The following is a 72,089-nucleotide window of genomic DNA, read 5'->3' on the forward strand; positions in this document are numbered from 1 at the left end:
CATGGGAAAACACAAGCCGAGCTTGATCAACTCCGGCTGGGTCATCTCGGGGAGGGTGTTTAATGATGAAAGACCCGAAACACCCCATGATCCGAGGATGCATTACTGATGATGTGTCCCAGTGCACACCCGGTCCATTGAACCAAGTGGTGTCGGACCACGATAATGAAAGGCATGGGCCAGATTCACCTGGCTTCACCACTCGAGCCTAAGTCCCATAGCACCTCATACCTCACCACTCAAAACTCTGCAGCCTTACCTCTCCCAGTCACACATATACATCCACCAGCCCAACACTCAAACCTAATCCTAAAGTCCAAGGGGGCACACACCCCCACAAACCCTCGGCACATCCCAGAGATCAGGCCACACCCCCACAAACCCTAGGCACACCCCGACTAACCCTGGCCACTCCCCCACAAACCCGATTACCTTTGTCAGGAGGGGCAAGATCCAAGAAAGGCAAGTGTTGGACCTGGTTAATGAAGGCGTGGGCCAGATCAAAGTGGCAGGGTCGCGTGAAATTGAATCTCAAGTGAGGAGATCAAAAAGCACAAGAGGGCTGATTTGCCCACTGCCCGCATACTCTCAACCTAACCTAACAGTGACACGCTCTTCATTCTCCCGGTCGACAAAATGCCAACAAAAAAGCCCAGATGCCCAAAAGGCGAGAGAGAACCAGAAAGTTAAACCCAAGCTGGGTCCACAGAAAACCAGTCACCACTAAACTCAGGTGCAGAGACACCGAATGCCCAGTAAACACTGTCAATTTAACCCATGCAATCCCAGGCATACAGATGCCAGGTAATGATGTTTAAAAACAACATTACCATCATAGTTACATGTCTCTCATTATCCTGGTCCATGGGAAAACACAAGCCGAGCTTGATCAACTCCGGCTGGGTCATCTCGGGGAGGGTGTTTAATGATGAAAGACCCGAAACACCCCATGATCCGAGGATGCATTACTGATGATGTGTCCCAGTGCACACCCGGTCCATTGAACCAAGTGGTGTCGGACCACGATAATGAAAGGCATGGGCCAGATTCACCTGGCTTCACCACTCGAGCCTAAGTCCCATAGCACCTCATACCTCACCACTCAAAACTCTGCAGCCTTACCTCTCCCAGTCACACATATACATCCACCAGCCCAACACTCAAACCTAATCCTAAAGTCCAAGGGGGCACACACCCCCACAAACCCTCGGCACATCCCAGAGATCATGCCACACCCCCACAAACCCTAGGCACACCCCGACTAACCCTGGCCACTCCCCCACAAACCCGATTACCTTTGTCAGGAGGGGCAAGATCCAAGAAAGGCAAGTGTTGGACCTGGTTAATGAAGGCGTGGGCCAGATCAAAGTGGCAGGGTCGCGTGAAATTGAATCTCAAGTGAGGAGATCAAAAAGCACAAGAGGGCTGATTTGCCCACTGCCCGCATACTCTCAACCTAACCCTAACCCTAACCCTAACCCTAACCCACAAACCCTAGGCACACCCCGACTAACCCTGGCCACTCCCCCACCCACAAACCCTAGGCACACCCCGACTAACCCTGGCCACTCCCCCACAAACCCGATTACCTTTGTCAGGAGGGGCAAGATCCAAGAAAGGCAAGTGTTGGACCTGGTTAATGAAGGCGTGGGCCAGATCAAAGTGGCAGGGTCGCGTGAAATTGAATCTCAAGTGAGGAGATCAAAAAGCACAAGAGGGCTGATTTGCCCACTGCCCGCATACTCTCAACCTAACCTAACAGTGACACGCTCTTCATTCTCCCGGTCGACAAAATGCCAAGAACAAAGCCCGGATGCCCAAACGGCAAGAGAGAACCAGAAAGTTAAACCCAAGCTGGGTCCACAGAAAACAAGCCACCACTAAACTCAGGTGCAGAGACACCGAATGCCCAGTAAACACTGTCAATTTAACCCATGCATCCCCAGGCATACAGATGCCAGGTAATGATGTTTAAAAACGTCATTACCCTCATAGTTACATGCCTCTCATTATCCTGGTCCATGGGAAAACACAAGCCGAGCTTGATCAACTCCGGCTGGGTCATCTCGGGGAGGGTGTTTAATGATGAAAGACCCGAAACACCCCATGATCCGAGGATGCATTACTGATGATGTGTCCCAGTGCACACCCGGTCCATTGAACCAAGTGGTGTCGGACCATGATAATGAAAGGCATGGGCCAGATTCACCTAGCTTCACCACACAAGCCTAAGCCCAATAGCACCTCATACCTCACCACTCAAAACTCTGCAGCCTTACCTATCCCAGTCACACATATACATCCACCAGCCCAACACTCAAACCTAATCCTAAAGTCCAAGGGGGCACACACCCCCACAAACCCTCGGCACATCCCAGAGATCATGCCACACCCCCACAAACCCTAGGCACACCCCGACTAACCCTGGCCACTCCCCCACAAACCCGATTATCTTTGTCAGGAGGGGCAAGATCCAAGAAAGGCAAGTGTTGGATCTGGTTAATGAAGGCGTGGGCCAGATCAAAGTGGCAGGGTCGAGTGAAATTGAATCTCAAGTGAGGAGATCAAAAAGCACAAGAGGGCTGATTTGCCCACTGCCCGCATACTCTCAACCTAACCCTAACCCTAACCCTAACCCTAGCTTCACCACACAAGCCTAAGCCCAATAGCACCTCATACCTCACCACTCCAAACTCTGCAGCCTTACCTATCCCAGTCACACATATACATCCACCACCCCAACACTCAAACCTAATCCTCAAGTCCAAGGGGGCACACACCCCCACAAACCCTCGGCACATCCCAGAGATCATGCCACACCCCCACAAACCCTAGGCACACCCCGACTAACCCTGGCCACTCCCCCACAAACCCGATTACCTTTGTCAGGAGGGGCAAGATCCAAGAAAGGCAAGTGTTGGACCTGGTTAATGAAGGCGTGGGCCAGATCAAAGTGGCAGGGTCGCGTGAAATTGAATCTCAAGTGAGGAGATCAAAAAGCACAAGAGGGCTGATTTGCCCACTGCCCGCATACTCTCAACCTAACCTAACAGTGACACGCTCTTCATTCTCCCGGTCGACAAAATGCCAAGAACAAAGCCCGGATGCCCAAACGGCAAGAGAGAACCAGAAAGTTAAACCCAAGCTGGGTCCACAGAAAACAAGCCACCACTAAACTCAGGTGCAGAGACACCGAATGCCCAGTAAACACTGTCAATTTAACCCATGCATCCCCAGGCATACAGATGCCAGGTAATGATGTTTAAAAACGTCATTACCCTCATAGTTACATGCCTCTCATTATCCTGGTCCATGGGAAAACACAAGCCGAGCTTGATCAACTCCGGCTGGGTCATCTCGGGGAGGGTGTTTAATGATGAAAGACCCGAAACACCCCATGATCCGAGGATGCATTACTGATGATGTGTCCCAGTGCACACCCGGTCCATTGAACCAAGTGGTGTCGGACCATGATAATGAAAGGCATGGGCCAGATTCACCTAGCTTCACCACACAAGCCTAAGCCCAATAGCACCTCATACCTCACCACTCAAAACTCTGCAGCCTTACCTATCCCAGTCACACATATACATCCACCAGCCCAACACTCAAACCTAATCCTAAAGTCCAAGGGGGCACACACCCCCACAAACCCTCGGCACATCCCAGAGATCATGCCACACCCCCACAAACCCTAGGCACACCCCGACTAACCCTGGCCACTCCCCCACAAACCCGATTATCTTTGTCAGGAGGGGCAAGATCCAAGAAAGGCAAGTGTTGGATCTGGTTAATGAAGGCGTGGGCCAGATCAAAGTGGCAGGGTCGCGTGAAATTGAATCTCAAGTGAGGAGATCAAAAAGCACAAGAGGGCTGATTTGCCCACTGCCCGCATACTCTCAACCTAACCCTAACCCTAACCCTAACCCTAGCTTCACCACACAAGCCTAAGCCCAATAGCACCTCATACCTCACCACTCCAAACTCTGCAGCCTTACCTATCCCAGTCACACATATACATCCACCACCCCAACACTCAAACCTAATCCTCAAGTCCAAGGGGGCACACACCCCCACAAACCCTCGGCACATCCCAGAGATCATGCCACACCCCCACAAACCCTAGGCACACCCCGACTAACCCTGGCCACTCCCCCACAAACCCGATTACCTTTGTCAGGAGGGGCAAGATCCAAGAAAGGCAAGTGTTGGACCTGGTTAATGAAGGCGTGGGCCAGATCAAAGTGGCAGGGTCGCGTGAAATTGAATCTCAAGTGAGGAGATCAAAAAGCACAAGAGGGCTGATTTGCCCACTGCCCGCATACTCTCAACCTAACCCTAACCCTAACCCTAATGCAAGTCAGGAGATCAAATTGAATCTCAAGTCAGGAGATCAAATTGAATCTCAAGTCAGGAGATCAAAAAGCACAAGAGGGCTGATTTGGCCACTGCCCGCATACTCTCAACCTAACCTAACAGTGACACGCTCTTCATTCTCCCGGTCGACAAAATGCCAAGAACAAAGCCCAGATGCCCAAACGGCAAGAGAGAACCAGAAAGTTAAACCCAAGCTGGGTCCACAGAAAACAAGCCACCACTAAACTCAGGTGCAGAGACACCGAATGCCCAGTAAACACTGTCAATTTAACCCATGCATCCCCAGGCATACAGATGCCAGGTAATGATGTTTAAAAACGTCATTACCCTCATAGTTACATGCCTCTCATTATCCTGGTCCATGGGAAAACACAAGCCGAGCTTGATCAACTCCGGCTGGGTCATCTCGGGGAGGGTGTTTAATGATGAAAGACCCGAAACACCCCATGATCCGAGGAAGCATTACTGATGATGTGTCCCAGTGCACACCCGGTCCATTGAACCAAGTGGTGTCGGACCACGATAATGAAAGGCATGGGCCAGATTCACCTGGCTTCACCACACGAGCCTAAGTCCCATAGCACCTCATACCTCACCACTCGAAACTCTGCAGCCTTACCTCTCCCAGTCACACATATACATCCACCAGCCCAACACTCAAACCTAATCCTAAAGTCCAAGGGGGCACACACCCCCACAAACCCTTGGCACATCCCAGAGATCATGCCACACCCCCACAAACCCTAGGCACACCCCGACTAACCCTGGCCACTCCCCCACAAACCCGATTACCTTTGTCAGGAGGGGCAAGATCCAAGAAAGGCAAGTGTTGGACCTGGTTAATGAAGGCGTGGGCCAGATCAAAGTGGCAGGGTCGCGTGAAATTGAATCTCAAGTCAGGAGATCAAAAAGCACAAGAGGGCTGATTTGCCCACTGCCCGCATACTCTCAACCTAACCTAACAGTGACACGCTCTTCATTCTCCCGGTCGACAAAATGCCAAGAACAAAGCCCAGATGCCCAAACGGCAAGAGAGAACCAGAAAGTTAAACCCAAGCTGGGTCCACAGAAAACAAGCCACCACTAAACTCAGGTGCAGAGACACCGAATGCCCAGTAAACACTGTCAATTTAACCCATGCATCCCCAGGCATACAGATGCCAGGTAATGATGTTTAAAAACGTCATTACCCTCATAGTTACATGCCTCTCATTATCCTGGTCCATGGGAAAACACAAGCCGAGCTTGATCAACTCCGGCTGGGTCATCTCGGGGAGGGTGTTTAATGATGAAAGACCCGAAACACCCCATGATCCGAGGAAGCATTACTGATGATGTGTCCCAGTGCACACCCGGTCCATTGAACCAAGTGGTGTCGGACCACGATAATGAAAGGCATGGGCCAGATTCACCTGGCTTCACCACACGAGCCTAAGTCCCATAGCACCTCATACCTCACCACTCGAAACTCTGCAGCCTTACCTCTCCCAGTCACACATATACATCCACCAGCCCAACACTCAAACCTAATCCTAAAGTCCAAGGGGGCACACACCCCCACAAACCCTTGGCACATCCCAGAGATCATGCCACACCCCCACAAACCCTAGGCACACCCCGACTAACCCTGGCCACTCCCCCACAAACCCGATTACCTTTGTCAGGAGGGGCAAGATCCAAGAAAGGCAAGTGTTGGACCTGGTTAATGAAGGCGTGGGCCAGATCAAAGTGGCAGGGTCGCGTGAAATTGAATCTCAAGTCAGGAGATCAAAAAGCACAAGAGGGCTGATTTGCCCACTGCCCGCATACTCTCAACCTAACCTAACAGTGACACGCTCTTCATTCTCCCGGTCGACAAAATGCCAAGAACAAAGCCCAGATGCCCAAACGGCAAGAGAGAACCAGAAAGTTAAACCCAAGCTGGGTCCACAGAAAACAAGCCACCACTAAACTCAGGTGCAGAGACACCGAATGCCCAGTAAACACTGTCAATTTAACCCATGCATCCCCAGGCATACAGATGCCAGGTAATGATGTTTAAAAACGTCATTACCCTCATAGTTACATGCCTCTCATTATCCTGGTCCATGGGAAAACACAAGCCGAGCTTGATCAACTCCGGCTGGGTCATCTCGGGGAGGGTGTTTAATGATGAAAGACCCGAAACACCCCATGATCCGAGGAAGCATTACTGATGATGTGTCCCAGTGCACACCCGGTCCATTGAACCAAGTGGTGTCGGACCACGATAATGAAAGGCATGGGCCAGATTCACCTGGCTTCACCACACGAGCCTAAGTCCCATAGCACCTCATACCTCACCACTCGAAACTCTGCAGCCTTACCTCTCCCAGTCACACATATACATCCACCAGCCCAACACTCAAACCTAATCCTAAAGTCCAAGGGGGCACACACCCCCACAAACCCTTGGCACATCCCAGAGATCATGCCACACCCCCACAAACCCTAGGCACACCCCGACTAACCCTGGCCACTCCCCCACAAACCCGATTACCTTTGTCAGGAGGGGCAAGATCCAAGAAAGGCAAGTGTTGGACCTGGTTAATGAAGGCGTGGGCCAGATCAAAGTGGCAGGGTCGCGTGAAATTGAATCTCAAGTCAGGAGATCAAAAAGCACAAGAGGGCTGATTTGCCCACTGCCCGCATACTCTCAACCTAACCTAACAGTGACACGCTCTTCATTCTCCCGGTCGACAAAATGCCAAGAACAAAGCCCAGATGCCCAAACGGCAAGAGAGAACCAGAAAGTTAAACCCAAGCTGGGTCCACAGAAAACAAGCCACCACTAAACTCAGGTGCAGAGACACCGAATGCCCAGTAAACACTGTCAATTTAACCCATGCATCCCCAGGCATACAGATGCCAGGTAATGATGTTTAAAAACGTCATTACCCTCATAGTTACATGCCTCTCATTATCCTGGTCCATGGGAAAACACAAGCCGAGCTTGATCAACTCCGGCTGGGTCATCTCGGGGAGGGTGTTTAATGATGAAAGACCCGAAACACCCCATGATCCGAGGAAGCATTACTGATGATGTGTCCCAGTGCACACCCGGTCCATTGAACCAAGTGGTGTCGGACCACGATAATGAAAGGCATGGGCCAGATTCACCTGGCTTCACCACACGAGCCTAAGTCCCATAGCACCTCATACCTCACCACTCGAAACTCTGCAGCCTTACCGCTCCCAGTCACACATATACATCCACCAGCCCAACACTCAAACCTAATCCTAAAGTCCAAGGGGGCACACACCCCCACAAACCCTTGGCACATCCCAGAGATCATGCCACACCCCCACAAACCCTAGGCACACCCCGACTAACCCTGGCCACTCCCCCACAAACCCGATTACCTTTGTCAGGAGGGGCAAGATCCAAGAAAGGCAAGTGTTGGACCTGGTTAATGAAGGCGTGGGCCAGATCAAAGTGGCAGGGTCGCGTGAAATTGAATCTCAAGTCAGGAGATCAAAAAGCACAAGAGGGCTGATTTGCCCACTGCCCGCATACTCTCAACCTAACCTAACAGTGACACGCTCTTCATTCTCCCGGTCGACAAAATGCCAAGAACAAAGCCCAGATGCCCAAACGGCAAGAGAGAACCAGAAAGTTAAACCCAAGCTGGGTCCACAGAAAACAAGCCACCACTAAACTCAGGTGCAGAGACACCGAATGCCCAGTAAACACTGTCAATTTAACCCATGCATCCCCAGGCATACAGATGCCAGGTAATGATGTTTAAAAACGTCATTACCCTCATAGTTACATGCCTCTCATTATCCTGGTCCATGGGAAAACACAAGCCGAGCTTGATCAACTCCGGCTGGGTCATCTCGGGGAGGGTGTTTAATGATGAAAGACCCGAAACACCCCATGATCCGAGGAAGCATTACTGATGATGTGTCCCAGTGCACACCCGGTCCATTGAACCAAGTGGTGTCGGACCACGATAATGAAAGGCATGGGCCAGATTCACCTGGCTTCACCACACGAGCCTAAGTCCCATAGCACCTCATACCTCACCACTCGAAACTCTGCAGCCTTACCTCTCCCAGTCACACATATACATCCACCAGCCCAACACTCAAACCTAATCCTAAAGTCCAAGGGGGCACACACCCCCACAAACCCTTGGCACATCCCAGAGATCATGCCACACCCCCACAAACCCTAGGCACACCCCGACTAACCCTGGCCACTCCCCCACAAACCCGATTACCTTTGTCAGGAGGGGCAAGATCCAAGAAAGGCAAGTGTTGGACCTGGTTAATGAAGGCGTGGGCCAGATCAAAGTGGCAGGGTCGCGTGAAATTGAATCTCAAGTCAGGAGATCAAAAAGCACAAGAGGGCTGATTTGCCCACTGCCCGCATACTCTCAACCTAACCTAACAGTGACACGCTCTTCATTCTCCCGGTCGACAAAATGCCAAGAACAAAGCCCAGATGCCCAAACGGCAAGAGAGAACCAGAAAGTTAAACCCAAGCTGGGTCCACAGAAAACAAGCCACCACTAAACTCAGGTGCAGAGACACCGAATGCCCAGTAAACACTGTCAATTTAACCCATGCATCCCCAGGCATACAGATGCCAGGTAATGATGTTTAAAAACGTCATTACCCTCATAGTTACATGCCTCTCATTATCCTGGTCCATGGGAAAACACAAGCCGAGCTTGATCAACTCCGGCTGGGTCATCTCGGGGAGGGTGTTTAATGATGAAAGACCCGAAACACCCCATGATCCGAGGAAGCATTACTGATGATGTGTCCCAGTGCACACCCGGTCCATTGAACCAAGTGGTGTCGGACCACGATAATGAAAGGCATGGGCCAGATTCACCTGGCTTCACCACACGAGCCTAAGTCCCATAGCACCTCATACCTCACCACTCGAAACTCTGCAGCCTTACCTCTCCCAGTCACACATATACATCCACCAGCCCAACACTCAAACCTAATCCTAAAGTCCAAGGGGGCACACACCCCCACAAACCCTTGGCACATCCCAGAGATCATGCCACACCCCCACAAACCCTAGGCACACCCCGACTAACCCTGGCCACTCCCCCACAAACCCGATTACCTTTGTCAGGAGGGGCAAGATCCAAGAAAGGCAAGTGTTGGACCTGGTTAATGAAGGCGTGGGCCAGATCAAAGTGGCAGGGTCGCGTGAAATTGAATCTCAAGTCAGGAGATCAAAAAGCACAAGAGGGCTGATTTGCCCACTGCCCGCATACTCTCAACCTAACCTAACAGTGACACGCTCTTCATTCTCCCGGTCGACAAAATGCCAAGAACAAAGCCCAGATGCCCAAACGGCAAGAGAGAACCAGAAAGTTAAACCCAAGCTGGGTCCACAGAAAACAAGCCACCACTAAACTCAGGTGCAGAGACACCGAATGCCCAGTAAACACTGTCAATTTAACCCATGCATCCCCAGGCATACAGATGCCAGGTAATGATGTTTAAAAACGTCATTACCCTCATAGTTACATGCCTCTCATTATCCTGGTCCATGGGAAAACACAAGCCGAGCTTGATCAACTCCGGCTGGGTCATCTCGGGGAGGGTGTTTAATGATGAAAGACCCGAAACACCCCATGATCCGAGGAAGCATTACTGATGATGTGTCCCAGTGCACACCCGGTCCATTGAACCAAGTGGTGTCGGACCACGATAATGAAAGGCATGGGCCAGATTCACCTGGCTTCACCACACGAGCCTAAGTCCCATAGCACCTCATACCTCACCACTCGAAACTCTGCAGCCTTACCTCTCCCAGTCACACATATACATCCACCAGCCCAACACTCAAACCTAATCCTAAAGTCCAAGGGGGCACACACCCCCACAAACCCTTGGCACATCCCAGAGATCATGCCACACCCCCACAAACCCTAGGCACACCCCGACTAACCCTGGCCACTCCCCCACAAACCCGATTACCTTTGTCAGGAGGGGCAAGATCCAAGAAAGGCAAGTGTTGGACCTGGTTAATGAAGGCGTGGGCCAGATCAAAGTGGCAGGGTCGCGTGAAATTGAATCTCAAGTCAGGAGATCAAAAAGCACAAGAGGGCTGATTTGCCCACTGCCCGCATACTCTCAACCTAACCTAACAGTGACACGCTCTTCATTCTCCCGGTCGACAAAATGCCAAGAACAAAGCCCAGATGCCCAAACGGCAAGAGAGAACCAGAAAGTTAAACCCAAGCTGGGTCCACAGAAAACAAGCCACCACTAAACTCAGGTGCAGAGACACCGAATGCCCAGTAAACACTGTCAATTTAACCCATGCATCCCCAGGCATACAGATGCCAGGTAATGATGTTTAAAAACGTCATTACCCTCATAGTTACATGCCTCTCATTATCCTGGTCCATGGGAAAACACAAGCCGAGCTTGATCAACTCCGGCTGGGTCATCTCGGGGAGGGTGTTTAATGATGAAAGACCCGAAACACCCCATGATCCGAGGAAGCATTACTGATGATGTGTCCCAGTGCACACCCGGTCCATTGAACCAAGTGGTGTCGGACCACGATAATGAAAGGCATGGGCCAGATTCACCTGGCTTCACCACACGAGCCTAAGTCCCATAGCACCTCATACCTCACCACTCGAAACTCTGCAGCCTTACCTCTCCCAGTCACACATATACATCCACCAGCCCAACACTCAAACCTAATCCTAAAGTCCAAGGGGGCACACACCCCCACAAACCCTTGGCACATCCCAGAGATCATGCCACACCCCCACAAACCCTAGGCACACCCCGACTAACCCTGGCCACTCCCCCACAAACCCGATTACCTTTGTCAGGAGGGGCAAGATCCAAGAAAGGCAAGTGTTGGACCTGGTTAATGAAGGCGTGGGCCAGATCAAAGTGGCAGGGTCGCGTGAAATTGAATCTCAAGTCAGGAGATCAAAAAGCACAAGAGGGCTGATTTGCCCACTGCCCGCATACTCTCAACCTAACCTAACAGTGACACGCTCTTCATTCTCCCGGTCGACAAAATGCCAAGAACAAAGCCCAGATGCCCAAACGGCAAGAGAGAACCAGAAAGTTAAACCCAAGCTGGGTCCACAGAAAACAAGCCACCACTAAACTCAGGTGCAGAGACACCGAATGCCCAGTAAACACTGTCAATTTAACCCATGCATCCCCAGGCATACAGATGCCAGGTAATGATGTTTAAAAACGTCATTACCCTCATAGTTACATGCCTCTCATTATCCTGGTCCATGGGAAAACACAAGCCGAGCTTGATCAACTCCGGCTGGGTCATCTCGGGGAGGGTGTTTAATGATGAAAGACCCGAAACACCCCATGATCCGAGGAAGCATTACTGATGATGTGTCCCAGTGCACACCCGGTCCATTGAACCAAGTGGTGTCGGACCACGATAATGAAAGGCATGGGCCAGATTCACCTGGCTTCACCACACGAGCCTAAGTCCCATAGCACCTCATACCTCACCACTCGAAACTCTGCAGCCTTACCTCTCCCAGTCACACATATACATCCACCAGCCCAACACTCAAACCTAATCCTAAAGTCCAAGGGGGCACACACCCCCACAAACCCTTGGCACATCCCAGAGATCATGCCACACCCCCACAAACCCTAGGCACACCCCGACTAACCCTGGCCACTCCCCCACAAACCCGATTACCTTTGTCAGGAGGGGCAAGATCCAAGAAAGGCAAGTGTTGGACCTGGTTAATGAAGGCGTGGGCCAGATCAAAGTGGCAGGGTCGCGTGAAATTGAATCTCAAGTCAGGAGATCAAAAAGCACAAGAGGGCTGATTTGCCCACTGCCCGCATACTCTCAACCTAACCTAACAGTGACACGCTCTTCATTCTCCCGGTCGACAAAATGCCAAGAACAAAGCCCAGATGCCCAAACGGCAAGAGAGAACCAGAAAGTTAAACCCAAGCTGGGTCCACAGAAAACAAGCCACCACTAAACTCAGGTGCAGAGACACCGAATGCCCAGTAAACACTGTCAATTTAACCCATGCATCCCCAGGCATACAGATGCCAGGTAATGATGTTTAAAAACGTCATTACCCTCATAGTTACATGCCTCTCATTATCCTGGTCCATGGGAAAACACAAGCCGAGCTTGATCAACTCCGGCTGGGTCATCTCGGGGAGGGTGTTTAATGATGAAAGACCCGAAACACCCCATGATCCGAGGAAGCATTACTGATGATGTGTCCCAGTGCACACCCGGTCCATTGAACCAAGTGGTGTCGGACCACGATAATGAAAGGCATGGGCCAGATTCACCTGGCTTCACCACACGAGCCTAAGTCCCATAGCACCTCATACCTCACCACTCGAAACTCTGCAGCCTTACCTCTCCCAGTCACACATATACATCCACCAGCCCAACACTCAAACCTAATCCTAAAGTCCAAGGGGGCACACACCCCCACAAACCCTTGGCACATCCCAGAGATCATGCCACACCCCCACAAACCCTAGGCACACCCCGACTAACCCTGGCCACTCCCCCACAAACCCGATTACCTTTGTCAGGAGGGGCAAGATCCAAGAAAGGCAAGTGTTGGACCTGGTTAATGAAGGCGTGGGCCAGATCAAAGTGGCAGGGTCGCGTGAAATTGAATCTCAAGTCAGGAGATCAAAAAGCACAAGAGGGCTGATTTGCCCACTGCCCGCATACTCTCAACCTAACCTAACAGTGACACGCTCTTCATTCTCCCGGTCGACAAAATGCCAAGAACAAAGCCCAGATGCCCAAACGGCAAGAGAGAACCAGAAAGTTAAACCCAAGCTGGGTCCACAGAAAACAAGCCACCACTAAACTCAGGTGCAGAGACACCGAATGCCCAGTAAACACTGTCAATTTAACCCATGCATCCCCAGGCATACAGATGCCAGGTAATGATGTTTAAAAACGTCATTACCCTCATAGTTACATGCCTCTCATTATCCTGGTCCATGGGAAAACACAAGCCGAGCTTGATCAACTCCGGCTGGGTCATCTCGGGGAGGGTGTTTAATGATGAAAGACCCGAAACACCCCATGATCCGAGGAAGCATTACTGATGATGTGTCCCAGTGCACACCCGGTCCATTGAACCAAGTGGTGTCGGACCACGATAATGAAAGGCATGGGCCAGATTCACCTGGCTTCACCACACGAGCCTAAGTCCCATAGCACCTCATACCTCACCACTCGAAACTCTGCAGCCTTACCTCTCCCAGTCACACATATACATCCACCAGCCCAACACTCAAACCTAATCCTAAAGTCCAAGGGGGCACACACCCCCACAAACCCTTGGCACATCCCAGAGATCATGCCACACCCCCACAAACCCTAGGCACACCCCGACTAACCCTGGCCACTCCCCCACAAACCCGATTACCTTTGTCAGGAGGGGCAAGATCCAAGAAAGGCAAGTGTTGGACCTGGTTAATGAAGGCGTGGGCCAGATCAAAGTGGCAGGGTCGCGTGAAATTGAATCTCAAGTCAGGAGATCAAAAAGCACAAGAGGGCTGATTTGCCCACTGCCCGCATACTCTCAACCTAACCCCCCCCACAAACCCTCGGCACATCCCAGTGATCATGCCACACCCCCACAAACCCTAGTCACACCCCGACTAACCCTGGCCACTCCCCCACACCACACCCCCACAAACCCTAGGCACACCCCGACTAACCCTGGCCACTCCCCCACAAACCCGATTACCTTTGTCAGGAGGGGCAAGATGCAAGAAAGGCAAGTGTTGGACCTGGTTAATGAAGGCGTGGGCCAGATCAAAGTGGCAGGGTCGCGTGAAATTGAATCTCAAGTGAGGAGATCAAAAAGCACAAGAGGGCTGATTTGCCCACTGCCCGCATACTCTCAACCTAACCCAGCCCGCCATCCCCACGGCTTCACCGCCCCAGGACTCCGAGAAATCGGCACCCCACCCCACACCAGTACAGATGGGCAGACAGACAAGGGGAGCCAGTACACAAGGACCCAGCAAGTCTTCCACCCCAGGGAACCACACAGCCCGAGAGCCGCAGGACAGTGGACATACAGGAGGACAGGTAAGCCCCACTTACAACAGCCAGGAGGGTCAAATAACAAGGCACCCTAACTCTAAACAGAAGAATGTAACTTGGGAACTAAGGCCCCTCAAACCTATACTAATTATAGGGGACTCTAACATTTCCAGGATCAAAAGATGCCCTAATAAGGGTGTTCAATTGGACAGCTTTCCGGGAGCCAAATTCATCCACGCCACTGCTATCCTGGAAAAGTTAGAGCCACAGTTAGAAACTGAGAAGGTTATCCTTTCCTTTGGAATAAACAACAGGTCACACAAACCAGCAACAGCGACTAAACAACTTCAGCAACTCCTGAGAATGGCCAGCATTAAATTCCCCAATGCCAGGATCTGGGTGCCAGAGTTAAACTTTAGCCACAGTCTAACAGAGGCAGAACAAGCAACCCTGGGCCAACTAAATGAGGTTATTAGAACTAAGAATTATATCCCTGCAATCCCAGCGAGGCAGTTTAAGGTAGACACAGACCACATCCATTGGACAGAGAACACAGCCCTGACCATAGTCAAGAAGTGGATGCAGTCTTTAAACTAGAGTGGAGACAAAGCCGAGAGAGGCAGGGTCCACGACTGGGAGAGACGGTCGTGAACCTCTCCCGTACATTCATCCCTACAGAAACCCAGCACAAGGTTCTGAACAGGGGCCTCACTTTTGTACCGACTGCAAAGCTCCATAAGGAGCAGATCGAGGGGGACATGGATAAGTTCTATAGGAGATTGGTACTGGTCGACTTTTTTGGGGAGTCAGAATGTAGCAAGACCCCTTTCACCCCTCCCTCAGACTGGATGCCCAAGAGGAGGTACAGGTCAGAAGCGGTCTTACAATTTGAGAGCACACTGGAGGAGATAATAGAGAGGGAGAGAGAAGTACAGGATAAACCCAATCTAACTAGGAAGGAGAGAGCAGCCCTGAAAGAATTGAGAGAAAATATGGATATTGTTATCAAACCAGCAGATAAAGGGAGCAGCATAGTTATCATGGACAAACAGCAATACCTATTTGAGGCACACAGACAATTAAACAACACGGAGCACTACACTAAACTAAGGGAACCTATATACTGGGAAACACACACAGAGATCAGGAACATTTTGCGAGAACTAGAGAGGACTAGATACCTCGGGAAGAAGCAAGTGGACTACCTGACAGGCATACAGCCACGAGCAAGGAAGTTCTATATCCTCCCCAAAATACACAAGAGCCCAGACTCATGGACCGTTCCGGGAAGAATACCACCCGGCAGGCCCATCGTGTCAGACTGCAGCAGTGAGTCATACAGGATAGCAGAGTACATTGATGCCTTCCTTAACCCACTATCGCAGAAACACTCCAGTTACATCAAGGACACGTACCACTTTGTCCGGATAGTCAATTCCATGTCAGTGCCCCCTGAGGCCATACTCTTCACCATGGACATTGAAAGCCTGTACACCAATATAGAAACTGATAGGGGTATAGAAGCAGTGAGGGATATCCTGCAGAAGAACCCCCAGCTAGAGAGACCAGACGAGGCCTTGGTGGAACTCCTTCACCTCAGCCTGACTAAAAATGACTTTGAATTCAATAATGAATTCTACTTACAAGTCAAGGGCACAGCGATGGGAAAGAAGTTTGCTCCAGCCTATGCCAATATATACATGGCAAAGTGGGAGGAAACAGTTTATCCAAAGTGTCCCAAAAAACCCATGTGTCTCTATAGATACCTGGATGACATCTGGGGAGTGTGGACTCACTCAGAGGTAGAATTGGGGGAATTTATTCAAATCCTAAACACTCATCATCCATCCATTAAGGTTAAGGCCACAACAAATAGGGAGAAAATTGACTTCCTGGACACTACGGTATTTAAACTAGCACCAGAAAACGGCAGCCAGAAACTAGCCACCAAAGTATTCTTTAAAACCACAGACACACACACCCTCCTACACACCGGGAGCCACCATCCCAAACACACCTTTAGGGGCATTGTCAAAGGACAGCTGACCCGGTTTCATCGCATTTGCACCAGGGCAGAGGACTTCCACCAAGCCACTACTATCCTCTTCTCTGCACTTAGACACAGAGGTTACAGCAGACGGAGGCTCAGACACATCAAATCTGACTTTTTAAAAAGTATCACAAATCCCCGACCACGAGACAACACAACACAGAAACTACCCTTGATAACAGGATACAGTGGGATGGCAGTGAACATCCACAAGACAGTCAAAACACAGTTTGAAAATCTACAGGAGGAAGTGGGGACACTGGGACAATACACCATAGTTTCAGCCTTCAAAAGGGGTAGAAACTTAAAAGACATACTAGTCAGTACCAAAGTACGAACAGCGCCAAACTGCGAGGTGGGAAACTGCAGGGCGTGCATATACATCAGAATTTCAAAAAGCATACACAACAGAGCTACAGGAAAGTGGGCTGAGATAGAGCAGAGGATAACTTGCGAACAAAAGAATGTAGTATATGCAATCCAGTGTAAGCAATGCCATATCATATACATAGGGGAGACAGGCAACAGCTTGAGAACCAGACTCACAGGACACCTCAGTAATATCACAAGAGGAAATCAAAACAGACCAGTTAGTAAGCACTTCCTAGAGCATGGAATGTACTCCTTAGCAATCCTGGGCCTGGAAACCAACATAAACTGGTCAAACCTCCAAAGAAAAAGAGCAGAGAGGAGATGGATCGAAAGACTACAGACGCATTCCCCAAACGGCCTAAACGAGGCCTAAAAAACCAGGCCAGCAATATAAAATGTACTCACTGAAGGGCCAACACTGCACCCCGTAAATAAGGTTTTAAAAATTGAGAAAATTAGATAGGGAAGAAGGGGAAGATCCCCTTCAGTCACCCACCCTGAAACAAATTAAGACAGGGGACCATTAAATAGGAAAGGTTCGCCTTACTTTGGAAATAGAGCCTCACAACTAGGCCCCAGAAAAGAACCTAATTCCCCAAGTAGAGAGGAGTAAAATTAGAAATTATAACTCTACAGGAGATAACCACTAGGAAGAACAGACACGTAACGACCGGTTTAATCCAGACACAACACTTGCCCAAACGTCCTAGCTTACCCCAGGGGGAAGAATACATCCCCAGCACATGACCCTGCCCTGAAACCTAACATCTTCAGACCCCATAAACACAGATCCTCTTCTCGCCAGAGGGGCAAACTCACCCCACAACACCAGTTATACCTACGGTCGCCCAGCGGGCCCCCCTCAACCCTACCCCCCAACCTAATCCTAACATCCCGAGGACCACACACCCCAACTAAACCCTAACCCTAATTTCCAAGGGACTGGGCACCCCAACTAAACCGGACGGCACCCCAAATAACCCAAACCACACCACACTAAGGGGCTTATATAATAGCCCTCTGCCCTACCACTAAACCTAACACCTCCAACCCTGCTACACACCCCCATAAACCCAAACCCTCACCCCAGCAAGGGCCCAAATTCCCACTGCCGCATACTTGCATCCTGACCCCAGCCCTGACCCTAACCCTAATTTCCAAGGGATCGTGCACCCCAACTAAACCGGACAGCACCCCAAATAACCCAAACCACACCACACAAAAGGGCTTATATAATAATCCTTTGCCCTACCACTAAACCTAACACCTCCAACCCTGCCACACACCCCCACAAACCCAAACCCTCACCCCATCAAAGGGCCAGATTCACTCGGATCACCAGCAGTTAGCCTCCTATTTCAGCCCTCACATGGCCCTACCCTGAAACCTAACATCTTCACACCCCATAAACATGGGTCCTCTTCTCGCCAGAGGACTAAACTCACCCCACACCACCAGTTATACCTCCCGCTGCCCAGCAGGCCCCCCCCAACCCTACCCCCCAAACCTAATCCTATATTCCAGAGGACCACACACCCCAACTAAACCCTAACCCTAACCCTAATTTCCAATGGACCGCGCACCCCAACTAAACCGGACAGCACCCCAAATAACCCAAACCACACCACACTAAGGGGCTTATATAATAGTCCTTTGCCCTACCACTAAACCTTACACCTCCAACCCTGCTACACACATACTTGCCTTCTAACCCCAGCCCTGGCCCTAACCCTAACCCTAATTTCCAAGGGATCGGTCACCCCAACTAAACCAGACAGCACCCCAAATAACCCAAACCACACCACACTAAGGGGCTTATATAATAGTCCTTTGCCCTACCACTAAACCTAACACCTCCAACCCTGCTACACACCCCCATAAACCCAAACCCTCACCCCATCAAGGGGCCAAATTTACCCAGTATCACCAGCAGTTAGGCTCCGATTTCAGCCCTCCCCCCTACGGCAAGGGCTACCAAACACCCCCCCCCCCCGCAATACCATTTGCCATCCCACCCCACCGCCGTGAACACTCAACCCCCATTGCCTAACTGTACCCCGGGGCATGTCCCTCCCCACACACCCCTCAATTAGCTACTGCACAGCCCCCAGATCACAGCACCCAGTCCCTATAAGAAAGTCCCCAAACCCAAAACACTATCCATAGGCAAGAACTCCACCATTTCAACTTAAACTCCAGAATGGAGGTTAAAGAGAAGGAAGATCCCAATAAAGGCAAGTCGGGGACCGAGATGATGACAACGTGGGCCAAAAACAAAGTGGCAGGGTGAAGTGATACTGCATCTCCAGTAAGAGATCCACAAACGCTAGAGGGATATTTTGCCCACTGCCCGCATACTCGCATCCTAACCCTAACCCTAACCCTAACCCTAACCCTAATGCCTCTCATTATCCTGGTCCATGGGAACATCATAGTTACATGCCTCTCATTATCCTGGTCCATGGGAAAACACAAGCCGAGCTTGATCAACTCCGGCTGGGTCATCTCGGGGAGGGTGTTTAATGATGAAAGACCCGAAACACCCCATGATCCGAGGATGCATTACTGATGATGTGTCCCAGTGCACACCCGGTCCATTGAACCAAGTGGTGTCGGACCACGATAATGAAAGGCATGGGCCAGATTCACCTGGCTTTACCACACGAGCCTATGCGCCACAGCACCTCATACCTCACCACTCCAAACTCTGCAGCCTTACCTATCCCAGTCACACATATACATCCACCAGCCCAACACTCAAACCTAATCCTAAAGTCCAAGGGGGCACACACCCCCACAAACCCTCGGCACATCCCAGAGATCATGCCACACCCCCACAAACCCTAGGCACACCCCGACTAACCCTGGCCACACCCCCACAAACCCGATTACCTTTGTCAGGAGGGGCAAGATCCAAGAAAGGCAAGTGTTGGACCTGGTTAATGAAGGCGTGGGCCAGATCAAAGTGGCAGGGTCGCGTGAAATTGAATCTCAAGTGAGGAGATCAAAAAGCACAAGAGGGCTGATTTGCCCACTGCCCGCATACTCTCAACCTAACCTAACAGTGACACGCTCTTCATTCTCCCGGTCGACAAAATGCCAAGAATAAAGCCCAGATGCCCAAACGGCGAGAGAGAACCAGAAAGTTAAACCCAAGCTGGGTCCACAGAAAACCAGTCACCACTAAACTCAGGTGCAGAGACACCGAATGCCCAGTAAACACTGTCAATTTAACCCATGCAATCCCAGGCATACAGATGCCAGGTAATGATGTTTAAAAACAACATTACCCTCATAGTTACATGCCTCTCATTATCCTGGTCCATGGGAAAACACAAGCCGAGCTTGATCAACTCCGGCTGGGTCATCTCGGGGAGGGTGTTTAATGATGAAAGACCCGAAACACCCCATGATCCGAGGATGCATTACTGATGATGTGTCCCAGTGCACACCCGGTCCATTGAACCAAGTGGTGTCGGACCACGATAATGAAAGGCATGGGCCAGATTCACCTGGCTTTACCACACGAGCCTATGCGCCACAGCACCTCATACCTCACCACTCCAAACTCTGCAGCCTTACCTATCCCAGTCACACATATACATCCACCAGCCCAACACTCAAACCTAATCCTAAAGTCCAAGGGGGCACACACCCCCACAAACCCTCGGCACATCCCAGAGATCATGCCACACCCCCACAAACCCTAGGCACACCCCGACTAACCCTGGCCACACCCCCACAAACCCGATTACCTTTGTCAGGAGGGGCAAGATCCAAGAAAGGCAAGTGTTGGACCTGGTTAATGAAGGCGTGGGCCAGATCAAAGTGGCAGGGTCGCGTGAAATTGAATCTCAAGTGAGGAGATCAAAAAGCACAAGAGGGCTGATTTGCCCACTGCCCGCATACTCTCAACCTAACCTAACAGTGACACGCTCTTCATTCTCCCGGTCGACAAAATGCCAAGAATAAAGCCCAGATGCCCAAACGGCGAGAGAGAACCAGAAAGTTAAACCCAAGCTGGGTCCACAGAAAACCAGTCACCACTAAACTCAGGTGCAGAGACACCGAATGCCCAGTAAACACTGTCAATTTAACCCATGCAATCCCAGGCATACAGATGCCAGGTAATGATGTTTAAAAACAACATTACCCTCATAGTTACATGCCTCTCATTATCCTGGTCCATGGGAAAACACAAGCCGAGCTTGATCAACTCCGGCTGGGTCATCTCGGGGAGGGTGTTTAATGATGAAAGACCCGAAACACCCCATGATCCGAGGATGCATTACTGATGATGTGTCCCAGTGCACACCCGGTCCATTGAACCAAGTGGTGTCGGACCACGATAATGAAAGGCATGGGCCAGATTCACCTGGCTTTACCACACGAGCCTATGCGCCACAGCACCTCATACCTCACCACTCCAAACTCTGCAGCCTTACCTATCCCAGTCACACATATACATCCACCAGCCCAACACTCAAACCTAATCCTAAAGTCCAAGGGGGCACACACCCCCACAAACCCTCGGCACATCCCAGAGATCATGCCACACCCCCACAAACCCTAGGCACACCCCGACTAACCCTGGCCACACCCCCACAAACCCGATTACCTTTGTCAGGAGGGGCAAGATCCAAGAAAGGCAAGTGTTGGACCTGGTTAATGAAGGCGTGGGCCAGATCAAAGTGGCAGGGTCGCGTGAAATTGAATCTCAAGTGAGGAGATCAAAAAGCACAAGAGGGCTGATTTGCCCACTGCCCGCATACTCTCAACCTAACCTAACAGTGACACGCTCTTCATTCTCCCGGTCGACAAAATGCCAAGAATAAAGCCCAGATGCCCAAATGGCGAGAGAGAACCAGAAAGTTAAACCCAAGCTGGGTCCACAGAAAACCAGTCACCACTAAACTCAGGTGCAGAGACACCGAATGCCCAGTAAACACTGTCAATTTAACCCATGCAATCCCAGGCATACAGATGCCAGGTAATGATGTTTAAAAACAACATTACCCTCATAGTTACATGCCTCTCATTATCCTGGTCCATGGGAAAACACAAGCCGAGCTTGATCAACTCCGGCTGGGTCATCTCGGGGAGGGTGTTTAATGATGAAAGACCCGAAACACCCCATGATCCGAGGATGCATTACTGATGATGTGTCCCAGTGCACACCCGGTCCATTGAACCAAGTGGTGTCGGACCACGATAATGAAAGGCATGGGCCAGATTCACCTGGCTTTACCACACGAGCCTATGCGCCACAGCACCTCATACCTCACCACTCCAAACTCTGCAGCCTTACCTATCCCAGTCACACATATACATCCACCAGCCCAACACTCAAACCTAATCCTAAAGTCCAAGGGGGCACACACCCCCACAAACCCTCGGCACATCCCAGAGATCATGCCACACCCCCACAAACCCTAGGCACACCCCGACTAACCCTGGCCACACCCCCACAAACCCGATTACCTTTGTCAGGAGGGGCAAGATCCAAGAAAGGCAAGTGTTGGACCTGGTTAATGAAGGCGTGGGCCAGATCAAAGTGGCAGGGTCGCGTGAAATTGAATCTCAAGTGAGGAGATCAAAAAGCACAAGAGGGCTGATTTGCCCACTGCCCGCATACTCTCAACCTAACCTAACAGTGACACGCTCTTCATTCTCCCGGTCGACAAAATGCCAAGAATAAAGCCCAGATGCCCAAACGGCGAGAGAGAACCAGAAAGTTAAACCCAAGCTGGGTCCACAGAAAACCAGTCACCACTAAACTCAGGTGCAGAGACACCGAATGCCCAGTAAACACTGTCAATTTAACCCATGCAATCCCAGGCATACAGATGCCAGGTAATGATGTTTAAAAACAACATTACCCTCATAGTTACATGCCTCTCATTATCCTGGTCCATGGGAAAACACAAGCCGAGCTTGATCAACTCCGGCTGGGTCATCTCGGGGAGGGTGTTTAATGATGAAAGACCCGAAACACCCCATGATCCGAGGATGCATTACTGATGATGTGTCCCAGTGCACACCCGGTCCATTGAACCAAGTGGTGTCGGACCACGATAATGAAAGGCATGGGCCAGATTCACCTGGCTTTACCACACGAGCCTATGCGCCACAGCACCTCATACCTCACCACTCCAAACTCTGCAGCCTTACCTATCCCAGTCACACATATACATCCACCAGCCCAACACTCAAACCTAATCCTAAAGTCCAAGGGGGCACACACCCCCACAAACCCTCGGCACATCCCAGAGATCATGCCACACCCCCACAAACCCTAGGCACACCCCGACTAACCCTGGCCACACCCCCACAAACCCGATTACCTTTGTCAGGAGGGGCAAGATCCAAGAAAGGCAAGTGTTGGACCTGGTTAATGAAGGCGTGGGCCAGATCAAAGTGGCAGGGTCGCGTGAAATTGAATCTCAAGTGAGGAGATCAAAAAGCACAAGAGGGCTGATTTGCCCACTGCCCGCATACTCTCAACCTAACCTAACAGTGACACGCTCTTCATTCTCCCGGTCGACAAAATGCCAAGAATAAAGCCCAGATGCCCAAACGGCGAGAGAGAACCAGAAAGTTAAACCCAAGCTGGGTCCACAGAAAACCAGTCACCACTAAACTCAGGTGCAGAGACACCGAATGCCCAGTAAACACTGTCAATTTAACCCATGCAATCCCAGGCATACAGATGCCAGGTAATGATGTTTAAAAACAACATTACCCTCATAGTTACATGCCTCTCATTATCCTGGTCCATGGGAAAACACAAGCCGAGCTTGATCAACTCCGGCTGGGTCATCTCGGGGAGGGTGTTTAATGATGAAAGACCCGAAACACCCCATGATCCGAGGATGCATTACTGATGATGTGTCCCAGTGCACACCCGGTCCATTGAACCAAGTGGTGTCGGACCACGATAATGAAAGGCATGGGCCAGATTCACCTGGCTTTACCACACGAGCCTATGCGCCACAGCACCTCATACCTCACCACTCCAAACTCTGCAGCCTTACCTATCCCAGTCACACATATACATCCACCAGCCCAACACTCAAACCTAATCCTAAAGTCCAAGGGGGCACACACCCCCACAAACCCTCGGCACATCCCAGAGATCATGCCACACCCCCACAAACCCTAGGCACACCCCGACTAACCCTGGCCACACCCCCACAAACCCGATTACCTTTGTCAGGAGGGGCAAGATCCAAGAAAGGCAAGTGTTGGACCTGGTTAATGAAGGCGTGGGCCAGATCAAAGTGGCAGGGTCGCGTGAAATTGAATCTCAAGTGAGGAGATCAAAAAGCACAAGAGGGCTGATTTGCCCACTGCCCGCATACTCTCAACCTAACCTAACAGTGACACGCTCTTCATTCTCCCGGTCGACAAAATGCCAAGAATAAAGCCCAGATGCCCAAACGGCGAGAGAGAACCAGAAAGTTAAACCCAAGCTGGGTCCACAGAAAACCAGTCACCACTAAACTCAGGTGCAGAGACACCGAATGCCCAGTAAACACTGTCAATTTAACCCATGCAATCCCAGGCATACAGATGCCAGGTAATGATGTTTAAAAACAACATTACCCTCATAGTTACATGCCTCTCATTATCCTGGTCCATGGGAAAACACAAGCCGAGCTTGATCAACTCCGGCTGGGTCATCTCGGGGAGGGTGTTTAATGATGAAAGACCCGAAACACCCCATGATCCGAGGATGCATTACTGATGATGTGTCCCAGTGCACACCCGGTCCATTGAACCAAGTGGTGTCGGACCACGATAATGAAAGGCATGGGCCAGATTCACCTGGCTTTACCACACGAGCCTATGCGCCACAGCACCTCATACCTCACCACTCCAAACTCTGCAGCCTTACCTATCCCAGTCACACATATACATCCACCAGCCCAACACTCAAACCTAATCCTAAAGTCCAAGGGGGCACACACCCCCACAAACCCTCGGCACATCCCAGAGATCATGCCACACCCCCACAAACCCTAGGCACACCCCGACTAACCCTGGCCACACCCCCACAAACCCGATTACCTTTGTCAGGAGGGGCAAGATCCAAGAAAGGCAAGTGTTGGACCTGGTTAATGAAGGCGTGGGCCAGATCAAAGTGGCAGGGTCGCGTGAAATTGAATCTCAAGTGAGGAGATCAAAAAGCACAAGAGGGCTGATTTGCCCACTGCCCGCATACTCTCAACCTAACCTAACAGTGACACGCTCTTCATTCTCCCGGTCGACAAAATGCCAAGAATAAAGCCCAGATGCCCAAACGGCGAGAGAGAACCAGAAAGTTAAACCCAAGCTGGGTCCACAGAAAACCAGTCACCACTAAACTCAGGTGCAGAGACACCGAATGCCCAGTAAACACTGTCAATTTAACCCATGCAATCCCAGGCATACAGATGCCAGGTAATGATGTTTAAAAACAACATTACCCTCATAGTTACATGCCTCTCATTATCCTGGTCCATGGGAAAACACAAGCCGAGCTTGATCAACTCCGGCTGGGTCATCTCGGGGAGGGTGTTTAATGATGAAAGACCCGAAACACCCCATGATCCGAGGATGCATTACTGATGATGTGTCCCAGTGCACACCCGGTCCATTGAACCAAGTGGTGTCGGACCACGATAATGAAAGGCATGGGCCAGATTCACCTGGCTTTACCACACGAGCCTATGCGCCACAGCACCTCATACCTCACCACTCCAAACTCTGCAGCCTTACCTATCCCAGTCACACATATACATCCACCAGCCCAACACTCAAACCTAATCCTAAAGTCCAAGGGGGCACACACCCCCACAAACCCTCGGCACATCCCAGAGATCATGCCACACCCCCACAAACCCTAGGCACACCCCGACTAACCCTGGCCACACCCCCACAAACCCGATTACCTTTGTCAGGAGGGGCAAGATCCAAGAAAGGCAAGTGTTGGACCTGGTTAATGAAGGCGTGGGCCAGATCAAAGTGGCAGGGTCGCGTGAAATTGAATCTCAAGTGAGGAGATCAAAAAGCACAAGAGGGCTGATTTGCCCACTGCCCGCATACTCTCAACCTAACCTAACAGTGACACGCTCTTCATTCTCCCGGTCGACAAAATGCCAAGAATAAAGCCCAGATGCCCAAACGGCGAGAGAGAACCAGAAAGTTAAACCCAAGCTGGGTCCACAGAAAACCAGTCACCACTAAACTCAGGTGCAGAGACACCGAATGCCCAGTAAACACTGTCAATTTAACCCATGCAATCCCAGGCATACAGATGCCAGGTAATGATGTTTAAAAACAACATTACCCTCATAGTTACATGCCTCTCATTATCCTGGTCCATGGGAAAACACAAGCCGAGCTTGATCAACTCCGGCTGGGTCATCTCGGGGAGGGTGTTTAATGATGAAAGACCCGAAACACCCCATGATCCGAGGATGCATTACTGATGATGTGTCCCAGTGCACACCCGGTCCATTGAACCAAGTGGTGTCGGACCACGATAATGAAAGGCATGGGCCAGATTCACCTGGCTTTACCACACGAGCCTATGCGCCACAGCACCTCATACCTCACCACTCCAAACTCTGCAGCCTTACCTATCCCAGTCACACATATACATCCACCAGCCCAACACTCAAACCTAATCCTAAAGTCCAAGGGGGCACACACCCCCACAAACCCTCGGCACATCCCAGAGATCATGCCACACCCCCACAAACCCTAGGCACACCCCGACTAACCCTGGCCACACCCCCACAAACCCGATTACCTTTGTCAGGAGGGGCAAGATCCAAGAAAGGCAAGTGTTGGACCTGGTTAATGAAGGCGTGGGCCAGATCAAAGTGGCAGGGTCGCGTGAAATTGAATCTCAAGTGAGGAGATCAAAAAGCACAAGAGGGCTGATTTGCCCACTGCCCGCATACTCTCAACCTAACCTAACAGTGACACGCTCTTCATTCTCCCGGTCGACAAAATGCCAAGAATAAAGCCCAGATGCCCAAACGGCGAGAGAGAACCAGAAAGTTAAACCCAAGCTGGGTCCACAGAAAACCAGTCACCACTAAACTCAGGTGCAGAGACACCGAATGCCCAGTAAACACTGTCAATTTAACCCATGCAATCCCAGGCATACAGATGCCAGGTAATGATGTTTAAAAACAACATTACCCTCATAGTTACATGCCTCTCATTATCCTGGTCCATGGGAAAACACAAGCCGAGCTTGATCAACTCCGGCTGGGTCATCTCGGGGAGGGTGTTTAATGATGAAAGACCCGAAACACCCCATGATCCGAGGATGCATTACTGATGATGTGTCCCAGTGCACACCCGGTCCATTGAACCAAGTGGTGTCGGACCACGATAATGAAAGGCATGGGCCAGATTCACCTGGCTTTACCACACGAGCCTATGCGCCACAGCACCTCATACCTCACCACTCCAAACTCTGCAGCCTTACCTATCCCAGTCACACATATACATCCACCAGCCCAACACTCAAACCTAATCCTAAAGTCCAAGGGGGCACACACCCCCACAAACCCTCGGCACATCCCAGAGATCATGCCACACCCCCACAAACCCTAGGCACACCCCGACTAACCCTGGCCACACCCCCACAAACCCGATTACCTTTGTCAGGAGGGGCAAGATCCAAGAAAGGCAAGTGTTGGACCTGGTTAATGAAGGCGTGGGCCAGATCAAAGTGGCAGGGTCGCGTGAAATTGAATCTCAAGTGAGGAGATCAAAAAGCACAAGAGGGCTGATTTGCCCACTGCCCGCATACTCTCAACCTAACCTAACAGTGACACGCTCTTCATTCTCCCGGTCGACAAAATGCCAAGAATAAAGCCCAGATGCCCAAACGGCGAGAGAGAACCAGAAAGTTAAACCCAAGCTGGGTCCACAGAAAACCAGTCACCACTAAACTCAGGTGCAGAGACACCGAATGCCCAGTAAACACTGTCAATTTAACCCATGCAATCCCAGGCATACAGATGCCAGGTAATGATGTTTAAAAACAACATTACCCTCATAGTTACATGCCTCTCATTATCCTGGTCCATGGGAAAACACAAGCCGAGCTTGATCAACTCCGGCTGGGTCATCTCGGGGAGGGTGTTTAATGATGAAAGACCCGAAACACCCCATGATCCGAGGATGCATTACTGATGATGTGTCCCAGTGCACACCCGGTCCATTGAACCAAGTGGTGTCGGACCACGATAATGAAAGGCATGGGCCAGATTCACCTGGCTTTACCACACGAGCCTATGCGCCACAGCACCTCATACCTCACCACTCCAAACTCTGCAGCCTTACCTATCCCAGTCACACATATACATCCACCAGCCCAACACTCAAACCTAATCCTAAAGTCCAAGGGGGCACACACCCCCACAAACCCTCGGCACATCCCAGAGATCATGCCACACCCCCACAAACCCTAGGCACACCCCGACTAACCCTGGCCACACCCCCACAAACCCGATTACCTTTGTCAGGAGGGGCAAGATCCAAGAAAGGCAAGTGTTGGACCTGGTTAATGAAGGCGTGGGCCAGATCAAAGTGGCAGGGTCGCGTGAAATTGAATCTCAAGTGAGGAGATCAAAAAGCACAAGAGGGCTGATTTGCCCACTGCCCGCATACTCTCAACCTAACCTAACAGTGACACGCTCTTCATTCTCCCGGTCGACAAAATGCCAAGAATAAAGCCCAGATGCCCAAACGGCGAGAGAGAACCAGAAAGTTAAACCCAAGCTGGGTCCACAGAAAACCAGTCACCACTAAACTCAGGTGCAGAGACACCGAATGCCCAGTAAACACTGTCAATTTAACCCATGCAATCCCAGGCATACAGATGCCAGGTAATGATGTTTAAAAACAACATTACCCTCATAGTTACATGCCTCTCATTATCCTGGTCCATGGGAAAACACAAGCCGAGCTTGATCAACTCCGGCTGGGTCATCTCGGGGAGGGTGTTTAATGATGAAAGACCCGAAACACCCCATGATCCGAGGATGCATTACTGATGATGTGTCCCAGTGCACACCCGGTCCATTGAACCAAGTGGTGTCGGACCACGATAATGAAAGGCATGGGCCAGATTCACCTGGCTTTACCACACGAGCCTATGCGCCACAGCACCTCATACCTCACCACTCCAAACTCTGCAGCCTTACCTATCCCAGTCACACATATACATCCACCAGCCCAACACCCAAACCTAATCCTAAAGTCCAAGGGGGCACACACCCCCACAAACCCTCGGCACATCCCAGAGATCATGCCACACCCCCACAAACCCTAGGCACACCCCGACTAACCCTGGCCACACCCCCACAAACCCGATTACCTTTGTCAGGAGGGGCAAGATCCAAGAAAGGCAAGTGTTGGACCTGGTTAATGAAGGCGTGGGCCAGATCAAAGTGGCAGGGTCGCGTGAAATTGAATCTCAAGTGAGGAGATCAAAAAGCACAAGAGGGCTGATTTGCCCACTGCCCGCATACTCTCAACCTAACCTAACAGTGACACGCTCTTCATTCTCCCGGTCGACAAAATGCCAAGAATAAAGCCCAGATGCCCAAACGGCGAGAGAGAACCAGAAAGTTAAACCCAAGCTGGGTCCACAGAAAACCAGTCACCACTAAACTCAGGTGCAGAGACACCGAATGCCCAGTAAACACTGTCAATTTAACCCATGCAATCCCAGGCATACAGATGCCAGGTAATGATGTTTAAAAACAACATTACCCTCATAGTTACATGCCTCTCATTATCCTGGTCCATGGGAAAACACAAGCCGAGCTTGATCAACTCCGGCTGGGTCATCTCGGGGAGGGTGTTTAATGATGAAAGACCCGAAACACCCCATGATCCGAGGATGCATTACTGATGATGTGTCCCAGTGCACACCCGGTCCATTGAACCAAGTGGTGTCGGACCACGATAATGAAAGGCATGGGCCAGATTCACCTGGCTTTACCACACGAGCCTATGCGCCACAGCACCTCATACCTCACCACTCCAAACTCTGCAGCCTTACCTATCCCAGTCACACATATACATCCACCAGCCCAACACTCAAACCTAATCCTAAAGTCCAAGGGGGCACACACCCCCACAAACCCTCGGCACATCCCAGAGATCATGCCACACCCCCACAAACCCTAGGCACACCCCGACTAACCCTGGCCACACCCCCACAAACCCGATTACCTTTGTCAGGAGGGGCAAGATCCAAGAAAGGCAAGTGTTGGACCTGGTTAATGAAGGCGTGGGCCAGATCAAAGTGGCAGGGTCGCGTGAAATTGAATCTCAAGTGAGGAGATCAAAAAGCACAAGAGGGCTGATTTGCCCACTGCCCGCATACTCTCAACCTAACCCTAACCCTAACCCTAACCCTAATGCCTCTCATTATCCTGGTCCATGGGAACATCATAGTTACATGCCTCTCATTATCCTGGTCCATGGGAAAACACAAGCCGAGCTTGATCAACTCCGGCTGGGTCATCTCGGGGAGGGTGTTTAATGATGAAAGACCCGAAACACCCCATGATCCGAGGATGCATTACTGATGATGTGTCCCAGTGCACACCCGGTCCATTGAACCAAGTGGTGTCGGACCACGATAATGAAAGGCATGGGCCAGATTCACCTGGCTTCACCACACGAGCCTATGCGCCACAGCACCTCATACCTCACCACTCCAAACTCTGCAGCCTTACCTATCCCAGTCACATATACATCCACCAGCCCAACACTCAAACCTAATCCTAAAGTCCAAGGGGGCACACACCCCCACAAACCCTCGGCACATCCCAGTGATCATGCCACACCCCCACAAACTCTAGGCACACCCCGACTAACCCTGGCCACACCCCCACAAACCCGATTACCTTTGTCAGGAGGGGCAAGATCCAAGAAAGGCAAGTGTTGGACCTGGTGAATGAAGGCGTGGGCCAGATCAAAGTGGCAGGGTCGCGTGAAATTGAATCTCAAGTGAGGAGATCAAAAAGCACAAGAGGGCTGATTTGCCCACTGCCCGCATACTCTCAACCTAACCTAACAGTGACACGCTCTTCATTCTCCCGGTCGACAAAATGCCAAGAACAAAGCCCAGATGCCCAACGTCAAGAGAGAACCAGAAAGTTAAACCCAAGCTGGGTCCACAGAAAACAAGTCACCACTAAACTCAGGTGCAGAGACACCGAATGCCCAGTAAACACTGTCAATTTAACCCATGCATCCCCAGGCATACAGATGCCAGGTAATGATGTTTAAAAACAACATTACCATCATAGTTACATGCCTCTCATTATCCTGGTCCATGGGAAAACACAAGCCGAGCTTGATCAACTCCGGCTGGGTCATCTCGGGGAGGGTGTTTAATGATGAAAGACCCGAAACACCCCATGATCCGAGGATGCATTACTGATGATGTGTCCCAGTGCACACCCGGTCCATTGAACCAAGTGGTGTCGGACCACGATAATGAAAGGCATGGGCCAGATTCACCTGGCTTCACCACACGAGCCTATGCGCCACAGCACCTCATACCTCACCACTCCAAACTCTGCAGCCTTACCTATCCCAGTCACATATACATCCACCAGCCCAACACTCAAACCTAATCCTAAAGTCCAAGGGGGCACACACCCCCACAAACCCTCGGCACATCCCAGTGATCATGCCACACCCCCACAAACTCTAGGCACACCCCGACTAACCCTGGCCACACCCCCACAAACCCGATTACCTTTGTCAGGAGGGGCAAGATCCAAGAAAGGCAAGTGTTGGACCTGGTGAATGAAGGCGTGGGCCAGATCAAAGTGGCAGGGTCGCGTGAAATTGAATCTCAAGTGAGGAGATCAAAAAGCACAAGAGGGCTGATTTGCCCACTGCCCGCATACTCTCAACCTAACCTAACAGTGACACGCTCTTCATTCTCCCGGTCGACAAAATGCCAAGAACAAAGCCCAGATGCCCAACGTCAAGAGAGAACCAGAAAGTTAAACCCAAGCTGGGTCCACAGAAAACAAGTCACCACTAAACTCAGGTGCAGAGACACCGAATGCCCAGTAAACACTGTCAATTTAACCCATGCATCCCCAGGCATACAGATGCCAGGTAATGATGTTTAAAAACAACATTACCATCATAGTTACATGCCTCTCATTATCCTGGTCCATGGGAAAACACAAGCCGAGCTTGATCAACTCCGGCTGGGTCATCTCGGGGAGGGTGTTTAATGATGAAAGACCCGAAACACCCCATGATCCGAGGATGCATTACTGATGATGTGTCCCAGTGCACACCCGGTCCATTGAACCAAGTGGTGTCGGACCACGATAATGAAAGGCATGGGCCAGATTCACCTGGCTTCACCACACGAGCCTATGCGCCACAGCACCTCATACCTCACCACTCCAAACTCTGCAGCCTTACCTATCCCAGTCACATATACATCCACCAGCCCAACACTCAAACCTAATCCTAAAGTCCAAGGGGGCACACACCCCCACAAACCCTCGGCACATCCCAGTGATCATGCCACACCCCCACAAACTCTAGGCACACCCCGACTAACCCTGGCCACACCCCCACAAACCCGATTACCTTTGTCAGGAGGGGCAAGATCCAAGAAAGGCAAGTGTTGGACCTGGTGAATGAAGGCGTGGGCCAGATCAAAGTGGCAGGGTCGCGTGAAATTGAATCTCAAGTGAGGAGATCAAAAAGCACAAGAGGGCTGATTTGCCCACTGCCCGCATACTCTCAACCTAACCTAACAGTGACACGCTCTTCATTCTCCCGGTCGACAAAATGCCAAGAACAAAGCCCAGATGCCCAACGTCAAGAGAGAACCAGAAAGTTAAACCCAAGCTGGGTCCACAGAAAACAAGTCACCACTAAACTCAGGTGCAGAGACACCGAATGCCCAGTAAACACTGTCAATTTAACCCATGCATCCCCAGGCATACAGATGCCAGGTAATGATGTTTAAAAACAACATTACCATCATAGTTACATGCCTCTCATTATCCTGGTCCATGGGAAAACACAAGCCGAGCTTGATCAACTCCGGCTGGGTCATCTCGGGGAGGGTGTTTAATGATGAAAGACCCGAAACACCCCATGATCCGAGGATGCATTACTGATGATGTGTCCCAGTGCACACCCGGTCCATTGAACCAAGTGGTGTCGGACCACGATAATGAAAGGCATGGGCCAGATTCACCTGGCTTCACCACACGAGCCTATGCGCCACAGCACCTCATACCTCACCACTCCAAACTCTGCAGCCTTACCTATCCCAGTCACATATACATCCACCAGCCCAACACTCAAACCTAATCCTAAAGTCCAAGGGGGCACACACCCCCACAAACCCTCGGCACATCCCAGTGATCATGCCACACCCCCACAAACTCTAGGCACACCCCGACTAACCCTGGCCACACCCCCACAAACCCGATTACCTTTGTCAGGAGGGGCAAGATCCAAGAAAGGCAAGTGTTGGACCTGGTGAATGAAGGCGTGGGCCAGATCAAAGTGGCAGGGTCGCGTGAAATTGAATCTCAAGTGAGGAGATCAAAAAGCACAAGAGGGCTGATTTGCCCACTGCCCGCATACTCTCAACCTAACCTAACAGTGACACGCTCTTCATTCTCCCGGTCGACAAAATGCCAAGAACAAAGCCCAGATGCCCAACGTCAAGAGAGAACCAGAAAGTTAAACCCAAGCTGGGTCCACAGAAAACAAGTCACCACTAAACTCAGGTGCAGAGACACCGAATGCCCAGTAAACACTGTCAATTTAACCCATGCATCCCCAGGCATACAGATGCCAGGTAATGATGTTTAAAAACAACATTACCATCATAGTTACATGCCTCTCATTATCCTGGTCCATGGGAAAACACAAGCCGAGCTTGATCAACTCCGGCTGGGTCATCTCGGGGAGGGTGTTTAATGATGAAAGACCCGAAACACCCCATGATCCGAGGATGCATTACTGATGATGTGTCCCAGTGCACACCCGGTCCATTGAACCAAGTGGTGTCGGACCACGATAATGAAAGGCATGGGCCAGATTCACCTGGCTTCACCACACGAGCCTATGCGCCACAGCACCTCATACCTCACCACTCCAAACTCTGCAGCCTTACCTATCCCAGTCACATATACATCCACCAGCCCAACACTCAAACCTAATCCTAAAGTCCAAGGGGGCACACACCCCCACAAACCCTCGGCACATCCCAGTGATCATGCCACACCCCCACAAACTCTAGGCACACCCCGACTAACCCTGGCCACACCCCCACAAACCCGATTACCTTTGTCAGGAGGGGCAAGATCCAAGAAAGGCAAGTGTTGGACCTGGTGAATGAAGGCGTGGGCCAGATCAAAGTGGCAGGGTCGCGTGAAATTGAATCTCAAGTGAGGAGATCAAAAAGCACAAGAGGGCTGATTTGCCCACTGCCCGCATACTCTCAACCTAACCTAACAGTGACACGCTCTTCATTCTCCCGGTCGACAAAATGCCAAGAACAAAGCCCAGATGCCCAACGTCAAGAGAGAACCAGAAAGTTAAACCCAAGCTGGGTCCACAGAAAACAAGTCACCACTAAACTCAGGTGCAGAGACACCGAATGCCCAGTAAACACTGTCAATTTAACCCATGCATCCCCAGGCATACAGATGCCAGGTAATGATGTTTAAAAACAACATTACCATCATAGTTACATGCCTCTCATTATCCTGGTCCATGGGAAAACACAAGCCGAGCTTGATCAACTCCGGCTGGGTCATCTCGGGGAGGGTGTTTAATGATGAAAGACCCGAAACACCCCATGATCCGAGGATGCATTACTGATGATGTGTCCCAGTGCACACCCGGTCCATTGAACCAAGTGGTGTCGGACCACGATAATGAAAGGCATGGGCCAGATTCACCTGGCTTCACCACACGAGCCTATGCGCCACAGCACCTCATACCTCACCACTCCAAACTCTGCAGCCTTACCTATCCCAGTCACATATACATCCACCAGCCCAACACTCAAACCTAATCCTAAAGTCCAAGGGGGCACACACCCCCACAAACCCTCGGCACATCCCAGTGATCATGCCACACCCCCACAAACTCTAGGCACACCCCGACTAACCCTGGCCACACCCCCACAAACCCGATTACCTTTGTCAGGAGGGGCAAGATCCAAGAAAGGCAAGTGTTGGACCTGGTGAATGAAGGCGTGGGCCAGATCAAAGTGGCAGGGTCGCGTGAAATTGAATCTCAAGTGAGGAGATCAAAAAGCACAAGAGGGCTGATTTGCCCACTGCCCGCATACTCTCAACCTAACCTAACAGTGACACGCTCTTCATTCTCCCGGTCGACAAAATGCCAAGAACAAAGCCCAGATGCCCAACGTCAAGAGAGAACCAGAAAGTTAAACCCAAGCTGGGTCCACAGAAAACAAGTCACCACTAAACTCAGGTGCAGAGACACCGAATGCCCAGTAAACACTGTCAATTTAACCCATGCATCCCCAGGCATACAGATGCCAGGTAATGATGTTTAAAAACAACATTACCATCATAGTTACATGCCTCTCATTATCCTGGTCCATGGGAAAACACAAGCCGAGCTTGATCAACTCCGGCTGGGTCATCTCGGGGAGGGTGTTTAATGATGAAAGACCCGAAACACCCCATGATCCGAGGATGCATTACTGATGATGTGTCCCAGTGCACACCCGGTCCATTGAACCAAGTGGTGTCGGACCACGATAATGAAAGGCATGGGCCAGATTCACCTGGCTTCACCACACGAGCCTATGCGCCACAGCACCTCATACCTCACCACTCCAAACTCTGCAGCCTTACCTATCCCAGTCACATATACATCCACCAGCCCAACACTCAAACCTAATCCTAAAGTCCAAGGGGGCACACACCCCCACAAACCCTCGGCACATCCCAGTGATCATGCCACACCCCCACAAACTCTAGGCACACCCCGACTAACCCTGGCCACACCCCCACAAACCCGATTACCTTTGTCAGGAGGGGCAAGATCCAAGAAAGGCAAGTGTTGGACCTGGTGAATGAAGGCGTGGGCCAGATCAAAGTGGCAGGGTCGCGTGAAATTGAATCTCAAGTGAGGAGATCAAAAAGCACAAGAGGGCTGATTTGCCCACTGCCCGCATACTCTCAACCTAACCTAACAGTGACACGCTCTTCATTCTCCCGGTCGACAAAATGCCAAGAACAAAGCCCAGATGCCCAACGTCAAGAGAGAACCAGAAAGTTAAACCCAAGCTGGGTCCACAGAAAACAAGTCACCACTAAACTCAGGTGCAGAGACACCGAATGCCCAGTAAACACTGTCAATTTAACCCATGCATCCCCAGGCATACAGATGCCAGGTAATGATGTTTAAAAACAACATTACCATCATAGTTACATGCCTCTCATTATCCTGGTCCATGGGAAAACACAAGCCGAGCTTGATCAACTCCGGCTGGGTCATCTCGGGGAGGGTGTTTAATGATGAAAGACCCGAAACACCCCATGATCCGAGGATGCATTACTGATGATGTGTCCCAGTGCACACCCGGTCCATTGAACCAAGTGGTGTCGGACCACGATAATGAAAGGCATGGGCCAGATTCACCTGGCTTCACCACACGAGCCTATGCGCCACAGCACCTCATACCTCACCACTCCAAACTCTGCAGCCTTACCTATCCCAGTCACATATACATCCACCAGCCCAACACTCAAACCTAATCCTAAAGTCCAAGGGGGCACACACCCCCACAAACCCTCGGCACATCCCAGTGATCATGCCACACCCCCACAAACTCTAGGCACACCCCGACTAACCCTGGCCACACCCCCACAAACCCGATTACCTTTGTCAGGAGGGGCAAGATCCAAGAAAGGCAAGTGTTGGACCTGGTGAATGAAGGCGTGGGCCAGATCAAAGTGGCAGGGTCGCGTGAAATTGAATCTCAAGTGAGGAGATCAAAAAGCACAAGAGGGCTGATTTGCCCACTGCCCGCATACTCTCAACCTAACCTAACAGTGACACGCTCTTCATTCTCCCGGTCGACAAAATGCCAAGAACAAAGCCCAGATGCCCAACGTCAAGAGAGAACCAGAAAGTTAAACCCAAGCTGGGTCCACAGAAAACAAGTCACCACTAAACTCAGGTGCAGAGACACCGAATGCCCAGTAAACACTGTCAATTTAACCCATGCATCCCCAGGCATACAGATGCCAGGTAATGATGTTTAAAAACAACATTACCATCATAGTTACATGCCTCTCATTATCCTGGTCCATGGGAAAACACAAGCCGAGCTTGATCAACTCCGGCTGGGTCATCTCGGGGAGGGTGTTTAATGATGAAAGACCCGAAACACCCCATGATCCGAGGATGCATTACTGATGATGTGTCCCAGTGCACACCCGGTCCATTGAACCAAGTGGTGTCGGACCACGATAATGAAAGGCATGGGCCAGATTCACCTGGCTTCACCACACGAGCCTATGCGCCACAGCACCTCATACCTCACCACTCCAAACTCTGCAGCCTTACCTATCCCAGTCACATATACATCCACCAGCCCAACACTCAAACCTAATCCTAAAGTCCAAGGGGGCACACACCCCCACAAACCCTCGGCACATCCCAGTGATCATGCCACACCCCCACAAACTCTAGGCACACCCCGACTAACCCTGGCCACACCCCCACAAACCCGATTACCTTTGTCAGGAGGGGCAAGATCCAAGAAAGGCAAGTGTTGAACCTGGTCAATGAAGGCGTGGGCCAGATCAAAGTGGCAGGGTCGCGTGAAATTGAATCTCAAGTGAGGAGATCAAAAAGCACAAGAGGGCTGATTTGCCCACTGCCCGCATACTCTCAACCTAACCTAACAGTGACACGCTCTTCATTCTCCCGGTCGACAAAATGCCAAGAACAAAGCCCAGATGCCCAACGTCAAGAGAGAACCAGAAAGTTAAACCCAAGCTGGGTCCACAGAAAACAAGTCACCACTAAACTCAGGTGCAGAGACACCGAATGCCCAGTAAACACTGTCAATTTAACCCATGCATCCCCAGGCATACAGATGCCAGGTAATGATGTTTAAAAACAACATTACCATCATAGTTACATGCCTCTCATTATCCTGGTCCATGGGAAAACACAAGCCGAGCTTGATCAACTCCGGCTGGGTCATCTCGGGGAGGGTGTTTAATGATGAAAGACCCGAAACACCCCATGATCCGAGGATGCATTACTGATGATGTGTCCCAGTGCACACCCGGTCCATTGAACCAAGTGGTGTCGGACCACGATAATGAAAGGCATGGGCCAGATTCACCTGGCTTCACCACACGAGCCTATGCGCCACAGCACCTCATACCTCACCACTCCAAACTCTGCAGCCTTACCTATCCCAGTCACATATACATCCACCAGCCCAACACTCAAACCTAATCCTAAAGTCCAAGGGGGCACACACCCCCACAAACCCTCGGCACATCCCAGAGATCATGCCACACCCCCACAAACCCTAGGCACACCCCGACTAACCCTGGCCACACCCCCACAAACCCGATTACCTTTGTCAGGAGGGGCAAGATCCAAGAAAGGCAAGTGTTGGACCTGGTTAATGAAGGCGTGGGCCAGATCAAAGTGGCAGGGTCGCGTGAAATTGAATCTCGAGTGAGGAGATCAAAAAGCACAAGAGGGCTGATTTGCCCACTGCCCGCATACTCTCAACCTAACCCTAACCCTAACCCTAAAAAGCACAAGAGGGCTGATTTGCCCACTGCCCGCATACTCTCAACCTAACCCTAACCCTACATCCACCAGCCCAACACTCAAACCTAATCCTAAAGTCCAAGGGGGCACACACCCCCACAAACCCTCGGCACATCCCAGAGATCATGCCACACCCCCACAAACCCTAGGCACACCCCGAATAACCCTGGCCACTCCCCCACAAACCCGATTACCTTTGTCAGGAGGGGCAAGATCCAAGAAAGGCAAGTGTTGGACCTGGTTAATGAAGGCGTGGGCCAGATCAAAGTGGCAGGGTCGCGTGAAATTGAATCTCAAGTGAGGAGATCAAAAAGCACAAGAGGGCTGATTTGCCCACTGCCCGCATACTCTCAACCTAACCTAACAGTGACACGCTCTTCATTCTCCCGGTCGACAAAATGCCAACAAAAAAGCCCAGATGCCCAAAAGGCGAGAGAGAACCAGAAAGTTAAACCCAAGCTGGGTCCACAGAAAACCAGTCACCACTAAACTCAGGTGCAGAGACACCGAATGCCCAGCAAACACTGTCAATTTAACCCATGCAATCCCAGGCATACAGATGCCAGGTAATGATGTTTAAAAACAACATTACCCTCATAGTTACATGCCTCTCATTATCCTGGTCCATGGGAAAACACAAGCCGAGCTTGATCAACTCCGGCTGGGTCATCTCGGGGAGGGTGTTTAATGATGAAAGACCCGAAACACCCGATGATCCGAGGATGCATTACTGATGATGTGTCCCAGTCCACATCCGGTCCATTGAACCAAGTGGTGTCGGACCAAGATAATGAAAGGCATGGGCCAGATTCACCAGGCTTCACCACTAAGCCCCATAGAACCTCATACCTCACCACTCAAAACTCTGCAGCCTTACCTATCCCAGTCACACATATACATCCACCAGCCCAACACTCAAACCTAATCCTAAAGTCCAAGGGGGCACACACCCCCACAAACCCTCGGCACATCCCAGAGATCATGCCACACCCCCACAAACCCTAGGCACACCCCGACTAACCCTGGCCACACCCCCACAAACCCGATTACCTTTGTCAGGAGGGGCAAGATCCAAGAAAGGCAAGTGTTGGACCTGGTTAATGAAGGCGTGGGCCAGATCAAAGTGGCAGGGTCGCGTGAAATTGAATCTCGAGTGAGGAGATCAAAAAGCACAAGAGGGCTGATTTGCCCACTGCCCGCATACTCTCAACCTAACCCTAACCCTAACCCTAAAAAGCACAAGAGGGCTGATTTGCCCACTGCCCGCATACTCTCAACCTAACCCTAACCCTACATCCACCAGCCCAACACTCAAACCTAATCCTAAAGTCCAAGGGGGCACACGCCCCCACAAACCCTCGGCACATCCCAGAGATCATGCCACACCCCCACAAACCCTAGGCACACCCCGAATAACCCTGGCCACACCCCCACAAACCCGATTACCTTTGTCAGGAGGGGCAAGATCCAAGAAAGGCAAGTGTTGGACCTGGTCAATGAAGGCGTGGGCCAGATCAAAGTGGCAGGGTCGCGTGAAATTGAATCTCAAGTGAGGAGATCAAAAAGCACAAGAGGGCTGATTTGCCCACTGCCCGCATACTCTCAACCTAACCTAACAGTGACACGCTCTTCATTCTCCCGGTCGACAAAATGCCAAGAATAAAGCCCAGATGCCCAAACGGCGAGAGAGAACCAGAAAGTTAAACCCAAGCTGGGTCCACAGAAAACGAGTCACCACTAAACTCAGGTGCAGAGACACCGAATGCCCAGTAAACACTGTCAATTTAACCGATGCAATCCCAGGCATACAGATGCCAGGTAATGATGTTTAAAAACGTCATTACCCTCATAGTTACATGCCTCTCATTATCCTGGTCCATGGGAAAACGCAAGCCGAGCTTGATCAACTCCGGCTGGGTCATCTCGGGGAGGGTGTTTAATGATGAAAGACCCGAAACACCCGATGATCCGAGGATGCATTACTGATGATGTGTCCCAGTCCACATCCGGTCCATTGAACCAAGTGGTGTCGGACCAAGATAATGAAAGGCATGGGCCAGATTCACCAGGCTTCACCACTAAGCCCCATAGAACCTCATACCTCACCACTCAAAACTCTGCAGCCTTACCTATCCCAGTCACACATATACATCCACCAGCCCAACACTCAAACCTAATCCTAAAGTCCAAGGGGGCACACACCCCCACAAACCCTCGGCACATCCCAGAGATCATGCCACACCCCCACAAACCCTAGGCACACCCCGACTAACCCTGGCCACACCCCCACAAACCCGATTACCTTTGTCAGGAGGGGCAAGATCCAAGAAAGGCAAGTGTTGGACCTGGTTAATGAAGGCGTGGGCCAGATCAAAGTGGCAGGGTCGCGTGAAATTGAATCTCGAGTGAGGAGATCAAAAAGCACAAGAGGGCTGATTTGCCCACTGCCCGCATACTCTCAACCTAACCCTAACCCTAACCCTAAAAAGCACAAGAGGGCTGATTTGCCCACTGCCCGCATACTCTCAACCTAACCCTAACCCTACATCCACCAGCCCAACACTCAAACCTAATCCTAAAGTCCAAGGGGGCACACACCCCCACAAACCCTCGGCACATCCCAGAGATCATGCCACACCCCCACAAACCCTAGGCACACCCCGAATAACCCTGGCCACTCCCCCACAAACCCGATTACCTTTGTCAGGAGGGGCAAGATCCAAGAAAGGCAAGTGTTGGACCTGGTTAATGAAGGCGTGGGCCAGATCAAAGTGGCAGGGTCGCGTGAAATTGAATCTCAAGTGAGGAGATCAAAAAGCACAAGAGGGCTGATTTGCCCACTGCCCGCATACTCTCAACCTAACCTAACAGTGACACGCTCTTCATTCTCCCGGTCGACAAAATGCCAACAAAAAAGCCCAGATGCCCAAAAGGCGAGAGAGAACCAGAAAGTTAAACCCAAGCTGGGTCCACAGAAAACCAGTCACCACTAAACTCAGGTGCAGAGACACCGAATGCCCAGTAAACACTGTCAATTTAACCCATGCAATCCCAGGCATACAGATGCCAGGTAATGATGTTTAAAAACAACATTACCCTCATAGTTACATGCCTCTCATTATCCTGGTCCATGGGAAAACACAAGCCGAGCTTGATCAACTCCGGCTGGGTCATCTCGGGGAGGGTGTTTAATGATGAAAGACCCGAAACACCCGATGATCCGAGGATGCATTACTGATGATGTGTCCCAGTGCACACCCGGTCCATTGAACCAAGTGGTGTCGGACCACGATAATGAAAGGCATGGGCCAGATTCACCTGGCTTCACCAGATGAGCCTATGCGCCACAGCACCTCATACCTCACCACTCCAAACTCTGCAGCCTTACCTATCCCAGTCACACATATACATCCACCAGCCCAACACTCAAACCTAATCCTAAAGTCCAAGGGGGCACACACCCCCACAAACCCTCGGCACATCCCACAGATCATGCCACACCCCCACAAACCCTAGGCACACCCCGACTAACCCTGGCCACACCCCCACAAACCCGATTACCTTTGTCAGGAGGGGCAAGATCCAAGAAAGGCAAGTGTTGGACCTGGTCAATGAAGGCGTGGGCCAGATCAAAGTGGCAGGGTCGCGTGAAATTGAATCTCAAGTGAGGAGATCAAAAAGCACAAGAGGGCTGATTTGCCCACTGCCCGCATACTCTCAACCTAACCTAACAGTGACACGCTCTTCATTCTCCCGGTCGACAAAATGCCAAGAATAAAGCCCAGATGCCCAAACGGCGAGAGAGAACCAGAAAGTTAAACCCAAGCTGGGTCCACAGAAAACGAGTCACCACTAAACTCAGGTGCAGAGACACCGAATGCCCAGTAAACACTGTCAATTTAACCCATGCAATCCCAGGCATACAGATGCCAGGTAATGATGTTTAAAAACGTCATTACCCTCATAGTTACATGCCTCTCATTATCCTGGTCCATGGGAAAACACAAGCCGAGCTTGATCAACTCCGGCTGGGTCATCTCGGGGAGGGTGTTTAATGATGAAAGACCCGAAACACCCGATGATCCGAGGATGCATTACTGATGATGTGTCCCAGTCCACATCCGGTCCATTGAACCAAGTGGTGTCGGACCAAGATAATGAAAGGCATGGGCCAGATTCACCAGGCTTCACCACTAAGCCCCATAGAACCTCATACCTCACCACTCAAAACTCTGCAGCCTTACCTATCCCAGTCGCACATATACATCCACCAGCCCAACACTCAAACCTAATCCTAAAGTCCAAGGGGGCACACACCCCCACAAACCCTCGGCACATCCCAGAGATCATGCCACACCCCCACAAACCCTAGGCACACCCCGACTAACCCTGGCCACACCCCCACAAACCCGATTACCTTTGTCAGGAGGGGCAAGATCCAAGAAAGGCAAGTGTTGGACCTGGTTAATGAAGGCGTGGGCCAGATCAAAGTGGCAGGGTCGCGTGAAATTGAATCTCGAGTGAGGAGATCAAAAAGCACAAGAGGGCTGATTTGCCCACTGCCCGCATACTCTCAACCTAACCCTAACCCTAACCCTAAAAAGCACAAGAGGGCTGATTTGCCCACTGCCCGCATACTCTCAACCTAACCCTAACCCTACATCCACCAGCCCAACACTCAAACCTAATCCTAAAGTCCAAGGGGGCACACACCCCCACAAACCCTCGGCACATCCCAGAGATCATGCCACACCCCCACAAACCCTAGGCACACCCCGAATAACCCTGGCCACTCCCCCACAAACCCGATTACCTTTGTCAGGAGGGGCAAGATCCAAGAAAGGCAAGTGTTGGACCTGGTTAATGAAGGCGTGGGCCAGATCAAAGTGGCAGGGTCGCGTGAAATTGAATCTCAAGTGAGGAGATCAAAAAGCACAAGAGGGCTGATTTGCCCACTGCCCGCATACTCTCAACCTAACCTAACAGTGACACGCTCTTCATTCTCCCGGTCGACAAAATGCCAACAAAAAAGCCCAGATGCCCAAAAGGCGAGAGAGAACCAGAAAGTTAAACCCAAGCTGGGTCCACAGAAAACCAGTCACCACTAAACTCAGGTGCAGAGACACCGAATGCCCAGTAAACACTGTCAATTTAACCCATGCAATCCCAGGCATACAGATGCCAGGTAATGATGTTTAAAAACAACATTACCCTCATAGTTACATGCCTCTCATTATCCTGGTCCATGGGAAAACACAAGCCGAGCTTGATCAACTCCGGCTGGGTCATCTCGGGGAGGGTGTTTAATGATGAAAGACCCGAAACACCCGATGATCCGAGGATGCATTACTGATGATGTGTCCCAGTGCACACCCGGTCCATTGAACCAAGTGGTGTCGGACCACGATAATGAAAGGCATGGGCCAGATTCACCTGGCTTCACCAGATGAGCCTATGCGCCACAGCACCTCATACCTCACCACTCTAAACTCTGCAGCCTTACCTATCCCAGTCACACATATACATCCACCAGCCCAACACTCAAACCTAATCCTAAAGTCCAAGGGGGCACACACCCCCACAAACCCTCGGCACATCCCAGAGATCATGCCACACCCCCACAAACCCTAGGCACACCCCGACTAACCCTGGCCACACCCCCACAAACCCGATTACCTTTGTCAGGAGGGGCAAGATCCAAGAAAGGCAAGTGTTGGACCTGGTCAATGAAGGCGTGGGCCAGATCAAAGTGGCAGGGTCGCGTGAAATTGAATCTCAAGTGAGGAGATCAAAAAACACAAGAGGGCTGATTTGCCCACTGCCCGCATACTCTCAACCTAACCCTAACCCTACATCCACCAGCCCAACACTCAAACCTAATCCTAAAGTCCAAGGGGGCACACACCCCCACAAACCCTCGGCACATCCCAGAGATCATGCCACACCCCCACAAACCCTAGGCACACCCCGAATAACCCTGGCCACTCCCCCACAAACCCGATTACCTTTGTCAGGAGGGGCAAGATCCAAGAAAGGCAAGTGTTGGACCTGGTTAATGAAGGCGTGGGCCAGATCAAAGTGGCAGGGTCGCGTGAAATTGAATCTCAAGTGAGGAGATCAAAAAGCACAAGAGGGCTGATTTGCCCACTGCCCGCATACTCTCAACCTAACCTAACAGTGACACGCTCTTCATTCTCCCGGTCGACAAAATGCCAACAAAAAAGCCCAGATGCCCAAAAGGCGAGAGAGAACCAGAAAGTTAAACCCAAGCTGGGTCCACAGAAAACCAGTCACCACTAAACTCAGGTGCAGAGACACCGAATGCCCAGTAAACACTGTCAATTTAACCCATGCAATCCCAGGCATACAGATGCCAGGTAATGATGTTTAAAAACAACATTACCCTCATAGTTACATGCCTCTCATTATCCTGGTCCATGGGAAAACACAAGCCGAGCTTGATCAACTCCGGCTGGGTCATCTCGGGGAGGGTGTTTAATGATGAAAGACCCGAAACACCCGATGATCCGAGGATGCATTACTGATGATGTGTCCCAGTGCACACCCGGTCCATTGAACCAAGTGGTGTCGGACCACGATAATGAAAGGCATGGGCCAGATTCACCTGGCTTCACCAGATGAGCCTATGCGCCACAGCACCTCATACCTCACCACTCCAAACTCTGCAGCCTTACCTATCCCAGTCACACATATACATCCACCAGCCCAACACTCAAACCTAATCCTAAAGTCCAAGGGGGCACACACCCCCACAAACCCTCGGCACATCCCAGAGATCATGCCACACCCCCACAAACCCTAGGCACACCCCGACTAACCCTGGCCACACCCCCACAAACCCGATTACCTTTGTCAGGAGGGGCAAGATCCAAGAAAGGCAAGTGTTGGACCTGGTCAATGAAGGCGTGGGCCAGATCAAAGTGGCAGGGTCGCGTGAAATTGAATCTCAAGTGAGGAGATCAAAAAGCACAAGAGGGCTGATTTGCCCACTGCCCGCATACTCTCAACCTAACCTAACAGTGACACGCTCTTCATTCTCCCGGTCGACAAAATGCCAAGAATAAAGCCCAGATGCCCAAACGGCGAGAGAGAACCAGAAAGTTAAACCCAAGCTGGGTCCACAGAAAACGAGTCACCACTAAACTCAGGTGCAGAGACACCGAATGCCCAGTAAACACTGTCAATTTAACCCATGCAATCCCAGGCATACAGATGCCAGGTAATGATGTTTAAAAACGTCATTACCCTCATAGTTACATGCCTCTCATTATCCTGGTCCATGGGAAAACACAAGCCGAGCTTGATCAACTCCGGCTGGGTCATCTCGGGGAGGGTGTTTAATGATGAAAGACCCGAAACACCCGATGATCCGAGGATGCATTACTGATGATGTGTCCCAGTCCACATCCGGTCCATTGAACCAAGTGGTGTCGGACCAAGATAATGAAAGGCATGGGCCAGATTCACCAGGCTTCACCACTAAGCCCCATAGAACCTCATACCTCACCACTCAAAACTCTGCAGCCTTACCTATCCCAGTCACACATATACATCCACCAGCCCAACACTCAAACCTAATCCTAAAGTCCAAGGGGGCACACACCCCCACAAACCCTCGGCACATCCCAGAGATCATGCCACACCCCCACAAACCCTAGGCACACCCCGACTAACCCTGGCCACACCCCCACAAACCCGATTACCTTTGTCAGGAGGGGCAAGATCCAAGAAAGGCAAGTGTTGGACCTGGTTAATGAAGGCGTGGGCCAGATCAAAGTGGCAGGGTCGCGTGAAATTGAATCTCGAGTGAGGAGATCAAAAAGCACAAGAGGGCTGATTTGCCCACTGCCCGCATACTCTCAACCTAACCCTAACCCTAACCCTAAAAAGCACAAGAGGGCTGATTTGCCCACTGCCCGCATACTCTCAACCTAACCCTAACCCTACATCCACCAGCCCAACACTCAAACCTAATCCTAAAGTCCAAGGGGGCACACACCCCCACAAACCCTCGGCACATCCCAGAGATCATGCCACACCCCCACAAACCCTAGGCACACCCCGAATAACCCTGGCCACTCCCCCACAAACCCGATTACCTTTGTCAGGAGGGGCAAGATCCAAGAAAGGCAAGTGTTGGACCTGGTTAATGAAGGCGTGGGCCAGATCAAAGTGGCAGGGTCGCGTGAAATTGAATCTCAAGTGAGGAGATCAAAAAGCACAAGAGGGCTGATTTGCCCACTGCCCGCATACTCTCAACCTAACCTAACAGTGACACGCTCTTCATTCTCCCGGTCGACAAAATGCCAACAAAAAAGCCCAGATGCCCAAAAGGCGAGAGAGAACCAGAAAGTTAAACCCAAGCTGGGTCCACAGAAAACCAGTCACCACTAAACTCAGGTGCAGAGACACCGAATGCCCAGTAAACACTGTCAATTTAACCCATGCAATCCCAGGCATACAGATGCCAGGTAATGATGTTTAAAAACAACATTACCCTCATAGTTACATGCCTCTCATTATCCTGGTCCATGGGAAAACACAAGCCGAGCTTGATCAACTCCGGCTGGGTCATCTCGGGGAGGGTGTTTAATGATGAAAGACCCGAAACACCCGATGATCCAAGGATGCATTACTGATGATGTGTCCCAGTGCACACCCGGTCCATTGAACCAAGTGGTGTCGGACCACGATAATGAAAGGCATGGGCCAGATTCACCTGGCTTCACCAGATGAGCCTATGCGCCACAGCACCTCATACCTCACCACTCTAAACTCTGCAGCCTTACCTATCCCAGTCACACATATACATCCACCAGCCCAACACTCAAACCTAATCCTAAAGTCCAAGGGGGCACACACCCCCACAAACCCTCGGCACATCCCAGAGATCATGCCACACCCCCACAAACCCTAGGCACACCCCGACTAACCCTGGCCACACCCCCACAAACCCGATTACCTTTGTCAGGAGGGGCAAGATCCAAGAAAGGCAAGTGTTGGACCTGGTCAATGAAGGCGTGGGCCAGATCAAAGTGGCAGGGTCGCGTGAAATTGAATCTCAAGTGAGGAGATCAAAAAACACAAGAGGGCTGATTTGCCCACTGCCCGCATACTCTCAACCTAACCCTAACCCTACATCCACCAGCCCAACACTCAAACCTAATCCTAAAGTCCAAGGGGGCACACACCCCCACAAACCCTCGGCACATCCCAGAGATCATGCCACACCCCCACAAACCCTAGGCACACCCCGAATAACCCTGGCCACTCCCCCACAAACCCGATTACCTTTGTCAGGAGGGGCAAGATCCAAGAAAGGCAAGTGTTGGACCTGGTTAATGAAGGCGTGGGCCAGATCAAAGTGGCAGGGTCGCGTGAAATTGAATCTCAAGTGAGGAGATCAAAAAGCACAAGAGGGCTGATTTGCCCACTGCCCGCATATTCTCAACCTAACCTAACAGTGACACGCTCTTCATTCTCCCGGTCGACAAAATGCCAACAAAAAAGCCCAGATGCCCAAAAGGCGAGAGAGAACCAGAAAGTTAAACCCAAGCTGGGTCCACAGAAAACCAGTCACCACTAAACTCAGGTGCAGAGACACCGAATGCCCAGTAAACACTGTCAATTTAACCCATGCAATCCCAGGCATACAGATGCCAGGTAATGATGTTTAAAAACAACATTACCCTCATAGTTACATGCCTCTCATTATCCTGGTCCATGGGAAAACACAAGCCGAGCTTGATCAACTCCGGCTGGGTCATCTCGGGGAGGGTGTTTAATGATGAAAGACCCGAAACACCCGATGATCCGAGGATGCATTACTGATGATGTGTCCCAGTGCACACCCGGTCCATTGAACCAAGTGGTGTCGGACCACGATAATGAAAGGCATGGGCCAGATTCACCTGGCTTCACCACATGAGCCTATGCGCCACAGCACCTCATACCTCACCACTCCAAACTCTGCAGCCTTACCTATCCCAGTCACACATATACATCCACCAGCCCAACACTCAAACCTAATCCTAAAGTCCAAGGGGGCACACACCCCCACAAACCCTCGGCACATCCCAGAGATCATGCCACACCCCCACAAACCCTAGGCACACCCCGACTAACCCTGGCCACACCCCCACAAACCCGATTACCTTTGTCAGGAGGGGCAAGATCCAAGAAAGGCAAGTGTTGGACCTGGTCAATGAAGGCGTGGGCCAGATCAAAGTGGCAGGGTCGCGTGAAATTGAATCTCAAGTGAGGAGATCAAAAAGCACAAGAGGGCTGATTTGCCCACTGCCCGCATACTCTCAACCTAACCCTAACCCTACATCCACCAGCCCAACACTCAAACCTAATCCTAAAGTCCAAGGGGGCACACACCCCCACAAACCCTCGGCACATCCCAGAGATCATGCCACACCCCCACAAACCCTAGGCACACCCCGAATAACCCTGGCCACTCCCCCACAAACCCGATTACCTTTGTCAGGAGGGGCAAGATCCAAGAAAGGCAAGTGTTGGACCTGGTTAATGAAGGCGTGGGCCAGATCAAAGTGGCAGGGTCGCGTGAAATTGAATCTCAAGTGAGGAGATCAAAAAGCACAAGAGGGCTGATTTGCCCACTGCCCGCATACTCTCAACCTAACCTAACAGTGACACGCTCTTCATTCTCCCGGTCGACAAAATGCCAACAAAAAAGCCCAGATGCCCAAAAGGCGAGAGAGAACCAGAAAGTTAAACCCAAGCTGGGTCCACAGAAAACCAGTCACCACTAAACTCAGGTGCAGAGACACCGAATGCCCAGTAAACACTGTCAATTTAACCCATGCAATCCCAGGCATACAGATGCCAGGTAATGATGTTTAAAAACAACATTACCCTCATAGTTACATGCCTCTCATTATCCTGGTCCATGGGAAAACACAAGCCGAGCTTGATCAACTCCGGCTGGGTCATCTCGGGGAGGGTGTTTAATGATGAAAGACCCGAAACACCCGATGATCCGAGGATGCATTACTGATGATGTGTCCCAGTGCACACCCGGTCCATTGAACCAAGTGGTGTCGGACCACGATAATGAAAGGCATGGGCCAGATTCACCTGGCTTCACCACATGAGCCTATGCGCCACAGCACCTCATACCTCACCACTCCAAACTCTGCAGCCTTACCTATCCCAGTCACACATATACATCCACCAGCCCAACACTCAAACCTAATCCTAAAGTCCAAGGGGGCACACACCCCCACAAACCCTCGGCACATCCCAGAGATCATGCCACACCCCCACAAACCCTAGGCACACCCCGACTAACCCTGGCCACACCCCCACAAACCCGATTACCTTTGTCAGGAGGGGCAAGATCCAAGAAAGGCAAGTGTTGGACCTGGTCAATGAAGGCGTGGGCCAGATCAAAGTGGCAGGGTCGCGTGAAATTGAATCTCAAGTGAGGAGATCAAAAAGCACAAGAGGGCTGATTTGCCCACTGCCCGCATACTCTCAACCTAACCCTAACCCTACATCCACCAGCCCAACACTCAAACCTAATCCTAAAGTCCAAGGGGGCACACACCCCCACAAACCCTCGGCACATCCCAGAGATCATGCCACACCCCCACAAACCCTAGGCACACCCCGAATAACCCTGGCCACTCCCCCACAAACCCGATTACCTTTGTCAGGAGGGGCAAGATCCAAGAAAGGCAAGTGTTGGACCTGGTTAATGAAGGCGTGGGCCAGATCAAAGTGGCAGGGTCGCGTGAAATTGAATCTCGAGTGAGGAGATCAAAAAGCACAAGAGGGCTGATTTGCCCACTGCCCGCATACTCTCAACCTAACCTAACAGTGACACGCTCTTCATTCTCCCGGTCGACAAAATGCCAAGAATAAAGCCCAGATGCCCAAACGGCGAGAGAGAACCAGAAAGTTAAACCCAAGCTGGGTCCACAGAAAACCAGTCACCACTAAACTCAGGTGCAGAGACACCGAATGCCCAGTAAACACTGTCAATTTAACCCATGCAATCCCAGGCATACAGATGCCAGGTAATGATGTTTAAAAACAACATTACCCTCATAGTTACATGCCTCTCATTATCCTGGTCCATGGGAAAACACAAGCCGAGCTTGATCAACTCCGGCTGGGTCATCTCGGGGAGGGTGTTTAATGATGAAAGACCCGAAACACCCGATGATCCGAGGATGCATTACTGATGATGTGTCCCAGTGCACACCCGGTCCATTGAACCAAGTGGTGTCGGACCACGATAATGAAAGGCATGGGCCAGATTCACCTGGCTTCACCACTAAGCCCCATAGAACCTCATACCTCACCACTCAAAACTCTGCAGCCTTACCTATCCCAGTCACACATATACATCCACCAGCCCAACACTCAAACCTAATCCTAAAGTCCAAGGGGGCACACACCCCCACAAACCGTCGGCACATCCCAGAGATCATGCCACACCCCCACAAACCCTAGGCACACCCCGACTAACCCTGGCCACACCCCCACAAACCCGATTACCTTTGTCAGGAGGGGCAAGATCCAAGAAAGGCAAGTGTTGGACCTGGTTAATGAAGGCGTGGGCCAGATCAAAGTGGCAGGGTCGCGTGAAATTGAATCTCGAGTGAGGAGATCAAAAAGCACAAGAGGGCTGATTTGCCCACTGCCCGCATACTCTCAACCTAACCTAACAGTGACACGCTCTTCATTCTCCCGGTCGACAAAATGCGAAGAATAAAGCCCAGATGCCCAAACGGCGAGAGAGAACCAGAAAGTTAAACCCAAGCTGGGTCCACAGAAAACCAGTCACCACTAAACTCAGGTGCAGAGACACCGAATGCCCAGTAAACACTGTCAATTTAACCCATGCAATCCCAGGCATACAGATGCCAGGTAATGATGTTTAAAAACAACATTACCCTCATAGTTACATGCCTCTCATTATCCTGGTCCATGGGAAAACACAAGCCGAGCTTGATCAACTCCGGCTGGGTCATCTCGGGGAGGGTGTTTAATGATGAAAGACCCGAAACACCCGATGATCCGAGGATGCATTACTGATGATGTGTCCCAGTGCACACCCGGTCCATTGAACCAAGTGGTGTCGGACCACGATAATGAAAGGCATGGGCCAGATTCACCAGGCTTCACCACTAAGCCCCATAGAACCTCATACCTCACCACTCAAAACTCTGCAGCCTTACCTATCCCAGTCACACATATACATCCACCAGCCCAACACTCAAACCTAGTACTAAAGTCCAAGGGGGCACACACCCCCACAAACCCTCGGCACATCCCAGAGATCATGCCACACCCCCACAAACCCTAGGCACACCCCGACTAACCCTGGCCACACCCCCACAAACCCGATTACCTTTGTCAGGAGGGGCAAGATCCAAGAAAGGCAAGTGTTGGACCTGGTTAATGAAGGCGTGGGCCAGATCAAAGTGGCAGGGTCGCGTGAAATTGAATCTCGAGTGAGGAGATCAAAAAGCACAAGAGGGCTGATTTGCCCACTGCCCGCATACTCTCAACCTAACCCTAATCCTAGGCACACCCCGACTAACCCTGGCCACTCCCCCACAAACCCGATTACCTTTGTCAGGAGGGGCAAGATCCAAGACAGGCAAGTGTTGGACCTGGTTAATGAAGGCGTGGGCCAGATCAAAGTGGCAGGGTCGCGTGAAATTGAATCTCAAGTGAGGAGATCAAAAAGCACAAGAGGGCTGATTTGCCCACTGCCCGCATACTCTCAACCTAACCTAACAGTGACACGCTCTTCATTCTCCCGGTCGACAAAATGCCAAGAACAAAGCCCAGATGCCCAAACGGCAAGAGAGAACCAGAAAGTTAAACCCAAGCTGGGTCCACAGAAAACAAGTCACCACTAAACTCAGGTGCAGAGACACCGAATGCCCAGTAAACACTGTCAATTTAACCCATGCATCCCCAGGCATACAGATGCCAGGTAATGATGTTTAAAAACGTCATTACCCACATAGTTACATGCCTCTCATTATCCTGTTCCATGGGAAAACACAAGCCGAGCTTGATCAACTCTGGCTGGGTCGCCTTGGGGAGGGTGTCTAATGATGAAAGACCCGAAACACCCGATGATCCGAGGATGCATTACTGATGATGTGTCCCAGTGCACACCCGGTCCATCGAACCAAGTGGTGTTGGACCATGATAATCACACCCGGTCCATTGAACCAAGTGGTGTCGGACCACGATAATGAAAGGCATGGGCCAGATTCACCTGGCTTCACCACATGAGCCTGTGCGCCACAGCACCTCATACCTCACCACTCCAAACTCTGCAACCTTACCTATCCCAGTCACACATATACATCCACCAGCCCAACACTCAAACCTAATCCTAAAGTCCAAGGGGGCACACACCCCCACAAACCCTCGGCACATCCCAGAGATCATGCCACACCCCCACAAACCCTAGGCACACCCCGACTAACCCTGGCCACTCCCCCACAAACCCGATTACCTTTGTCAGGAGGGGCAAGATCCAAGACAGGCAAGTGTTGGACCTGGTTAATGAAGGCGTGGGCCAGATCAAAGTGGCAGGGTCGCGTGAAATTGAATCTCAAGTGAGGAGATCAAAAAGCACAAGAGGGCTGATTTGCCCACTGCCCGCATACTCTCAACCTAACCTAACAGTGACACGCTCTTCATTCTCCCGGTCGACAAAATGCCAAGAACAAAGCCCAGATGCCCAAACGGCAAGAGAGAACCAGAAAGTTAAACCCAAGCTGGGTCCACAGAAAACAAGTCACCACTAAACTCAGGTGCAGAGACACCGAATGCCCAGTAAACACTGTCAATTTAACCCATGCATCCCCAGGCATACAGATGCCAGGTAATGATGTTTAAAAACGTCATTACCCACATAGTTACATGCCTCTCATTATCCTGTTCCATGGGAAAACACAAGCCGAGCTTGATCAACTCTGGCTGGGTCGCCTTGGGGAGGGTGTCTAATGATGAAAGACCCGAAACACCCGATGATCCGAGGATGCATTACTGATGATGTGTCCCAGTGCACACCCGGTCCATCGAACCAAGTGGTGTTGGACCATGATAATCACACCCGGTCCATTGAACCAAGCGGTGTCGGACCACGATAATGAAAGGCATGGGCCAGATTCACCTGGCTTCACCACATGAGCCTGTGCGCCACAGCACCTCATACCTCACCACTCCAAACTCTGCAACCTTACCTATCCCAGTCACACATATACATCCACCAGCCCAACACTCAAACCTAATCCTAAAGTCCAAGGGGGCACACACCCCCACAAACCCTCGGCACATCCCAGAGATCATGCCACACCCCCACAAACCCTAGGCACACCCCGACTAACCCTGGCCACTCCCCCACAAACCCGATTACCTTTGTCAGGAGGGGCAAGATCCAAGACAGGCAAGTGTTGGACCTGGTTAATGAAGGCGTGGGCCAGATCAAAGTGGCAGGGTCGCGTGAAATTGAATCTCAAGTGAGGAGATCAAAAAGCACAAGAGGGCTGATTTGCCCACTGCCCGCATACTCTCAACCTAACCTAACAGTGACACGCTCTTCATTCTCCCGGTCGACAAAATGCCAAGAACAAAGCCCAGATGCCCAAACGGCAAGAGAGAACCAGAAAGTTAAACCCAAGCTGGGTCCACAGAAAACAAGTCACCACTAAACTCAGGTGCAGAGACACCGAATGCCCAGTAAACACTGTCAATTTAACCCATGCATCCCCAGGCATACAGATGCCAGGTAATGATGTTTAAAAACGTCATTACCCACATAGTTACATGCCTCTCATTATCCTGTTCCATGGGAAAACACAAGCCGAGCTTGATCAACTCTGGCTGGGTCGCCTTGGGGAGGGTGTCTAATGATGAAAGACCCGAAACACCCGATGATCCGAGGATGCATTACTGATGATGTGTCCCAGTGCACACCCGGTCCATCGAACCAAGTGGTGTTGGACCATGATAATCACACCCGGTCCATTGAACCAAGTGGTGTCGGACCACGATAATGAAAGGCATGGGCCAGATTCACCTGGCTTCACCACATGAGCGTGTGCGCCACAGCACCTCATACCTCACCACTCCAAACTCTGCAACCTTACCTATCCCAGTCACACATATACATCCACCAGCCCAACACTCAAACCTAATCCTAAAGTCCAAGGGGGCACACACCCCCACAAACCCTCGGCACATCCCAGAGATCATGCCACATCCCCACAAACCCTAGGCACACCCCGACTAACCCTGGCCACTCCCCCACAAACCCGATTACCTTTGTCAGGAGGGGCAAGATCCAAGACAGGCAAGTGTTGGACCTGGTTAATGAAGGCGTGGGCCAGATCAAAGTGGCAGGGTCGCGTGAAATTGAATCTCAAGTGAGGAGATCAAAAAGCACAAGAGGGCTGATTTGCCCACTGCCCGCATACTCTCAACCTAACCTAACAGTGACACGCTCTTCATTCTCCCGGTCGACAAAATGCCAAGAACAAAGCCCAGATGCCCAAACGGCAAGAGAGAACCAGAAAGTTAAACCCAAGCTGGGTCCACAGAAAACAAGTCACCACTAAACTCAGGTGCAGAGACACCGAATGCCCAGTAAACACTGTCAATTTAACCCATGCATCCCCAGGCATACAGATGCCAGGTAATGATGTTTAAAAACGTCATTACCCACATAGTTACATGCCTCTCATTATCCTGTTCCATGGGAAAACACAAGCCGAGCTTGATCAACTCTGGCTGGGTCGCCTTGGGGAGGGTGTCTAATGATGAAAGACCCGAAACACCCGATGATCCGAGGATGCATTACTGATGATGTGTCCCAGTGCACACCCGGTCCATCGAACCAAGTGGTGTTGGACCATGATAATCACACCCGGTCCATTGAACCAAGTGGTGTCGGACCACGATAATGAAAGGCATGAACCAGATTCACCTGGCTTCACCACATGAGCCTATGCGCCACAGCACCTCATACCTCACCACTCCAAACTCTGCAACCTTACCTATCCCAGTCACACATATACATCCACCAGCCCAACACTCAAACCTAATCATAAAGTCCAAGGGGGCACACACCCCCACAAACCCTCGGCACATCCCAGAGATCATGCCACACCCCCACAAACCCTAGGCACACCCCAACTAACCCTGGCCACTCCCCCACAAACCCGATTACCTTTGTCAGGAGGGGCAAGATCCAAGACAGGCAAGTGTTGGACCTGGTTAATGAAGGCGTGGGCCAGATCAAAGTGGCAGGGTCGCGTGAAATTGAATCTCAAGTGAGGAGATCAAAAAGCACAAGAGGGCTGATTTGCCCACTGCCCGCATACTCTCAACCTAACCTAACAGTGACACGCTCTTCATTCTCCCGGTCGACAAAATGCCAAGAACAAAGCCCAGATGCCCAAACGGCAAGAGAGAACCAGAAAGTTAAACCCAAGCTGGGTCCACAGAAAACAAGTCACCACTAAACTCAGGTGCAGAGACACCGAATGCCCAGTAAACACTGTCAATTTAACCCATGCATCCCCAGGCATACAGATGCCAGGTAATGATGTTTAAAAACGTCATTACCCTCATAGTTACATGCCTCTCATTATCCTGTTCCATGGGAAAACACAAGCCGAGCTTGATCAACTCCGGCTGGGTCAACTCGGGGAGGGTGTTTAATGATGAAAGACCCGAAACACCCCATGATCCGAGGATGCATTACTGATGATGTGTCCCAGTGCACACCCGGTCCATTGAACCAAGTGGTGTCGGACCATGATAATGAAAGGCATGGGCCAGATTCATCTGGCTTGACCACAGGGGCCTATGCGCCACAGCACCTCATACCTCACCACTCCAAACTCTGCAGCCTTACCTATCCCAGTCACACATATACATCCACCAGCCCAACACTCAAACCTAATCCTAAAGTCCAAGGGGGCACACACCCCCACAAACCCTCGGCACATCCCAGAGATCATGCCACACCCCCACAAACCCTAGGCACACCCCGACTAACCCTGGCCACTCCCCCACAAACACGATTACCTTTGTCAGGAGGGGCAAGATCCAAGAAAGGCAAGTGTTGGACCTGGTTAATGAAGGCGTGGGCCAGATCAAAGTGGCAGGGTCGCGTGAAATTGAATCTCAAGTGAGGAGATCAAAAAGCACAAGAGGGCTGATTTGCCCACTGCCCGCATACTCTCAACCTAACCTAACAGTGACACGCTCTTCATTCTCCCGGTCGACAAAATGCCAAGAATAAAGCCCAGATGCCCAAACGGCGAGAGAGAACCAGAAAGTTAAACCCAAGCTGGGTCCACAGAAAACCAGTCACCACTAAACTCAGGTGCAGAGACACCGAATGCCCAGTAAACACTGTCAATTTAACCCATGCAATCCCAGGCATACAGATGCCTGGTAATGATGTTTAAAAACGTCATTACCCTCATAGTTACATGCCTCTCATTATCCTGTTCCATGGGAAAACACAAGCCGAGCTTGATCAACTCCGGCTGGGTCAACTCGGGGAGGGTGTTTAATGATGAAAGACCCGAAACACCCCATGATCCGAGGATGCATTACTGATGATGTGTCCCAGTGCACACCCGGTCCATTGAACCAAGTGGTGTCGGACCATGATAATGAAAGGCATGGGCCAGATTCACCTGGCTTGACCACAGGGGCCAATGCACCACAGCACCTCATACCTCACCACTCCAAACTCTGCAGCCTTACCTATCCCAGTCACACATTTACATCCACCAGCCCAACACTCAAACCTAATCCTAAAGTCCAAGGGGGCACACACCCCCACAAACCCTCGGCACATCCCAGAGATCATGCCACACCCCCACAAACCCTAGGCACACCCCGACTAACCCTGGCCACTCCCCCACAAACACGATTACCTTTGTCAGGAGGGGCAAGATCCAAGAAAGGCAAGTGTTGGACCTGGTTAATGAAGGCGTGGGCCAGATCAAAGTGGCAGGGTCGCGTGAAATTGAATCTCAAGTGAGGAGATCAAAAAGCACAAGAGGGCTGATTTGCCCACTGCCCGCATACTCTCAACCTAACCTAACAGTGACACGCTCTTCATTCTCCCGGTCGACAAAATGCCAAGAATAAAGCCCAGATGCCCAAACGGCGAGAGAGAACCAGAAAGTTAAACCCAAGCTGGGTCCACAGAAAACCAGTCACCACTAAACTCAGGTGCAGAGACACCGAATGCCCAGTAAACACTGTCAATTTAACCCATGCAATCCCAGGCATACAGATGCCAGGTAATGATGTTTAAAAACGTCATTACCCTCATAGTTACATGCCTCTCATTATCCTGTTCCATGGGAAAACACAAGCCGAGCTTGATCAACTCCGGCTGGGTCAACTCGGGGAGGGTGTTTAATGATGAAAGACCCGAAACACCCCATGCTCCGAGGATGCATTACTGATGATGTGTCCCAGTGCACACCCGGTCCATTGAACCAAGTGGTGTCGGACCATGATAATGAAAGGCATGTGCCAGATTCACCTGGCTTGACCACAGGGGCCTATGCGCCACAGCACCTCATACCTCACCACTCCAAACTCTGCAGCCTTACCTATCCCAGTCACACATATACATCCACCAGCCCAACACTCAAACCTAATCCTAAAGTCCAAGGGGGCACACACCCCCACAAACCCTCCGCACATCCCAGAGATCATGCCACACCCCCACAAACCCTAGGCACACCCCGACTAACCCTGGCCACTCCCCCACAAACACGATTACCTTTGTCAGGAGGGGCAAGATCCAAGAAAGGCAAGTGTTGGACCTGGTTAATGAAGGCGTGGGCCAGATCAAAGTGGCAGGGTCGCGTGAAATTGAATCTCAAGTGAGGAGATCAAAAAGCACAAGAGGGCTGATTTGTCCACTGCCCGCATACTCTCAACCTAACCTAACAGTGACACGCTCTTCATTTTCCCGGTCGACAAAATGCCAAGAATAAAGCCCAGATGCCCAAACGGCGAGAGAGAACCAGAAAGTTAAACCCAAGCTGGGTCCACAGAAAACCTGTCACCACTAAACTCAGGTGCAGAGACACCGAATGCCCAGTAAACACTGTCAATTTAACCCATGCAATCCCAGGCATACAGATGCCAGGTAATGATGTTTAAAAACGTCATTACCCTCATAGTTACATGCCTCTCATTATCCTGTTCCATGGGAAAACACAAGCCGAGCTTGATCAACTCCGGCTGGGTCAACTCGGGGAGGGTGTTTAATGATGAAAGACCCGAAACACCCCATGATCCGAGGATGCATTACTGATGATGTGTCCCAGTGCACACCCGGTCCATTGAACCAAGTGGTGTCGGACAATGATAATGAAAGGCATGGGCCAGATTCACCTGGCTTCACCACAGGGGCCTATGCGCCACAGCACCTCATACCTCACCACTCCAAACTCTGCAGCCTTACCTATCCCAGTCACACATATACATCCACCAGCCCAACACTCAAACCTAATTCTAAAGTCCAAGGGGGCACACACCCCCACAAACCCTCGGCACATCCCAGAGATCATGCCACACCCCCACAAACCCTAGGCACACCCCGACTAACCCTGGCCACTCCCCCACAAACACGATTACCTTTGTCAGGAGGGGCAAGATCCAAGAAAGGCAAGTGTTGGACCTGGTTAATGAAGGCGTGGGCCAGATCAAAGTGGCAGGGTCGCGTGAAATTGAATCTCAAGTGAGGAGATCAAAAAGCACAAGAGGGCTGATTTGCCCACTGCCCGCATACTCTCAACCTAACCCTAATCAAAGTCGAACTCGAAGTCGAACTCGAAGTCGAACTCGCAGTCGAACTCGAGGGGTCAAACTCAAGGTCAAACTCAAAATCGAAGTGAACTCGAAGACAAACTCGAGGTCGAAGTCGAAGTCGAAGTCGAACTCGAACTGGAAGTCGAACTCGAACTCGAACTCGACCTCAAAGTCGAACTCGAAATCGACCTCGAACCCGAACTCGAAGTCGAACTCGAGGAGGTCGAATTCGAAGTCGAACTCGAAATCGAACTCGAACCTGAACTCGAAGTCGAACTCGAGGAGGTCGAACTCGAACTTGAACCCGAACTCGAATTCGAACTCGACCTCGAATTCGAACTCGAACTCAAATTCGAACTGGAATTCAAACTCAAAGTCGAACTCGAGGTCGAAGTGAACTCGAATTCGAACTGGAACTCGAACGCGAAGTCGAAATCGAAGTCGAACTCGAATTCGAATTCGACCTCCAATTTGAACTCGAGGTCGAACTCGAACTCGAAGTGAACTCGAGGTCGAAGTGAACTCGAATTCGAACTCGAAATCGAACTGGAACTCGAACTCGAAGTCGAAATCAAAGTCGAACTCGAAGTTGAACTCGAAGTCGAAGTGAACTCAAAGTTGAACTCGAGGTCGAATTCGAAGTCGAAATCGAACTCGAACTCGAACTCGAACTGGAAGTCGAACGAACTCGAAATTTAAGACAAGTTCTCAGTCGCACTCGGAATAGAAGTCGAATTCGAACTCGAAATCGAACTCGAAGTCGAAATCGAAGTCGAACTCGAATTCGAATTCGACCTCCAATTTGAACTCGAAGTCGAACTCGAACTTGAAGTGAACTCGAAGTTGAACTCGAGGTCGAATTCGAAGTCGAAGTCGAACTCAAACGACCTGGAAGTCGAACTCGAACTCGAACTCGAAATTGAAGACGAATTCTCAGTCGCACTCGGAGTCGAAGTCGAATTCGAACTCAAAATCGAACTCGAAGTCGAACTGGAACGCGAACTCAAAGTCGAACTCGAAGTCGAAATCAACGTCGAAGTCGAAGTCGAGCTCGACGTCGAACTCGAAGTCGATATCGAAGTCGAAATCGAAGTCGAACTCGAACTTGAACCCGAACTCGAATTCGAACTCGACCTCGAATTCGAACTCGAACTCAAATTCGAACTGGAATTCAAACTCAAAGTCGAACTGGAGGTCGAAGTGAACTCGAATTCGAACTGGAACTCGAACGCGAAGTCGAAATCGAAGTCGAACTCGAATTCGAATTCGACCTCCAATTTGAACTCGAGGTCGAACTCGAACTTGAAGTGAACTCGAGGTCGAAGTGAACTCGAATTCGAACTCGAAATCGAACTCGAAATCGAACTGGAACTCGAACTCGAAGTCGAAATGAAAGTCGAACTCGAAGTTGAACTCGAAGTCGAACTCGAGGGGTCAAACTCAAGGTCGAACTCAAACTCGAAGTGAACTCGAAGTCGAACTCGAAGTCAAAATCGAAGTCGAACTCGAACGCGAACCCGAAATCGAGTTCGAACTCGAACTCAAATTCGAACTCGAATTCGAATTCGACCTCCAATATGAACTCGAGATCGAACTCGAACTCGAGGTGAACTCGAAGTCGAACTGGAAGTCGAATTCGAACTCGAAATTGAAGACGAATTCTCAGTCGGACTCGGAGTCGAATACGAACTCGAAATCGAACTTGAAGTCGAAATGGAACTCGAACTCGAGGTCGAAATCAAAGTCGAACTCGAAGTTGAACTCGAAGTCGAAGTGAACTCAAAGTTGAACTCGAGGTCGAATTCGAAGTCGAAATCGAACTCGAACTCAAACTGGAAGTCGAACGAACTCGAAATTTAAGACAAGTTCTCAGTCGCACTCGGAATAGAAGTCGAATTCGAACTCAAAATCGAACTCGAAGTCGAACTGGAACGCGAACTCAAAGTCGAACTCGAAGTCGAAATCAACGTCGAAGTCGAAGTCGAACTCGAACTTGAACACGAAGTCAAGCTCGACGTCGAACTCGAAGTCGATATCGAAGTCGAAATTGAAGTCGAACTCGAATTCGAAGTCGAAGTCGAACTGGAACTCGAACTCGAAGCCGAAATCAAAGTCGAACTCGAGGGGTCAAACTCAAGGTCGAACTCAAACTCGAAGTGAACTCGAAGTCGAACTCGAGGTCGAAGTGAACTCGAAGTCGAACTCGAAGTCAAAATCGAAGTCGAACTCGAACGCGAACCCGAAATCGAGTTCGAACTCGAACTCAAATTCGAACTCGAATTCGAATTCGACCTCCAATAGGAACTCGAGGTGAACTCGAAGTCGAACTGGAAGTCGAATTCGAACTCGAAATTGAAGACGAATTCTCAGTCGGACTCGGAGTCGAATACGAACTCGAAATCGAACTTGAAGTCGAAATGGAACTGAACTCGTAGTCGAACTCGATGTCGAACTCGAGGTCGTACTGGAGGTCGACGTCGAACTCATACTGCAACTCGAACTCGAAGTGAAATCAAAGTCGAAGTCGTGGTCGAATCAAAGTCGAAGTCGAACACGAACTCGAACTCGAAGTCGAACTCGAAGTCGAACTCGCAGTCGAACTCGAGGGGTCAAACTCAAGGTCGAACTCAAACTCGAAGTGAACTCGAAGTCGAACTCGAAGTCAAAATCGAAGTCGAACTCGAACGCGAACGCGAAATCGAGTTCGAACTCGAACTCAAATTCGAACTCGAATTCGAATTCGACCTCCAATATGAACTCGAGGTCGAACTCGAACTCGAGGTGAACTCGAAGTCGAACTGGAAGTCGAATTCGAACTCGAAATTGAAGACGAATTCTCAGTCGGACTCGGAGTCGAATACGAACTCGAAATCGAACTTGAAGTCGAAATGGAACTGGAACTCGAAGTCAAAATCAAAGTCGAACTCGAAGTTGAACTCGAAGTCGAAGTGAACTCAAAGTTGAACTCGAGGTCGAATTCGAAGTCGAAATCGAACTCGAACTCAAACTGGAAGTCGAACGAACTCGAAATTTAAGACAAGTTCTCAGTCGCACTCGGAATAGAAGTCGAATTCGAACTCGAAATCGAACTCGAAGTCGAAATCGAAGTCGAACTCGAATTCGAATTCGACCTCCAATTTGAACTCGAAGTCGAACTCGAACTTGAAGTGAACTCGAAGTTGAACTCGAGGTCGAATTCGAATTCGAAGTCGAACTCGAACGAACTGGAAGTCGAACTCGAACTCGAAATTGAAGACGAATTCTCAGTCGCACTCGGAGTCGAAGTCGAATTCGAACTCAAAATCGAACTCGAAGTCGAACTGGAACGCGAACTCAAAGTCGAACTCGAAGTCGAAATCAACGTCGAAGTCGAAGTCGAACTCGAACTTGAACTCGAAGTCGAATTCGAACTCGACCTCGAATTCGAACTCGAACTCAAATTCGAACTGGAATTCAAACTCAAAGTCGAACTCGAGGTCGAAGTGAACTCGAATTCGAACTGGAACTCGAACGCGAAGTCGAAATCGAAGTCGAACTCGAATTCGAATTCGACCTCCAATTTGAACTCGAGGTCGAACTCGAACTCGAAGTGAACTCGAGGTCGAAGTGAACTCGAATTCGAACTCGAAATCGAACTCGAAATCGAACTGGAACTCGAACTCGAAGTCGAAATCAAAGTCGAACTCGAAGTTGAACTCGAAGTCGAAGTGAACTCAAAGTTGAACTCGAGGTCGAATTCGAAGTCGAAGTCGAAGTCGAACTCGAACTGGAAGTCGAACTCGAACTCGAACTCGACCTCAAAGTCGAACTCGAAATCGAACTCGAACCCGAACTCGAAGTCGAACTCGAGGAGGTCGAATTCGAAGTCGAAGTCGAAGTCGATCTCGAACTGGAAGTCGAACTAGAACTCGAACTCGAAGTCGAAATCGAAGTCGAACTCGAATTCGAATTCGACCTCCAATTTGAACTCGAAGTTGAACTCGAGGTCGAATTCGAAGTCGAAGTCGAACTCGAACGAACTGGAAGTCGAACTCGAACTCGAAATTGAAGACGAATTCTCAGTCGCACTCGGAGTCGAAGTCGAATTCGAACTCAAAATCGAACTCGAAGTCGAACTCGAACCCGAACTCGAAGTCGAACTCGAGGAGGTCGAATTCGAAGTCGAAGTCGAAGTCGATCTCGAACTGGAAGTCGAACTAGAACTCGAACTCGAAGTCGAAATCGAAATCGAACTCGAACCCGAACTCGAAGTCGAACTCGAGGAGGTCGAATTCGAAGTCGAACTCGAAATCGAACTCGAACCTGAACTCGAAGTCGAACTCGAGGAGGTCGAACTCGAACTTGAACCCGAACTCGAATTCGAACTCGACCTCGAATTCGAACTCGAACTCAAATTCGAACTGGAATTCAAACTCAAAGTCGAACTCGAGGTCGAAGTGAACTCGAATTCGAACTGGAACTCGAACGCGAAGTCGAAATCGAAGTCGAACTCGAATTCGAATTCGACCTCCAATTTGAACTCGAGGTCGAACTCGAACTCGAAGTGAACTCGAGGTCGAAGTGAACTCGAATTCGAACTCGAAATCGAACTGGAACTCGAACTCGAAGTCGAAATCAAAGTCGAACTCGAAGTTGAACTCGAAGTCGAAGTGAACTCAAAGTTGAACTCGAGGTCGAATTCGAAGTCGAAATCGAACTCGAACTCGAACTCGAACTGGAAGTCGAACGAACTCGAAATTTAAGACAAGTTCTCAGTCGCACTCGGAATAGAAGTCGAATTCGAACTCGAAATCGAACTCGAAGTCGAAATCGAAGTCGAACTCGAATTCGAATTCGACCTCCAATTTGAACTCGAAGTCGAACTCGAACTTGAAGTGAACTCGAAGTTGAACTCGAGGTCGAATTCGAAGTCGAAGTCGAACTCAAACGACCTGGAAGTCGAACTCGAACTCGAACTCGAAATTGAAGACGAATTCTCAGTCGGACTCGGAGTCGAATACGAACTCGAAATCGAACTTGAAGTCGAAATGGAACTCGAACTCGAGGTCGAAATCAAAGTCGAACTCGAAGTTGAACTCGAAGTCGAAGTGAACTCAAAGTTGAACTCGAGGTCGAATTCGAAGTCGAAATCGAACTCGAACTCAAACTGGAAGTCGAACGAACTCGAAATTTAAGACAAGTTCTCAGTCGCACTCGGAATAGAAGTCGAATTCGAACTCAAAATCGAACTCGAAGTCGAACTGGAACGCGAACTCAAAGTCGAACTCGAAGTCGAAATCAACGTCGAAGTCGAAGTCGAACTCGAACTTGAACACGAAGTCAAGCTCGACGTCGAACTCGAAGTCGATATCGAAGTCGAAATTGAAGTCGAACTCGAATTCGAAGTCGAAGTCGAACTCGAATTCGAATTCGACCTCCAATTTGAACTCGAAGTCGAACTCGAACTTGAAGTGAACTCGAAGTTGAACTCGAGGTCGAATTCGAAGTCGAAGTCGAACTCAAACGACCTGGAAGTCGAACTCGAACTCGAACTCGAAATTGAAGACGAATTCTCAGTCGCACTCGGAGTCGAAGTCGAATTCGAACTCAAAATCGAACTCGAAGTCGAACTGGAACGCGAACTCAAAGTCGAACTCGAAGTCGAAATCAACGTCGAAGTCGAAGTCGAGCTCGACGTCGAACTCGAAGTCGATATCGAAGTCGAAATCGAAGTCGAACTCGAACTTGAACCCGAACTCGAATTCGAACTCGACCTCGAATTCGAACTCGAACTCAAATTCGAACTGGAATTCAAACTCAAAGTCGAACTGGAGGTCGAAGTGAACTCGAATTCGAACTGGAACTCGAACGCGAAGTCGAAATCGAAGTCGAACTCGAATTCGAATTCGACCTCCAATTTGAACTCGAGGTCGAACTCGAACTTGAAGTGAACTCGAGGTCGAAGTGAACTCGAATTCGAACTCGAAATCGAACTCGAAATCGAACTGGAACTCGAACTCGAAGTCGAAATGAAAGTCGAACTCGAAGTTGAACTCGAAGTCGAACTCGAGGGGTCAAACTCAAGGTCGAACTCAAACTCGAAGTGAACTCGAAGTCGAACTCGAAGTCAAAATCGAAGTCGAACTCGAACGCGAACCCGAAATCGAGTTCGAACTCGAACTCAAATTCGAACTCGAATTCGAATTCGACCTCCAATATGAACTCGAGATCGAACTCGAACTCGAGGTGAACTCGAAGTCGAACTGGAAGTCGAATTCGAACTCGAAATTGAAGACGAATTCTCAGTCGGACTCGGAGTCGAATACGAACTCGAAATCGAACTTGAAGTCGAAATGGAACTCGAACTCGAGGTCGAAATCAAAGTCGAACTCGAAGTTGAACTCGAAGTCGAAGTGAACTCAAAGTTGAACTCGAGGTCGAATTCGAAGTCGAAATCGAACTCGAACTCAAACTGGAAGTCGAACGAACTCGAAATTTAAGACAAGTTCTCAGTCGCACTCGGAATAGAAGTCGAATTCGAACTCAAAATCGAACTCGAAGTCGAACTGGAACGCGAACTCAAAGTCGAACTCGAAGTCGAAATCAACGTCGAAGTCGAAGTCGAACTCGAACTTGAACACGAAGTCAAGCTCGACGTCGAACTCGAAGTCGATATCGAAGTCGAAATTGAAGTCGAACTCGAATTCGAAGTCGAAGTCGAACTGGAACTCGAACTCGAAGCCGAAATCAAAGTCGAACTCGAGGGGTCAAACTCAAGGTCGAACTCAAACTCGAAGTGAACTCGAAGTCGAACTCGAGGTCGAAGTGAACTCGAAGTCGAACTCGAAGTCAAAATCGAAGTCGAACTCGAACGCGAACCCGAAATCGAGTTCGAACTCGAACTCAAATTCGAACTCGAATTCGAATTCGACCTCCAATAGGAACTCGAGGTGAACTCGAAGTCGAACTGGAAGTCGAATTCGAACTCGAAATTGAAGACGAATTCTCAGTCGGACTCGGAGTCGAATACGAACTCGAAATCGAACTTGAAGTCGAAATGGAACTGAACTCGTAGTCGAACTCGATGTCGAACTCGAGGTCGTACTGGAGGTCGACGTCGAACTCATACTGCAACTCGAACTCGAAGTGAAATCAAAGTCGAAGTCGTGGTCGAATCAAAGTCGAAGTCGAACACGAACTCGAACTCGAAGTCGAACTCGAAGTCGAACTCGCAGTCGAACTCGAGGGGTCAAACTCAAGGTCGAACTCAAACTCGAAGTGAACTCGAAGTCGAACTCGAAGTCAAAATCGAAGTCGAACTCGAACGCGAACGCGAAATCGAGTTCGAACTCGAACTCAAATTCGAACTCGAATTCGAATTCGACCTCCAATATGAACTCGAGGTCGAACTCGAACTCGAGGTGAACTCGAAGTCGAACTGGAAGTCGAATTCGAACTCGAAATTGAAGACGAATTCTCAGTCGGACTCGGAGTCGAATACGAACTCGAAATCGAACTTGAAGTCGAAATGGAACTGGAACTCGAAGTCAAAATCAAAGTCGAACTCGAAGTTGAACTCGAAGTCGAAGTGAACTCAAAGTTGAACTCGAGGTCGAATTCGAAGTCGAAATCGAACTCGAACTCAAACTGGAAGTCGAACGAACTCGAAATTTAAGACAAGTTCTCAGTCGCACTCGGAATAGAAGTCGAATTCGAACTCGAAATCGAACTCGAAGTCGAAATCGAAGTCGAACTCGAATTCGAATTCGACCTCCAATTTGAACTCGAAGTCGAACTCGAACTTGAAGTGAACTCGAAGTTGAACTCGAGGTCGAATTCGAATTCGAAGTCGAACTCGAACGAACTGGAAGTCGAACTCGAACTCGAAATTGAAGACGAATTCTCAGTCGCACTCGGAGTCGAAGTCGAATTCGAACTCAAAATCGAACTCGAAGTCGAACTGGAACGCGAACTCAAAGTCGAACTCGAAGTCGAAATCAACGTCGAAGTCGAAGTCGAACTCGAACTTGAACTCGAAGTCGAATTCGAACTCGACCTCGAATTCGAACTCGAACTCAAATTCGAACTGGAATTCAAACTCAAAGTCGAACTCGAGGTCGAAGTGAACTCGAATTCGAACTGGAACTCGAACGCGAAGTCGAAATCGAAGTCGAACTCGAATTCGAATTCGACCTCCAATTTGAACTCGAGGTCGAACTCGAACTCGAAGTGAACTCGAGGTCGAAGTGAACTCGAATTCGAACTCGAAATCGAACTCGAAATCGAACTGGAACTCGAACTCGAAGTCGAAATCAAAGTCGAACTCGAAGTTGAACTCGAAGTCGAAGTGAACTCAAAGTTGAACTCGAGGTCGAATTCGAAGTCGAAGTCGAAGTCGAACTCGAACTGGAAGTCGAACTCGAACTCGAACTCGACCTCAAAGTCGAACTCGAAATCGAACTCGAACCCGAACTCGAAGTCGAACTCGAGGAGGTCGAATTCGAAGTCGAAGTCGAAGTCGATCTCGAACTGGAAGTCGAACTAGAACTCGAACTCGAAGTCGAAATCGAAGTCGAACTCGAATTCGAATTCGACCTCCAATTTGAACTCGAAGTTGAACTCGAGGTCGAATTCGAAGTCGAAGTCGAACTCGAACGAACTGGAAGTCGAACTCGAACTCGAAATTGAAGACGAATTCTCAGTCGCACTCGGAGTCGAAGTCGAATTCGAACTCAAAATCGAACTCGAAGTCGAACTCGAACCCGAACTCGAAGTCGAACTCGAGGAGGTCGAATTCGAAGTCGAAGTCGAAGTCGATCTCGAACTGGAAGTCGAACTAGAACTCGAACTCGAAGTCGAAATCGAAGTCGAACTCGAATTCGAATTCGACCTCCAATTTGAACTCGAAGTTGAACTCGAGGTCGAATTCGAAGTCGAAGTCGAACTCGAACGAACTGGAAGTCGAACTCGAACTCGAAATTGAAGACGAATTCTCAGTCGCACTCGGAGTCGAAGTCGAATTCGAACTCAAAATCGAACTCGAAGTCGAACTCGAACCCGAACTCGAAGTCGAACTCGAGGAGGTCGAATTCGAAGTCGAAGTCGAAGTCGATCTCGAACTGGAAGTCGAACTAGAACTCGAACTCGAAGTCGAAATCGAAGTCGAACTCGAATTCGAATTCGACCTCCAATTTGAACTCGAAGTTGAACTCGAGGTCGAATTCGAAGTCGAAGTCGAACTCGAACGAACTGGAAGTCGAACTCGAACTCGAAATTGAAGACGAATTCTCAGTCGCACTCGGAGTCGAAGTCGAATTCGAACTCAAAATCGAACTCGAAATCGAACTGGAACTCGAACTCGAAGTCGAAATCAAAGTCGAACTCGAAGTTGAACTCGAAGTCGAACTCGAGGGGTCAAACTCAAGGTCGAGCTCAAACTCGAAGTGAACTCGAAGACAAACTCGAGGTCGAATTCGAAGTCGAAGTCGAAGTCGAACTCGAACTGGAAGTCGAACTCGAACTCGAACTCGAACCTGAACTCGAAGTCGAACTCGAGGAGGTCGAACTCGAACTTGAACCCGAACTCGAATTCGAACTCGAACTCAAATTCGAACTGGAATTCAAACTCAAAGTCGAACTGGAGGTCGAAGTGAACTCGAATTCGAACTGGAACTCGAACGCGAAGTCGAAATCGAAGTCGAACTCGAATTCGAATTCGACCTCCAATTTGAACTCGAGGTCGAACTCGAACTCGAAGTGAACTCGAGGTCGAAGTGAACTCGAATTCGAACTCGAAATCGAACTCGAAATCGAACTGGAACTCGAACTCGAAGTCGAAATCAAAGTCGAACTCGAAGTTGAACTCGAAGTCGAACTCGAGGGGTCAAACTCAAGGTCGAGCTCAAACTCGAAGTGAACTCGAAGACAAACTCGAGGTCGAATTCGAAGTCGAAGTCGAAGTCGAACTCGAACTGGAAGTCGAACTCGAACTCGAACTCGAACCTGAACTCGAAGTCGAACTCGAGGAGGTCGAACTCGAACTTGAACCCGAACTCGAATTCGAACTCGAACTCAAATTCGAACTGGAATTCAAACTCAAAGTCGAACTCGAGGTCGAAGTGAACTCGAATTCGAACTGGAACTCGAACGCGAAGTCGAAATCGAAGTCGAACTCGAATTCGAATTCGACCTCCAATTTGAACTCGAGGTCGAACTCGAACTCGAAGTGAACTCGAGGTCGAAGTGAACTCGAATTCGAACTCGAAATCGAACTCGAAATCGAACTGGAACTCGAACTCGAAGTCGAAATCAAAGTCGAACTCGAAGTTGAACTCGAAGTCGAAGTGAACTCAAAGTTGAACTCGAGGTCGAATTCGAAGTCGCAATCGAACTCGAACTCGAACTGGAAGTCGAACGAACTCGAAATTTAAGACAAGTTCTCAGTCGCACTCGGAATAGAAGTCGAATTCGAACTCGAAATCGAACTCGAAGTCGAAATCGAAGTCGAACTCGAATTCGAATTCGACCTCCAATTTGAACTCGAAGTCGAACTCGAACTTGAAGTGAACTCGAAGTTGAACTCGAGGTCGAATTCGAAGTCGAAGTCGAACTCGAACGAACTGGAAGTCGAACTCGAACTCGAACTCGAAATTGAAGACGAATTCTCAGTCGCACTCGGAGTCGAAGTCGAATTCGAACTCAAAATCGAACTCGAAGTCGAACTGGAACGCGAACTCAAAGTCGAACTCGAAGTCGAAATCAACGTCGCAGTCGAAGTCGAACTCGAACTTGAACTCGAAGTCGAGCTCGACGTCGAACTCGAAGTCGATATCGAAGTCGAAATCGAAGTCGAACTCGAACTTGAACCCGAACTCGAATTCGAACTCAAAGTCGAACTCGAGGTCGAAGTGAACTCGAATTCGAACTGGAACTCGAACGCGAAGTCGAAATCGAAGTCGAACTCGAATTCGAACTCGAACTCAAATTCGAACTGGAATTCAAACTCAAAGTCGAACTCGAGGTCGAAGTGAACTCGAATTCGAACTGGAACTCGAACGCGAAGTCGAAATCGAAGTCGAACTCGAATTCGAATTCGACCTCCAATTTGAACTCGAGGTCGAACTCGAACTCGAAGTGAACTCGAGGTCGAAGTGAACTCGAATTCGAACTCGAAATCGAACTCGAAATCGAACTGGAACTCGAACTCGAAGTCGAAATCAAAGTCGAACTCGAAGTTGAACTCGAAGTCGAACTCGAGGGGTCAAACTCAAGGTCGAGCTCAAACTCGAAGTGAACTCGAAGACAAACTCGAGGTCGAATTCGAAGTCGAAGTCGAAGTCGAACTCGAACTGGAAGTCGAACTCGAACTCGAACTCGAACCTGAACTCGAAGTCGAACTCGAGGAGGTCGAACTCGAACTTGAACCCGAACTCGAATTCGAACTCGAACTCAAATTCGAACTGGAATTCAAACTCAAAGTCGAACTCGAGGTCGAAGTGAACTCGAATTCGAACTGGAACTCGAACGCGAAGTCGAAATCGAAGTCGAACTCGAATTCGAATTCGACCTCCAATTTGAACTCGAGGTCGAACTCGAACTCGAAGTGAACTCGAGGTCGAAGTGAACTCGAATTCGAACTCGAAATCGAACTCGAAATCGAACTGGAACTCGAACTCGAAGTCGAAATCAAAGTCGAACTCGAAGTTGAACTCGAAGTCGAAGTGAACTCAAAGTTGAACTCGAGGTCGAATTCGAAGTCGCAATCGAACTCGAACTCGAACTGGAAGTCGAACGAACTCGAAATTTAAGACAAGTTCTCAGTCGCACTCGGAATAGAAGTCGAATTCGAACTCTAAATCGAACTCGAAGTCGAAATCGAAGTCGAACTCGAATTCGAATTCGACCTCCAATTTGAACTCGAAGTCGAACTCGAACTTGAAGTGAACTCGAAGTTGAACTCGAGGTCGAATTCGAAGTCGAAGTCGAACTCGAACGAACTGGAAGTCGAACTCGAACTCGAACTCGAAATTGAAGACGAATTCTCAGTCGCACTCGGAGTCGAAGTCGAATTCGAACTCAAAATCGAACTCGAAGTCGAACTGGAACGCGAACTCAAAGTCGAACTCGAAGTCGAAATCAACGTCGCAGTCGAAGTCGAACTCGAACTTGAACTCGAAGTCGAGCTCGACGTCGAACTCGAAGTCGATATCGAAGTCGAAATCGAAGTCGAACTCGAACTTGAACCCGAACTCGAATTCGAACTCAAAGTCGAACTCGAGGTCGAAGTGAACTCGAATTCGAACTGGAACTCGAACGCGAAGTCGAAATCGAAGTCGAACTCGAATTCGAAGTCGAAGTCGAACTGGAACTCGAACTCGAAGTCGAAATCAAAGTCGAACTCGAAGTCGAACTCGAAGTCGAACTCGCAGTCGAACTCGAGGGGTCAAACTCAAGGTCGAACTCAAACTCGAAGTGAACTCGAAGACAAACTCGAGGTCGAATTCGAAGTCGAAG

The sequence above is a fragment of the Mobula birostris genome, chromosome 24 (genome assembly GCF_030028105.1).
Source record: "Mobula birostris isolate sMobBir1 chromosome 24, sMobBir1.hap1, whole genome shotgun sequence".
Lineage (NCBI taxonomy): Eukaryota > Metazoa > Chordata > Chondrichthyes > Myliobatiformes > Myliobatidae > Mobula > Mobula birostris.